Source organism: Canis lupus, chromosome 13 (genome assembly GCF_003254725.2).
Source record: "Canis lupus dingo isolate Sandy chromosome 13, ASM325472v2, whole genome shotgun sequence".
NCBI classification, from domain to species: Eukaryota; Metazoa; Chordata; class Mammalia; order Carnivora; family Canidae; genus Canis; species Canis lupus.
Window position 1 is genome coordinate 14,574,876 of NC_064255.1, and position 72,089 is coordinate 14,646,964.

Consider the following 72,089-nt stretch of genomic DNA (forward strand, 5'->3'; position numbering starts at 1 on the left):
ATGTTTTTTGTTCTGTTTAAAACAATCTTTGTTTATGTCAAAATCATAAAGAAGTTGCCCTATGTTCTCTTCTACAACATTTACTTTCACATTTAGCTCTGTAAAATATCTAAAATTCATTTTTCTATTCTTTGGGACATCATGTAAGGTGAATTTTCTTTCCTACAAAGATAAATAATTGACTCAACATGATTTAGTGAAAAGATCATCCATTCTCCACCACAATGCAATGTCACCCTTGTAATAACAGTGAACCAATAAGCATTAGGTAATACACAAATATAGAAGAGCTAATTGTATTTTTCATAACATTCTATTAATTGAACAAATTTCTCAAGTCTTACAGAAGCAACTAGGTTGTAAAAGCAGGACTGATAAAGGATGAATCTAAATGGGCAATACTAAGAGACCTAAACTCATGTATTTTCTTTCTCTGTGTATTGTTTCTTCTCTTGGCCTTTGTTTAAAGAGTGAAATGTGTATTACCATTATACACTAATGCTAAAGTGTATATTTTATCGCATTTGTTATTGAAATTGGAATTTACAAGTAAATAGTATTATTCTTCTTTCTTAGAAGTACACTAAAGAGTGAAGGAGTTTAAAATGAATATTGATTTAACAACATAGTATATGATTCTATCTCTCTGGCCAGAAATTTTCATTTGTACACCAGTTCCAAGACCACGCAGAAACCAAACATGCATCTCTTCAGAATCTGTGCCAATCATGTACTAACAAGACTCTAATAAAGCTGGTGGCTTATAATTTTATAATTGTAATGTTAAGTAATCTCAGAGATAACATTAGTGTTGGGACATGAACATAAAGAAGTCATCTGAAAGAATGGAAGAGAAAGCTGTAGGAGAATGGCTGAGAAAGAGATCATGAAGCCCATTAGAGAAGAACAGTGTTGATTTCTTTTTTTTTTTTTTATTCCCCAAAGGCTACCTCCAGTTCTCATGATACATGTATATATTTTGACTTCTAACTTTTTTATTGAATAGACTTCATTACATATAGCTTTTGCAATGTTATGTACTATACATAATTGATGATTCAGATATTTTATTAATAAGGCAACTTGCCTAATATCATAAAACTAAATAAAATATCAAAGAATGGTTTTCTTAGTTCCATATCTATTATTTATAAATAAAACTAAGTATAAAGGGATTCAAAGAACAAAAAAATTCTCTAAAGAAAATGCAAAATGGTGTAATTAAATAAGTACATTGAGTTAATATGTAGCGTAGTTGGTTTATTGTTAAGAATTCCCTTGATATTTTTGGTGGCTTTTTCAGATTTTTTTAAGTCTAGTTATCATAAAGTGTAATATTGGTTTCAGGAATAGAATTTAGTAATTCATCACATATCTAACACCCAATGTTCATCACCGTAAGTGCCCCCTTAATACCCATCACCTATTTAGCCCATCCCCTGCCCACTTCCCCTCCATCAACCCTCATTTTGTTCTCTTTAGTTAAGAGTCACTTATAGTGTGCTTCCTTCTCTTTTCTTCCTCTTCCCCCATGTTCGTGTTTCATTTCTTAAATTCTGGATATGAGTGAAATCATATGGTATTTGTCTTTCTCTGACTTACTTGCTTAGCATAATACACTCTAGCTCTATCTACATCATTGCAAATGGCAACATTTCATTATTTTTGATGGCTGGGTAGTTCATTATATATATATATATATAATTTTTTATATTTCACATGTATATATTCTTTATGTGTGTGTGTGTGTGTGTGTGTGTGTATTCTTTATATCCATTCATCAGTCAATGGACGTTTGACCTCTTTCCATAATCTGCCTATTGTTGATAATGCTGCTATAAACATATAACCATTTGGCTGCATGTGCTCCTTCAAATCAGTCCCTTGAAAGTTTTAACACAGATACTTCTCACGATCCTCAGGGCCATACATCCAAGCATGTAGGTATTGTTTTTATGAATGACAGGATTTCTGCCTAGCTCTACAGTCAAAGGATTTAACATTTCTCCAAGCTTCTCTGACTCTCACATCTAATTAGTAATTCCTGTAGAGCCCACATCAAACATAAATTTCTAATTCAACTATTTTATTCATCTCCAGCTTTCACTTCACCACGGTAAGCTATAATCTCTCAATAGTAACAATACCTGTACTTAGTCTACTCCTACTATCTCAAAGACATTCTTCAAACTATTGTCAGAGAAATCTTTGTAAAATCTAGATTGTATTCTGACTCTCCACCTTAAAATACTTTAGGATAAAATTATAATTAGGATAAAATCTAAAATATTTATCATACTGTATAAAACTTTTTGCAATCTTTACTTTGTCTATTTCTATAGACATATGTCTCCTTACTCCCTTCTCTTGTATTGTTGTTTAAAATACATGTTGTTCCCCAGGGATTCTTCCTAGGCCCCAAAACTTGAGGTTTGTCATCATTCTGTGCATTTCATAACATGATAACCACCTCCCCGTTTTCCTCTGCATGGATAATATTGTGTTGTTATTGTTCCTCTGCATATATACCCTTATACTTGAAAATCTATCTACATTATTCAATACTGAATTTCCAGCACCTCTTGCAGTGCCTGGAGCCATATGAGTTTTAAATAAGAATGGTTTAAGTAAATTAATAAATACACATCTTCTCTGCTTTTATAAGAAAACGATCTTGACTTGAGTAAACATATTTAGGATATATTAAATAGATAAATTCACTTCACTGGATGTTTGTTTGAATGTTAAAATACTTATTAAGCAAAGATTTAAAAGAATAGTGTTAAATATAAATGGTTTATTGCATGCTGATGATGTCACAAAAAAGGTATAAGAAATTAAAAGATAAAAAGATTGGTGTTTGGGACTGCTGTAAAATGGAAAACTTCTAGCATGATCAAAACTGTATAAATTGGGATCCCTGGGTGGCGCAGTGGTTTAGCGCCTGCCTTTGGCCCGGGGCACGATCCTGGAGACTCGGGATCGAGTCCCACGTCAGGCTCCTGGTGCATGGAGCCTGCTTCTCCCTCTGTCTCTGCCTCTCTCTCTCACTCTGACTATCATAAATTATAAAAAAAAAATGTATAAATTATTTTGGTTTATTGAGATATAATTGAAAAATAAAATTATCATATACATTTAAAATAGACAATGTGATGATTTGATATACATATATATTGTGAGAGGATTCTCACAGCAAAGTTGAATAACCCATCTATTCATCACCTCACATATTTATCTTTTGAGCACTTTACATCTACTCTTTTATCAAATTTCCATTTTACAATACTGTATATAATCTATAGTCACCATACCCTACACTGCATCCTTAGACCTCATCCAACCACTTCCCATTTTCCTTACTCTCAACTCCTACAACTACTATACTATTCTGTTCCTAAGAATTCAACTTTTACATTTTTTTATAGATTCCATATATAAGTAATATCAAGCAGTATTTGTTTTCTCTGTCTGGCTTATTTTATTTAATATAATATCCCTTAGTTTCATCCATGCTGTTGTGAATGGTAGGATTTCCTTCTTTTTTAAGGCTGAATAATATTCCATTATTACTATATATTACATATTATATGATATACCACATTTCTTTATCCATTCATCTTTATCTATTCATCTTTTGACAAACAGTTCTTTCCATATCTGGGCTATCATGAAAATGCTGCAATAAACATGAGTGTGCAGACATATCTTTGTGATAATGATTTCATTTTCATTGGATATAAACTCAGAAATGGGCTTTCTGTATGGCATGGTAGTTCTATTTTAAATTTCTTAAAGAAACCCCATATTGTTTTTGTAGGAGCTATATCAGTTTATATTCACACCAGTATTACACAGGAGTTCCTTTTTCTCCATTTCTTATCCAGCATTTGTCTAGTGTCTTTTTATATATATATATATAATATAATCATCACCTTAACCGGTGTGAAGGGATATTTCACAGTGGGTTTAATTCATATTTCCCTGAGGACTAGTGATTCAGGTCCTTTGCTCATTTTTAATTGGGTAATTTTATGTATGTTTGCATATTTTATTGCTATTAAGTTGTATGAGTTCCTTATATATTTTAGATATTAACTCTGTGTCAGATGTGTGGTTTACAAACATGTTCTTCTCCATTCTATATATTGCCTTTTCACTTTGTTGATGGTTTCCTTTGTTACGTGGAAGCTTTTTAGTTTGATGTAGCCTTGCTTGCTTATTTTAGTTTTCCTTGCCTTTGTTTTTGGTGTCAAATCCAAAAAACAAAATTATTGCCAAGACCAATATCAAGGAGGCTTCCACCTATATCTTCTCCTGGGAATTTTACAAATAACTCAACTTAAAAATAGACAAAGGATATAAATACACATTTTTTTTTTCAAAAAAAAGCATACAAATGGCCAACATGTACTTCAAAAGGTGCTCAGAATCATTAATCATCAAGGAAATGATGATGGTTAATCATCATTAACTAAACACCAAAAAATAAATCAAAATTCTTTTTCTTTCCAGATTTGGAAGCTTATTTAGTATCTAAGTTTGGTTTTGTTTTTTTGATATTTCCAGATTTTTTTTGCTTCTGAAACTCTGGAGAATAGAATTATTTAATGAACCAAATTCTTCTTATGAGTTCAGGAACCTAAGACATCATTTTGTTCCATCTAACAATATTTAATTGAATATTTTATTAAAAGTATAAATATGTAATTAATCAAATATATAGGTATAACCATAGAAGGAACAGACTAAAAAAACATAAGACAATACACATTACCCGAAGGGTTTTTTTTTTTTTTGAAAGATTTTATTTATTTATTCATGAGAGACACAGAGAGAGAGCCAGAGGCAGAGACACAGGCAGAGGGAGAAGCAGGCTCCATGCAGGGAGCTGGACGTGGGACTCGATCCCAGGTCTCCAGTATCACACCCTGGGCTGAAGGCAGCACTAAATGACTGAGCCCCCGGGCTGTCCTACCTGAAGGTATTTTATAATTGATTTGTAATATAAGGCTTGCAAATAACATAAGAAATAAGATAAGAAAAATGTGGGGTTTTTTCCAAATGTAATGGTGTCTCAATGTCATATGATGTTGAATACTTTTGACACGTCTGTGTGCCCCATCTTGGGGTCATTCTCATGAGCCAAGGGCATCTTCCTCTCACAGGTCTGGCATTTTTCTCAAGCCCAAAGATAGCAACATTAACCAAGCGGTGCTTCTTCATCAGAGGTTTGATCTTTTTTTTTTTTTTTTTAAGATTTTATTTATTTATTCATGAGAGACACAGAGAGAGGCAGAGAGACACAGGCAGAGGGAGAAGCAGGCTCCATGAAGGGAGCCTGATGTGGGACTCGATCCTCGGTCTGCAGGATCACGCCCTGGACTGAAGGCGGCGCTTAAACCGCTGAGCCACCAGGGCTGCCCCAGAGGTCTGATCTTAAGCTCCATGTAGCTCCTTCCTCTAAGTTCCAAGTTTTTCCTTTTATCATCTATAGTGGTAACTACTTCCTACATTTGCTACTTTCTTCATTATATTTAGAATTATTTTAGTTTTTTATTGACTTGTCTATATATCTCCAAGTTTCAAATTCCAGAAGTTATTTTTGGGAAATATATTTTATTTCAGCTTTTATCTTTTAGTCTCCCATATAGTACACAATTCTCTTTTCTTCTAAGGTATGGTTCCTTCCTTCTTGGTCATAGAGTTTTCTTTTCCCTACCCAGCTCCTCATTAATACTATCTGTCTGGGAAAGAAGCATAGTACTTTGGTGAGTATTTATCCCAAATTTGCCCCCCTCTTATCAGAGTAGTCTCATGCTTAGGAATTAATGGGAGATCTCTCTCCTCTGGACCAACATTGTCAGATTTGTCTTCACGTAAAAGATTGCAGCAGAGGTCAAGCCTCTCAGTAACACTAGGAAATGTGAGCAGCAATGGGACTGTGAAATGTGAGTAGTACTGGGGCTTTGTTTGCAAGAGTAAAGGAAACTAATCATAAGGTGATTAACTCCTAATTATCAGAAACTCATCTGGGAGCCTCTTATCTGATGGTCAACTGAAAGATGCTCTCTCATTATCAGCCTGGAAAAATGCAATGATGCAATGTCCTAACAATCTTTTTTTTTTTTTTTCTAATTTGAAAAAAAAATGCAAAGAGCTGGTAGTAAGGAGGACCTCTATCTTTGTTCATTGATCGCATGTTATCCTTTTACAGGAGATATTTATTGATATTTTTGTGGTTTAGGCAATGAATAAGTTTGATAGTAACAGCTATATAAATAATTGCAAGATCCACCCAATATTTAATTGTTCTTTCCGCCCAAAAGAATAGGCTAGATTATTGTTTCCAATAAACAAATAGATAAATAAATAAATGAATAAATAAATAAATTCATTTGATCTCATTTGAAAGCTTTGAGTGTGAGGGATAAAATTAGAATTTTTAAAAAAGCACCGCAGGTGATTTATGTAGTCACAATTTGGGAAATACTGGAATCCATCAGTGAGTTTCTACTTTTCAAGATTCAGAATAATATTGTAAAACCTTTTTTTTTTTTTTTTTAAGAATCTCAGGTGCTATATCCCAAAGAGTTTGATTTAGTAAGTCTGAGGTGAAGCCCAGATGCTTTTTTTTTTTTTTTTTTTTTAAAGAGCACTGTATTCTGTTGTGCATTTGGGGCCACAGACTGTCGATCAAAGCCTGTAGGAAAGACAACAGCAGCGGAATTCTGAACTTAAAAGTGCACTGCTCAAAAGCAACTGCCTCATCTCTGTGGTAACAACAACAAAAAAAATGCATTTTGCAAAGGAATAATATAGTCATTACAGTTTCTGGAATCCATGAGGTTATGTAGGAACATATTTGGAGTAAAGGAAATTTAAAAAGTTTCCTCTAAGTTTGGTCAGATATCTATTGTTTCTCTTACTCTCCAGGAGATTTCTCTCCCTTTATCCAGAGTGAGAACCTCAGAAAATCAAGTGAACGATCCTACTGTCTCACTGGCCTAAGAATCCCTTTACTCTCTATTCCTCTAGTCTCTAAGAAAAGCACTTCTGAAGGAATTCCAAAATTAATCAAAGGTTTGAAAATGCATGCTGGTCTCAAGCCCATCAATATGCTATACAGAAAAGTTAATGGAGTCCAAAGATAGAAGGAAAACTTCTATTCCTGGAAATATGAAAAATTAGATCACATGAAAACCACACATTTAAAAAGATATATCAAAATGCTGAATAAGGACAAGTTCTTTCTCTTAAAATATTATTTTCCAGAGTTAAAAGTAGAAGTCTCGTTAATATATAAAATATATAAATATATATATATAATATATAATATATAATATATAATATATAATATATATATATAAATATATATATATAATGAGAAGTCTCGTTAATAGACATCAACAATTAACTAACAGATTGAAGGATGCAGTAAAATGATAATAGTTCAAAGAACATTTGAGGAAGAAAGATTTCTATATTGCACCAAAAAAGATTTTTTTAAACATTAGAGTAGGATTATATATAAAATTAACATACTATATGACAATAAAATATGGCCTTTGGGGTTATCTATTCTACTGAACAGAAATTATTTTCAATACTATCTGACAGAATTCTCTTTATTGCTTTTGATTTTCTATAAGTTGACCTCTATCCCTACAGACTGTAATATATTTTAATCAACAATAAATAGAATGTCCCAAAGATATACATACCCCAGAGGACCATATCATTCCAGCTGGACAGTGCCCAATACTATAATGAAAAGACCTGTCTACTTCATTTTGCCAATTACCAAGTTTTAGATACTTTTCTTAACAGTGTTCACCCTTATAAATAATTTTCAAAAATTATTACTTACCATAAGAAGATACTCATTATATATTGGCCTGATTTGCTTGTATAGGCATAGGAAGATTTAATTAACATGTATAAATCTCCTTATTCTGGTCAGCAAATGTAGAACCATTTAGTGTTAAACAACTATTAGACTAGGAAATTAATGTCTATCTGGAGTTTTCAAGAATCTAGGATTATATTTTCTATAAGATTTAGAATTTGTTCTTGTATGTGAGGCTAGGCAGCCAAACCCAAGAAATTCACCTCCACTTTGGCTCAAGGTCACACAATTTTTCTGAGGTTCTTGGCCTGCAAGGAAATTATCTTTCTTACTATGAGGTTTGTTTTGTAAGTCATACAAGAGGTAACATGCCAACTTGCTCTGACAGTTCGTCAGGCATTTGTTCCACATAAGAAGTATAGCAATTCATCCTTAGTGGTGGGTTTATCACACATGATTACATAAGTAGCATTCTCAAATATGATACTCATGACCTTGTTTGCATAATTTATTGTCCAATTATATCCTGTTAGAAAGGAGGACATATCCTCATCGAACCAATTGAAATAATTATATTGCCATGAAAATGAAGAAGGCTCAGTAAAAATATTTATTTTTGAACTTTGAATGGTCAGTGAGAGTCATAACATTTTTAAGTGTTTTATTTCAGTTTGCAAAAGTATAGTCTACTAATACGCAGGTTAAAGATAAAGGAGTAAAGTAAACTATTTCCTCATTTACTCCTCAGAGAACAGATTGTTAAAAATGATTAAGTTTTGTAGAACAATTAATTAGAAATATAGTTTTCTAATCAGTTTATACAGTGCTGTGTAAATAATTCCTGTTTTGCTGGGATTGAGTCAGCAATCAGCTTATGAAGTTGTCTTCTATGTCTGGACAAAAACATAGAAATCATGATTCAGTTTTTTAGTACAATATGATAATTTTCAAAGAAAATTCACAGTACATGTTGGCTACAAAATTATTATTTGAAGTACTAATTATTAATAGTCTTTTCAGCAATTTTTCCAAAGATCCAATCTCTAGCTTGTAGTTAATAACAGAATTTTCAGGCAATAATCAGAGGAAAAGAAGAATTGCCAGTTTGATAGATATTCCAGTTCTAAAGATCTGTTCTTTTCAATGGTCTTGATATATTTTCTTAATTGCTTTGAACTAACAAATGGGCAAACAAATAATATAAATAATAACAATAAATACAAAAAAAAAAAAAAAGCCTCCTATTTCCTCTGTTCCCTCATTCACCAGAGAATAAATGCCCATTTCAACTAAGAGAGATCACGAAATGGTCAGATGACAAAACGAAATTTCCAATCCTTGCTGCCACTAATGGAGAAAAGGTCAAAAGCAAACAAGAACCAGAATAAGACTTGACTAAGGACCACAAGCAAACAAAGCCTTAAATCGAAACTATCAATCTCTCTCAGGAATCACTCAAAGAGCCAAGAATAGACATGCCTGGGATTTAACAGCACATGAAATATCCTTCTTCTTGGACAGCATACTAATTGCCCCTTGCTGGTTAGTCATCATGAGCATCTTGGTAGGAATGTCTCAAAGCATGTAAAATATAATATTCAAAAACTAAAAGTGAGACACTCTGACACATGTAAAATTAATACATATCAAAGATGTATTAAATAACTCATAAATGAGGGAACCAGTAAGATGGTAAGGCTGTTTGCTAAGCGTTTGTTAGCAAAAGCATATATATTTTAATATAAATTTTTTATATTGAAATGATAGATTAAGACTGCCAAAAGAGATACATAACAATAAATGTTCTTTGGGGGCGATAAAGGCTAACCTTTGAGTTTATCTTTCTGACAGGGTAGCAATCATTTGCATTGGTCTCAGACAAGAGTAATTTGCATTGTAATAAGTCTGCCACAAGTTAACCTTTACCCTCAGAGAGTCATAAAATATCTTAATCAATAGTAAATAAAAAGTCAAATGAACTACACAACTCTAGAGAATCAGATATCCTCAGCACAGCACTGAACAGACATTCAGTAAACTCTATTTCCAAGTGATCTTCAATGGATGGGTTAAGCAGAATTATAGACATGGCTTAAGGAGAAGTAATAATTATAAGAGAGATCTGAATAAATTATTTCTCTGAAGCCCAGAGAATAAAAACAGCAAGATGTGAGAGTGTTAAATAGAAGTAATGAAAGCTGGAGGACTGGAAAAGACTAATATTCATCCCACTAGAGTCCTGGGGAGAAGGACGAAGCAGTAACATTTGAAGAAAGAGTGAGTTAAGAATTTTCTAAACGTATTGAAAGAGATATATATTCAGATTTGATAAGCACAATGAATCCCAAACGAAACACACAAGGAGATACCCAGGCCTAGAATACACTATTCTAAAACAGGAAAACGCCAAAGACAACTAAATGAAACCAGCTGGGAAGAAAAGACAGATTACTTATGAAGCAACCATAATTAAACTGTCAGCAGTCTTCCCAAATGCAAGTGTATATGCCAGAAAACCAGGATATAATATCTTCAAAGTTGAGAGAAAATAACTGTTCATTTCAATTTCTGTATCCTAGAAAAACTCTCATTAGAGTGTGGAAAACTGTAAAGCTGTTTCTGCTAATGAGCATCAAGGACATAACACTTAGAAACCTTATTCTTTGAAATGAAATGGGATATTTTATAATACAGAACAATATTATTGAGAAAACTTACTCTTTAAAACCATAAGATTAAAGAAACTTTGCTCTCTGAAAATTTATCAGGGACTAGGAGAGCAGAATAAACCAGCTTTGAACTGGCAAAGAATGAAATAGGAAAATTATTGAAGCAACTTTGATTTTGTGTGAGAGCCAATGAGCATCTTTCCATGCTGCTGTTAGAAATAATCAAATCTACTGTTACTGAGTGTGTGAGCACTGTGTACTAATATAGGTCTTCTTTGCCTGGATATTACATGAATTCAGTTCTGTCACTCACAAATATTGACCTTTTGTATTATCAAAAATTATTAGGTCAAATTACATACCTTCCCAAACAAACCAAACCAAGCCATGATAGTATTAACAGATCTACTTCATAGTTCAGGGTTATACAATAGTACTTTCTGTGTGATGAAAATGTTCTATATCTACATGATCCAATACAGTACCTGCTAACCTCATGTGTCTATTGAGTGTTTGAAATGTGGCTAATGAGACAGATTAATAGAATTTTTAGTTTTATTTAGTTATTTAAAATTTCCATGGACATACATGGCTAGTGGCTACCCAATCAAACTGCTGCAAACTGTTTGTTTGTTTTTTTTTTAAGAAGGAAAATAAATCTAGGATGAAGATATGAGATTTAAAAAAAAAAAAAAGAATATGCAAAGATTTTTTTGTAAACATTTAAATTAAAATCGCTGCATATTTTAAAGGATTAATATTGGGGATTTAAGAAGGTAGAAATAAGACAATAACAATAAAAATTGAGTTGAGTTAGATTATTAACACTCTTCTATGGTTATATTGTTCTGGAGCCAAAAAGAAGCATTCATTAAATTTATACTGTTTTAATATATGCATATACATGTACTTCAAAGAAACAGACAGGGATAATTGAATGTTATGAACATTAACCAAATCAAACATAGGAAGAATGAAGGAGCTCAGACTCCAAAATCACTTTTTAATTTCCTTTGCAAAGGCCCATGGATAATTTAGAAAAATGAAAAAGTATTTTTCTTTGGATCTCTCTAAACAAAGCTTGAACCCAACTACTTTTTATCCTGCTTTTCTACTTCCCTATGATAATGTACATAAGTGATCCTCTTTTATCTTTCCCTCTGATCTTCTTTCTTTTCATTCTGTTAAGCCTGAAACTCTGAAAAGTCACTTGCCGCTTTAAATTAAACCACTCAAAATAAGGAAAGGCACTTACAGTTGATTTTAGATCTTCTAAGTCTAAACTAAGAGCCATTGTTAATTTTTCTCAAAGATTAGATGGGGAACACAGAAATATACAGAATAATTTGAAATAGTCATAAAGACATGCAATCTAGGACGGTGAAATGTGTATCAATTGGTTCCTATGTTATTAAGAATCTTGGATTAAAAAAAAAATTAGGAGCATGTGGGTGGCTTAGTCAGTTAAGAGTCCATCTCTTGATTTCAGCGTAGGTCATTGACCACAAGGTTGTGATTCCTGCATTGGGCTCTACACTTAACGGGGAGGGAGTCTACTTGAGATTCTCTCTCTGCCCACCCCCCTCTACTCTCTCTTTCTCTCTTTCTGTTTCTCTCAAATGAATAAATATATCTTAAAAATATTTTTTTAAAAAAAGATGGCAAAGGCAAGTGGAAAAGATGCTGAGGGTAACCTATAAATCTCAAACTGCATATCCCACAGGGTATCAGAGGTGTTTAGGAAAGATGGCATTTTGACACAATCTTTTTGAAGTCTTTCCTAGAAATTATGTCAGGCCCTATTCCAGTAAGCAAAGAAAAGATAAATCCATTGTAGATTTCAGAGAGAAATCTTTAACACCATTTGAGAAGATTCAAGAATCCTGACTCTGATATGGCCACAACTGTCTCCCCACTTTGTGTGAATGACATTAACCAGGCTATTTGGGGATTTGATAGACTAGGAAGGACGGCAATGAGAAGATCCCATTGTTGGATATGTAAGACTTTGCTACAGATGTTGAATCAATCTTGACACACAAGCAGAATTCAACCCAGAATAAACTAATAGCTTTACATATTAAACCAGTACATGTTTCCATCCAGGTTAAAACTGTTACTGGAAGAAACCACTTAATAGACACCTGTAGATATTTTAAGGGGAAAACAAATTGCAAAAATAATTGTAGTGCATTAGCTAAGAAAACGAAAGGCAAAAAATAAGTGAGTAAGCAACAAAGGTCTCTAATGAAAGGAGAACCAAGTGCACAACCTTTCCATTTAACTCTTACACTCATAAAGAGACATATCCTACAAAATATTAAAGGGTAGCCTTGAAAGCTTTTAACCAAAATATGTTTTACATTAGTTACTTTTAAGGCTTTGAAGCATTATATAACTTTCCCAAACTGCTCTTGTGGCAGAGAGCTACAATCTTGGCATTCCTGATATTCCAGCCTCTAATTCTCATCCATAATTTAAGGGAAAAAAAAGTTCCTTCCTCTTTTGTGACTTCCACTGGTTTAACAGAGAAGATGGGCTGGCATCCACCTGCACTGTCTTATGGGACCAGACTGTGCACATCCTTGCCTCATTCTGCAACCATTGGTGTCACGTTGCTAAATTGAAATTGAATATTACAGTATAGAAGTCAAGACTTTCTTTTTAAACAAAAGCTGATTGATAGATCACTATGCAAACAACATGCCAGATGATGTAGTTTCCTAAGGGTGACTTCCTGGAAAACCCCATGGACCCACATATTTATAATCTAAGGGTAGATAATTTGATAAATAATTTGAACATTTATACTGGTATCCTTGTGACTAAATCAAACTTAAATTGAAGATCTCCAGGAAGTACTTAGACTATAACGAATTTTTACTTACATGTGTAGAATTTGGGGATTACTATCAAGCTTCTCATCAAGGTTCTGATTAATCCATCCAAAGCAAGACCCAAGATAGATCTTACTTCTGAAACTAGAAATAAAACTAAAGCCAATACATTAAAGCCTAAGATACTAATCATACCTTGTATAGGTTTTTGTAATAAATTAATCTTCCCAGTCAAGAAAACCAGTAAACCAATAAACAAAAATGTCCATTTATTCATAACATCAGAGCCACAAATAAAATAATAACCCCTTACTTGCCATAGTTCTAAACACAAGTATTATCTCACCTTCATTTCTACTTGCTGCTTTGTCTTTTACAATCACTGATCTGTGTTCTGCTTTCTTTAGTGTCCTTCTAGATTGAAGTTATCAATACCTATGTATTTTTCCCAAAAAAAATCAACGGTGTAGAGCAATTTACTTTAGAATATTCCTGAAGCACCCTCTTAATTATCACAAGTCCTTAAATAGAACTTAATAACCTCAAATTTCTGAGGGCCTGAGTGGCTTAGTCAGTTAAGCTCCTTACTCTTTTTAGCTTAAGTCATGATCTCAGAGTCATGATGCCCCAGTCATGAGATCAAGCCTGGCACTGGGCTCTGGGCTCACACTTATTGTCATAAACCTTGTTACCTATTTATACATGAGAAATAGGGGCAGCCATTGATACTGTGATTCAATTTCATGTGAATAATCTGAGATTATGGATTAATTACAGTCTTTCTCTCACCCAGGCCAATTCTACCCACTTTATATCAGAGAAATATCAGCTGCCTTTTAACTAGTAGAGACCTAATACCAAATTGGTTTTTAGTTCTCCTTTAAATTTGATGATCCCTTACACTGTGCAAACTTTGTTGCTCATTGAATATACAAATTTACAAGTAGGCTTTGTGAAATTCTATCACTTTTTCTCAAACACATTTTCATAATACATTATAAGACTTAAAACTCTGCCTTTTTCCTTCCACTACAAGAAGAGGCAGAAACTCATTACTGACTAACCTTTTTTTAATAGAATTGTTGGTGACCCAATTATACTTCTAAGACCCTTATGGAAATTCCACATTTGTTACTGTTTGTTGATGGTTTATACCTTAAGAAAAAACCAAAAAGAATTAAAAAACAGAATTAACAGGTTGGAACCACCTTTACAGATTTTAATTTGCTTCACTAAAACAATACACTTTGCTCAAGGCAAAATCAACCTGGATGATAATACTTCATCATTGCATTCAGCAGAGCTTGACAATTAGCAAGAGATAAATGAGTTAATATGTGTAATGATGACATATCCATGATTTTGGAATGCTTCAAAAATTGAGGTCTCGACTCCAGCAGGCACTCTGATGTAAAAAATTAAAGAGATTAAAGAACTCTTAGTGTTTTCTGAGGATTTGACTATTATAATAGTACAAGCCATCCAAAGAGAGATGAGGAAAAGACTAAATAAAAGTACCTAACTGATAACTTACCATATAGATAGACTTTACTAATAGTTTTTAATCCATAATAACACTCAAAAGCCAAATCTTTTGAGAGGTACAAAAAAAAAAAAGAAAAAACTATTATGGAATGACAGTGATTGGCTCCAAAAACTGAGCAAAAAAAAAAAAAAAATGTTAGAAAATCTGATTGTAAATCACATAAAAGTGTGACCTCAAATGGAACCTTATAAAGTTGTGTTAAATTGTCCATTGCAGCAAGGGAAAATTGGTGTGTATTTAATATTTGGTAGGGAAAGTACAATGAATTGCTGGGATAGATTCTGATACATTTGTCCCCAAATCTTAAGAATTCCAACCCACTCAGTAATAAGGAAGCACATTTTGCTGATGCTTTTATTAAACAGCTTTGAAAACTTTTCTACTTACTAAGAAGTTTCATTAACATATCCTATATAATATTTGGGAAAGGTGCAAAAGGCAGAATGCTAAAATTAATATTAGTGATGTTCTCTGAGACACTTGAGCTTCCATTATTTGGGATATGCCACTGACTCTAAAGATGGAATTGATCCCTGTTGGTGTTCATCAACTCTCTCCTTACTGAGATAGTTACAGACAAAACCATCTATCTACCAATATTACTTTCTTCCTAGGTATCACCCCACTGCATATAGATATGATAAATATTGCAAGGGACTTCTCTAATAAACCCAGTCTTATCATCCAAAGTACAAACAATGAATAGTCTTTTCTCAGTATCCTCCAAACCAATACTTTTATGTGGTGGAATCTAGAGAGTAAATTCTAGTCTTCTAAAAGAAAAAGTAGGCTTCAAAAAAGAAAAGAAAAGGTATGCTTCAATCTGTAAGTTTTAAAAAACGATGGTTACCAGATGGGAGGTGAGTGAGGGGATGGATGAAATAGGTGATGAAGATTAAAGAGTGCATTTATCATGATGAAAAAGGGAATCCCTGGGTAGCTCAGCAGTTTAATGCCTCCCTACCACCCAGGGTGTGATCCTGGAGTCCCAGGATCAAGTCCCATGTCGGGCTCCCTGCATGGAGCCTGCTTCTCTCTCTGCCTGTGTCTCTGCTTCTCCTTCTGCCTGTGTCTCTGCCTCTCTGTCTCTGTGTGTCTTTCATGAACAAATAAATAAAATATTTTAAAAAATAAAATAAAATGAAATATCATGATGAAAAAAACATTAAATTTCTGAACAGTCTCTGAAAAGGAATAACCAAGCATCATTCACAGCTGGCACACCAGTGAAATCTCAAACAGTTAATCCTTAGATCCTACCATTCTAAGAGAATAATTAACAGTTTATTTACTAAAATCCTATTATATTCTGTATCAGTCAGGGTTTTCCACAGAAACAATAGGATATATATATATATATATATATATATATCCTATTGCATATATATATATATATATATATATATGCAAAGATTTATTATAGGAATTGGTTTACATGGTTGTGGAAGCCAAGAAATTCCATGGTCTGCCATATGGACCTGTGATCAAACTGTATAGTAGCACAATTTATAACTACTATATGTCAAAAAACTAAAATTTTCTTCAGTAATGTGGGAACACATCTAATATTTTTTCTGGTGAAAGTAGAAATTGTTACAACCACTTTGGGGGGCAAATAATGTAATTGAAGATGCATATAGACCACAGTTTAGCAATTTCACTCTAATTAATATATCCCAGAATAATTGTTATTAATCCAGACTATACACTAGTTACAAGAAGTTTCTAGAAATTAATTAATTAATAATAACAAGTGTTCAGGGCCCCAAATAAAATCATTTGAATTAGAATTTCTAGGCATAGAAGTTGACTTTTTGTATACCTGATATCTCTCTGGGTGATTCTTATGCACATAAAATCTAAAGAACCAATGATATAGGAAGATATTCATAGTAGCACTGTATACAATCACAAAATATTTGAGGAAATACAAATGACTATCAATATAAGACTAAGCATAGAAGCATGTTTTATTTATTTAATCGCATTAAATAGACCCATGAAAATTAATGAACTTATGGTACACATATAAGCACAAAAGAATCATATAAACATATTCATAAGGTTAAAGTAACTTGTAAACAGAAACTGAATATGATATAATTTTAAAAAGTGTAAAAATATGTAGAATATTACTCACTTTGCATGGTTTTAATATGCATGAAATTCACTTAGCATAGTTAAAAATACATCAGTCACACAACAACACAATTCAAATTTCAGCTACCATGATATAATATCTGTGAATAATTATATAAAGTACAAACTTTGCTGCCAGCTCTTCTGTCTGCAGTTCACACTGTAAATAACAGATGTGCATCATAATCAGTGACCGACCAACCACATTACTTCTTTCAAAGCCTATCTGTTGTTGGTCACTGCACATCTGTTATTCTGTTCTTGCACAGACAGCAAATCACCTACTTTTTGTCTCCCAGTGTTAAACTCATATTATATATATTTTTAAATGGGTAATCTAAAAAGGAAAGTGGTCAGCAAAGATAAAAGTACAGCAAAGAAATAACATATGATAGTGCTGGAAGTAAAATTCAAATTAAATGTAAATATAGCTATGGAAGAAATAGCTTGACCGCTGGAATGTTGACACTGTTGCTTTTCATGAGGCTCTGGGTATGCACCTAGAGAAACTTGGTTAAGGCAAACTTACTGCAATAAATGAGGAAAAAAAATCGTGAGAAAAGAAAAAAGATGTCCCAGAGGGAATGACATCAGCAAAAATGTTCATATTAAAAGAATTGTTATAGATATTTTACAACATTGAAAGCACAAAGGATAAATATTGGAAGCTCACTGAGACTTACAAAAAAGTATGACAATTCAGAAGTCAGAAAAGATAATCTGTGTCTAATCCAGATGATGACAAGGCACGTGCTGTTCAAAACATAGTTTTTTTCAAAGAAATAAAAACTTTAATTATCAAAATTTCTAAATTTTATATTACAGGATACCAAATAAATACTGGTTTTACTAGCTTTTTTCACTTCCCTACACATTTGTCACCCACAGTAAAAAAGATTTTTAAAGTTTGACAATTTTTCAAAAGCTTTGGAAAATTGTAATTTTTTTCCATTAATTGTTAAGATCAATTGTCCTGGTTTCAGCCTGTGTAGTTATTATTATGATTCCATGCTATTGTGCAAAGTGAAGACTGCAAATATGTATACATATATCACATATGTGCATGTATATGTACATAGTTTGTTTAATACGTATGGTGTATAGTATGTATATCTATATAATGTACATAAAAGTTTTAAGATATGGAAAACATCAAATTCGTACAAGTTGTTATTTCAGGTGGGCAGGAAATATTTGTATTGAGGAAAGAAACATACATAGAGTCTACATTTTTCTTTTTCTTATACTACTATGTCATGATTACACAGATGTTCATTATACTATTTATGAATTTTTGGATGTTTAAACTACTTTGTAATTTTTGTTAAGAAAATAAAATAAATGAATGGATAGGGTCATATTCTTTTAGCCACTTCACTCCTTATATAAAACCCTTAATACAAGAAACTAACTGCTTTGTTCTATGTTTTTAGTGGTGATCTCAGAACAAAATCACTGATGATAAGTGCTTCTTATTCAAGATCCATAAATAGATTTCTATTAATAAAAAGCTTGCCCACTTGATGTCGTGAATTGAACCTTATTTAGTTTATAAGTAAGGTTTAGCACCTGAAAAATAGTAAAAAATGATAGTATTTAAAATAAACAAGTAAATGAAAAAGATAAAAGGAATGAGGGAACTTTATTTCTTGACCTGAAATAAAGAACATACCTAACAGTATTATCACAATTTCATTGCCTAATTTAAAAATAAAACTAATGTATGTTTATAACTCTAAAAATTTAATTATCACATTTGCTCAAAGGCAAAGGAAAAATCAAGTGGGTGAAATGTTTTCCGTTATTAGAATGTAAACAAAATTATTGGTTTGGAAGGAGCATCTCATAAATTGTGAAAAAAATTAAAAATTTTATGTTCTTAGTTAAGACAAAAACCATGAGAAAGAAAAATCAGAGGGAGGTGCTAGAATCTAACAAACAGATTATCCTGCAAATGGCGAAGAAGAGCAAAAACCCACCAAACAGGCTGTACGATGCTAAATTGAAGCTACAGAAAATTTCTAGAGGGAAGTAAACATAAAATATGAGAAAGGCATACAAATCAGAGAAGTTCAGTGACTTGAAACATCAGAACAAGTAGTGACAGGAAGACCTGTGCAAAAAGAGGTAATAAAAAAGGATTTTAGTGTCATCGCTATGAAGTTTGTTCCAAGTTTTCAGAGTAATTCCAAATTAAGCAAAGGAAAAAGATTCATGAAGGATCACTAAGTAGTTAAGATATCCATTTGGTTTAGGACTCTGGAATAGCAGCTTTGCCAGCATAAATAGCAACAGCTATGAATTACAACTAACAGATTCTCCACCTTGGTGACTGTGAGGACAGAACAGGTAAGACCTAATTGGGTGTCAAGGATTAGGGGAGGATTTCTGAGGAGGACGTAGAAATAGAGATGTGATGACAGGAAAAATAAGTCAGATGAAGATGATGTGGGCATCCTTTTAGGGCTACAGAAATATAAAGAGAAAATCAGGAATGACTTTGAAAAATGCATTATCAGATAGTATATGCCTACACACACACACACACACACACACACACACATTGCGTATATGTATCTACCATATATTTAGATATACTGTATCATATATATGTATGTCTATTTATATACATCTTATTTTAAAAATATTTGCCATTATTAGAAACAATATAGACTGTGCTCCTAAGCACATCTAGAATTCAGCCTAGCCATTGGGATACACAGAGAACTGTGACTTACCCATAATAAAAGTAAATTAATAAGGAGTAAATACACGGAATAGGTATGAAAAAGAAGGCACCTCTAGAAAAATCTAAGGCTTGAAGATATCACCTTTTTAGAAAATTTGTATTTTAACTCCATTTAGTTAACATACAATGTTATACTAGCTTCAGGTGTACAGTTTAATGATTTAGCACTTCCAAACAACACCCAGTGCTCATCGCAGCAAATGCACTTCTTAATCCCCATCACTTATTTCACCCACCCTCCCACCCACTTCCCTTCCAGTAGCCATCAATTTGGCCATCTCTATAGTTAAGAGCCTCTTTCTTGATCTGCCTCCCTCTCTGTTTTTCCCTTCACTCTTGTTTTGTTTCTTGAATTCTATATATGAGTGAAATCATATGGTATTTCTCTTTATCTGACTCACTTATTTCACTTAGCATAATACTCTCTAGCTCCATCCACAAATGATGAATGGAAAAAGATGTGATACACACACACACACACACACACACACACACAGAGGAATATTATTCAGCCATAAAAAGAATGAAATCTTCCCACTTACAATAATGTAGATGGAGCTAGAGGTATTAGGCTAGCCAATATTTTTTAATTGAGATATAATTGGTAAAATCAAACACAATATGGCTACTGGAATTGTAAATTTACTGAGAAGACAAAACCAATTAAGCCCTATAAGCAAAACTTAATCTACCTTATTCTGCAAATCAAGCAAAACAACTTGAACTGCTTCTTGTAAATACCACTGAAAACTATAAACAAAGCTCAAATTGTTCTCCAAAATTGGCAGGAGGTAACCACATTTAACCAGTCCTCTATCACCAGGGAAGCTCCAATGTTATAAACAGTCAGTGTAAAGAATAAACAGCCTCTGCATTTGCCCTGTATGAGCACTCTTATAATATTATACCTCTGAGCCTCATATCACTGTTGGTTTGAGAGCTACCCGTTTACAAACCATTTTTATGTGCACAATAAACTCTTACTAGTTACTGTTTCAGGGATCTCATGATTTTACTTCCGCTATTTCTGAATTTTTGACATTGACATATATCACTGTGTAAATTTAAGATATATAATGTGTTGATTTGATATATTTATATATTGTAGCATGATTACCACCATAGCTTCAATTAACACTTCTCACATGTCTCATAATTATCGATTCTTTTTTGTAATGGGAACAGTTAAGATCTAGTCTTCCAGCAATTTTGAAATATATATAATATAATGTTGATTAGAAATACTATTGTGCATTAGATCTACTGAACTTATTTATCTACTAGTTGCAAATTTATAATTAGAAAAAAATATCATAAGGTAAAATTATTTAATATTAGCCTCTAAAGAGAAGAGTTATATTGGATGTGAGATTTTTGTTGCCTAAGGTATGACAGTCTAGTGACACAATTACCCTCTCCTCTTTTGCTATATGTCTTATGCTTTTTGTTCTTTTTTACCCATTTCTACCTAATAGATGTTGACTACTATCTTTTTAACAGTGATTTGCGCCCAGGATACAATTTATGTGTTTAATTTTGAGAGTATCTTTTTGTTAATAAAATACTGTTAAATAAGAAGATTAATGAAATGATTATACAATGCCCAAGTTTGATTTGAGATCTTGATTATTTTTTCTAAATTTGGTAAAAGTGGTTCTTCATACCACTTTTGCATTTACTTTTATTGTAGTATAATTAACATACAGTGTTATGGTAGGTTTAGATGTACAATATATTATAGTGATTCAACAGTCCTATACATTGCTTAATGCTTACTACAAGTGTGCTCTTAATCCTCTTGATCTAGTCTATCCATCCTCCACCCCCTGCCACCATGCCCATGACAACCATCCATTTGTGCTCTAAGAGACTGTTTTTTTGTTTGTCTCTTTTTTATTTGTTTGGTTTGTTTCTTAAATTCCACATATGAGTGAAATCATATGGCTTTTGTTTTTCTCTGTCTGACTTATTTCAGTTACCATAAGAATAATCTTCTCTAGGTCCATCGATACTGTTGCAATGACAGGATCTCAAAATTTCATTCTTTTCATGGCTGAGTAATATTCCATTACGTATATCACTTATCTATACAAAAATATATAAAATATACCACATTTTTATCCATTGCTCTATCAATTGATACTTGGGTTGTTTCCATACCTTGGCTATTGTAAATAATACCACAATAAATATAGGGATGCATATATACATTTTTAATCTGTTTTCTTTAGACAGATACCTGATAGTGGAAATTCTGGATCATATGATAATTCTATTTTTAATTGGATAATAAACCTCCATTTTGTTTTCCACAGTGGCTTCACCAGTTTGGATCCCCACCAACAGTGCAAAAGTGTTTTTTTTTTTCCTTCACAGTCTTGACAACACTTGGTGTTTGTTTTGTTTTTTATTTTATCCATTCTGGCATATTTGAGGTGATATTTCATTGTGGTTTTGGTTTGCATTTCCCTGATGATTTGTGATGTTGAGTATCTTTTCCTGGGTCTGTTGGCCATCTGTATGTCTTCTTTGGAAACATGTCTATTCACGTCCTCTGCCCACTTTCAATTATATTATTTATTTTCTTGGTGTACTGTTTGTCTTCCAAAAAATTTAAATAAAGAACACATGAAGTAGAAATATCCCAGTTAGAAATTGCTGAAGGAATGGTTCTAGTAGAAATATTGCAGACTATTTCTGATGATGAAGAAATCTACAATGGAAAGGCATTTCTGAAGAAGCCACATCTGACTGGAAAATACTAAATTTTCACTTGAACATGATAGAAGAAATTTTCTTAGTTCTGAGGGGATATAGAATTTTGTAATGGCAGAAATGTGTAGTGATCAAATTTTTCCTGTCTTACAAAATTTGAGAATCAAATATTTTTGGCATTGTATTACTTGGTTGTTAATTATATAGCTTACTATGTGCAAAATTGTCTAGTGAGTTTGGTGAAACCATACATCTGAATAATACACAAGATGAGAAATAGACTAGGAAGTTATCTTTGCATGTGTTGTGTAGCTTAGATAAGAGAGTTTCATAGAGAAAATTGAAGGTTTCAGTTGAGCCTGAGAAGAAGGTAGATATATATGAACAGCAGCAAATGTAACCTATGAATTGACTTTAGCACCTATACAATGTGCCCAGAGGTTTCAGTGGATCCAAAGGATTGTAAGCTACGTATATCTTACTGTACATGTTGGAAAACAAGGGATGGAAAGTGTTTTTAGCATTAGATATTTTTGTTTTCTATGGTCTGGGCCACCCTCTACTTTGTACTTGAACTTTCAAAAAGTTTTTAATTATTTTCATACAACCTCATAGCATCCAATTTTTTTTTTTTCAGGAAGCTATCAGATCCTCTCCAACATTTGCACTCATATTAACATACCAGCCACTTCACAAAGGGCCATTTAATCACTAGTATCCAATTTCCCAGGCAGAAGGTGTTAGGAAAATCAAAAACAAGAACAACAACAAAAAAAATCTCATGGGTATTAGAAAAACATATGTGTTATTGTTGTAGTAACTGGAATTGTCTTTGTTTCTTTTCCTCTGTGAAAAAAAAAATAGTTTTTTTGAGAAAAGCAGTGGTGCCTCTCTGAACACTTGTCCTTTGAAAACAATTCTTTGTTGTTGTAAACTAGAATAAAATGCTTAACCCATAGGGGGAGCTCAGGACAGCCTTCTTTTCAATGTCCAGCTCCTACCCCAAAGCAGATGGAATGCAAAGGATTTTTATGTGTTTAAATAACAATAAATGAGCAATAAACTTTATCCATAGACTATGGTTAAGTCTTAAGTAGAACCTCCATTGATGTCAGGGTGAGATTTCTGAGGAACAACATGAATGTGGTTATATAAGCTTGTAACAGAGCTAAATCTCTCTACTTTATAGGAGCTAGAGGAAAATTGTAAATGAGGAAAGAAGAAAAGGTAGGTAATTATTAGTGGTAGAAAGGGAGAGGAAACTATGGAAAAGATACACTGGAAGTGGATTTAAGAAGTTGCATATTCTGTGGTCTGTGACATAAACTTCCACAAACATCCCCTTATAAAATCTTTAGTGGAGCCTGAAAGAAAAAGTCACAAATAGCTGGATGCCATTAGAATGTAGTTAGAAGTTATGGAGAAAAAATTGTAAGGACCAAGGTCTGTGTATTCTTTGTCACCAATACGAAACAGAATTGGGTCATTAGAACATAGTTTGGCAGACCTCTGGGTTAAACACCACACTGGATTTCCTATAGAGTTGGTAGCACATATTATTTTAAAGACAAAGTTTTGATTTCCAAGAATGGAACCAAGAGTGAGTTTTATTTTATACTATTAATGATCAGGCTTTGTGTAGTGAACTCAGTGTCACAGAAATAAATAAAATACAGGAAAGCTTTAATGCTGCCTGCCTTGCTTCTCTGATCTTGTGGGGGGAAAAATGGTAGAACTCCAGGCTGAATTGCAGCAAAAATTTTAGCTTCTCAGCACAAGCAAGGGTGGGCCACAGCTAAAGATAAGGAAGAGAGTTAGGCTTAAATTTGAAAGCCTGTAGGTCCACCTGGGTCTGGAATGTGCCCTGACTACTCAAAGGAAGAACAATAATTTTGCCAGAAATTTCATTATAGTAGAGAAGATTCCACAGCACAAACTAGATGAATTTCTTGCTTCCTGAAATAACGTTAGATAATCAATGGGTGTAAATTTTAATAGCTTTGACTAAGTAAAGTCTAGGTATTTACTGAACAAACCCATCAGAAACCATAAGGTTTCCTTGTAAAATTCAGCTTTCCATTTAAAATGTATTGCCAAAAGACAATTGGGCTCTTATGTTTCAAGTATGCCAATTTTATCTAATTCAAACTCCTAAGGTATAAACAAACTGCATATACAAGGTTTATCCTTATGTCCTATAGCCTTAAGCCAACAGAGTAGAAAGTCTAGTGACTCAAGGTGAGACACTTCACTACTCATTTGCAAATGAAAGAAGAGCCAATGAGCTTTTCCAAGGAAAGTCCAGCCCTGTTCAGGATTTGGAACTTTTCATTGATTAATTATTTGTAACAATCCCTTGAAAGTTGAGATCACCCCTATCCATCTTAACTATGAAGATTGAAAACTGAAACTGACTGTCAACATTTCTTAAATATTTGCTTTAGGAAATTCTTACCCAAGATGGTAAGGCTGGAAATCAATAGCTTAAGTATTTACTTCAGAAATTTCCATAAAGCAGTTTCTTGGGCAAATATTTACTTGTCTAGGCAAAAAGTTCATCTTCATGGCAATAGGTTGATGACCTGGGCAAAAAGCTTGCTTTTCAATGTTTACTATCAAAATTTGCTTTAAGACCCTCACCAAAACTAAATGCTTATGTCATGCACTTTGGCTAATTCTAATCAGTTTCCCATATCTAATAATATGCCTTAAACTATTGATGTCAGACACCAAAGCCTATAAATATCCTACTAATTTTTTTAACACATTACTAAAACTCTATCAAGATGGCATTCTTCCTTGATGTAGTAGGTTGAATAACAGCTTTGCCTGAAAAGTAAATTCTGGTGGATTAGTTCTTGAAGAGAGGTTGAAGGAAGCAATTGACACATTAAATTAATACTATCTTTAATTTATTTGAGAAATAACCAGAAATGGTAGTGTATGCACAGATAAATGAAAATGGTGAATACATTGTTTTATTCATTAACAATATTTTTGTTTTTCTAGTTTATTATAAATACTGTCTCTGAAGTTTCACATTAACCAGTATAACTTGATTTTTTTATTTGTTCTTAATTTGACTATTTTCTGTAACTCTAAAAAGTAGATGCCCATTTTCTGTATTTAACCCAATTTGTGGTATATTAAAAACAAAATAATATTGGCATATTCATATTAAATATATTAATAGCAAAGGTTTTTAAACCTTTATTTAATTTCAATACTTTAAAGCAGATGAAAAAAGAGAATCCAATAAACTCAATTTATAGAAGGAAGGATTTCTATTAGAAAAAAATCAATAATTTTCTGACTCAGAGACACAAAGTATAAAGAGTTTTTGGAGAATCTCCCTTTGTAGAGATACCAATTATCCTAGGTGTTCTGAATGTCCTAACAGGTTCTTTTGAGAGTAAGAAATAGTATCTTAAGTTTCTCAAATTTCTCATTTCTATTTTTTGTAACAAGGCTTAATTTTGACACAAGGAATTCTACGTGGACAAAACATGCATACTCAGAAAATGAAGCTATATATTCCACAATGTTAAAACTCATAACATTTCTTGCTGAGATAATCTTTCCCAAATGAAACAGATATTTTTATTTATTTTATAAATGTATAGTATTCTTATCATATTTTTCTCATTAATTCAAAATGAAAGCAAGGAAGTGTCTTAGCTCTGCTTTGTATAACAAAATACTATAGACTGGATAGCTTAAACAAGCAACATTTAGTCTCAAAGTTCTGGATGATGAGATAAATCCAAGATCAAGGTGCTGGCAGATTTGGTTTCTGATGAAAATAGAAGACAGGCAGATTCTTATATCTGTTTATATATTCTTATATAGGTATATACATTCAAGCTCTTGCCGGCTTGAGGATGGCCACCTTTTTGCTTTGTCCTTAAAGGTAGAGGGGGGAGAAGGAGAAAGGAGGAGAGAGAGTGACACACACACAGAGCTCAGGGAGAGAGAAACAAAGAGTGAGAGAATGCATGAGCTCTGGTCTTTCTCTTCTTATAACACTAATCCCATTATAGGCACCCAATCCTCATGACCTCATCTAAATCTAATTACCTCCCAAAGGCCCTACTTCCAATCACCATAACATTGGAAGTTAGGGATTTAAACATGATTATGGGGGTCAGGGCAGAAACATTCAGTTTGTGATAGATGGATTACATGGGTATCATTTCAACAACCTTCAGGAACTATTTCTTCCTAACTGTAACCACACTTTACTTCTCTAAAACTTTAGTCTATCCACAATTCTCTCATCATTATTCTCCTCTACAATTCTCAATGTTTCCTTCTCTAAAGGTCTTTTTTTTGCCTCAGTATGTGATAATGTTTATCTGCTTTACCACCTTGAAAAAGATAGATTCTTTCCTGTTTTCTAAGTGATATTCTTTTCTTAGACCAAATTTTTACTTCAGTTAAAATTCAGTAAAATTCAGTAAGTTCATTCCATTACTACATTATAGTCTCCTCTAGCATACAGATCTCAACATTTTTTGTACTTCCAATACCTAACAAAGGACCAAGCTTATAATAAATATCTAAAATATATGCTAAATATTGAATATATAACATAGATATAAAATGAATAAATAAGTGGATAGTTTGAATAAATAAGTGAATGGATAAATGAATAAATATCTCATTCTTTTTTTAACTTCTCAGTACAAGTGATAGTATTACTTAGTCACTAAATCTGTTCTAATTTACAATAACTTCTAAAAAGAAAAAGTTTAAGAACATAGGTTAAGAAAAAGATAGAAAATAGGGAAATAGGGCTGGAGTCAACCTACCTTGATTTTAATCTCATTCTATTACCTAAGATCTGCCTAACTTTGGGTAACTTCCATAAAGCTTCGGAGCCTCTATTTCCTGACACATGGAATTAATTGGGAGATTTTGATTGGGCAAAGTAGCAGTAGTAGTTGCTTCATAGAGAGTGGATTTGACTTTTAAATTTCTCAAAAGTCTTTTTTAAAATTTCAACAGTGTCATAGTTTTCCAAGTAGAGATCTCAAATATCTTTTGCTGAATTTATTTCTAAATTTTACACATTTGGTGTTATTGTCAATGACATTATTTATTTTGACTTTTGATTTTTTTTTGTTCCTAGTATTTATATTTTTATGATTTTTAAAAATTTATTTATTTGTGAGTGAAGAGAACGAGAGAGTAGGAGGAAGGAGCAGAGGGAGAAGGACAAGCAGACTCCATGCTCAGCTTGGAACCCACTCCAGGCTTGATCTCATGATCGTGAGATCATGACCTGAGCTGAAATCAAGAGTAGGATGCCTAACTGACTGAGCCACCCAGATGTCCCTTGTTCCTCATACTTAGATATACAATTAATATTTGTATGGTGAAATTTTATCCTGCAACCTCAGTAAATTCTTCTTATTTTTTAGTCTTTGGAGCTTTTAGATTTTTAAGGACTTACTACAAGTGAAAAGGATATCTAAAAATAGAGTTTTACTTCCTTTTCAATCTGTGTGCCTGAAAATTATTTATCTCACTTTACTGCACTACTAACAAGCTCCAATACAATGTTTACAATATATTGTGAGAGGATTCTTCTTGGCTTATTCCAAATGGAGGGAAACTTTTGTATTTCACAGATAAGAATGAGGTCAGTTGTAGGTTTTTCATAAATACTTTTATTGGGTTTAGAGAGTTTCCATATATATTGAGTTTACTGAAAGTTTTTATAATGTATAAAGGTTGAATTTTGTCAATGTTTTTGCTGTGTATCTTGAGATGATCACAGGTGGTTTTTTAAAGTTTGTAAATATGGTTAAAAATGATTAATTTTTAAACGTTTAATTACTCTTGTATAATTGGGATAAGTCCAATTGGTCATGATGCATTATTATTTTTATATATTGTCAGATTCAGTTCACTAAAACTTTAAGAAATATTTATCTCTATTAATGAGAAATATAAGTCTGTGGTTTCTTTATAATGACTTTCCTAGTTTTCTTATCAGTGTAATGCTTGCCTCAGAATGAATTGGAAAATCTTCCCTCCTCTTCAATTTTCCTGAAGATTTTGTGGAGGGTTGGTACTATTGCTTCCCTAAATGTTTTATAGAATTCACCAAGGAAGTTATCTGAGCATAGAGTATTCAATAAGTATGTTTTTAGCTAAAAATTATTTTTTTAATAAACTGAGCTGTTCAGTTTGCCTATTTCTTCTTCAGTGAATATCAATAATTTAGAAATATACATAAATATTGGCCATTTTATCTGTTGTTGAAATAATAGGCATTAAGTTGTTGATAATATTTTCTTGTTATCCTTCTAATTTCTATAACATCTGTTGTCATATTTCTTATTCCTAATACTGTTACTTTATTTTTATTTATTCCGACTGAAGGTTTATCAATTTTGTTGATCCTTTTAAGAAAGCAGCTTCAGCTTTAATTTTTTTACTGCTTTTCTACTCTCTATATTTTGATTTCTGGTTTTATCTCTATTATTTCCTTTGTTCTGCTTACATTGTATATAAGTTACTCTTTCTTTCAATTTTTTTAAAATGGAAGCCTCAATTAATCATGTGATACCCATCTTCTTTTCTGTTTTAGAAATTCTAGTGCATAAATTCCCATTCAGCACTGCTTTGGTTGAATGAGACAGATTTTGATACATTATGTTTTCTTTTTTCATTCTATTCAAAATACTTTCTATTTTCCCTTTTGATTTCCTCTTTTATCTGTGCATTGTGGAGATCAGTATTTTTTAGTTTTGAAAATAGTTGGAGATAATCCAGGTATTTCTCTGTTATTAATTTTTAATTTAAATGCATTTTGACCAGAGAAAATATTTAGTTTTATCTGAACCTTTTGAATTTATTGGGACTTTTTTTTTTCTCAATTATGGTCTTTTTTTAAGTTTTAATTTAAATTCTAGTTGGTTACATACAGAGTAATATTAGTTTCAGGTACACAATACAGTGATTCAACACTTCCAGACAATACCCAGATCTCATCACAAGTGCCCTCCTTAATCACCATCAAAATATCTTGATAAGTGACTTGTGTTCACTTAAAAACAATGTGCACTTTGCTGTTGTTAGTCCGAGTGTTCTATAAATATCAATTAGATGAAGTTGGTTGACAATGTTCAAGTTAATTATGTCCTTTTTAATTCTCTATTTTCCTTTTTATTATTGAAAGAGTGGCATTAAAATTTATAGCCATAATTGTGGATTGCTTTATTTATCCTTTCAATTTCATAAGTTAATGATTCATGTATCCCTGTTCTTAGACACATACATGTTTTAGATGTTTATATCCCCTTGATGAATTGACTCCACTGGCATTATAAAATGATTCTCTTTATTCCTAGTATATAATCTGTGTGACATTGACGTAGTAACTCCAGTTTCTATTTGATTAGTGTTGGGATATTATACCTTTTTTCATCCATTTATATTAAAATATATTTCTTTATTTTTAGTCTTTTTTTAAAAATAACAGCATATAGTTATATCATGCTTCTAGGAATCCATTCTAACAACTTATGACTTTTGATTAGTATATTTTAACCTGTTATATTTAATTTAATGAGTGATATGTTTGGTTTAGATTTACCATTTTGTTATTTGTTTTTATAAATGTATTTTATGAATTAATTATGTTTTCTGAATCTATTTTATAATCTTTTTTGAGTTATTAACCATACATTTTTTGTTTATTTGTATTGGTTGTGTTTGTGTTTATAATATACATTTTTAACTTATCTCAGTTTATATTATAACCATCTTATAAACTACATTAAATATAGGAACTTCACAACAGTACTATCTTTCTCTTCTGCCTTCTGTGATGTTGTTGACATACATTTTAACTTTGCATATTTAAAAACTACACAATCCACTGCTATTACTGTGTTTGAAAAATTCAATTTGGGGAGGACTTCCATTCTGAAAAGATGGATTAGACATATTTTTCTATTATCTTTTCTTTAAAAACAGCTTAAGATTTTGGATAGACACATAAGTATATGTAAGCATGCATACATATGGGAGAGTGTGTGGGTGTGTGTGTGTGGTGTGTGTAAAACAATGCAAGAATGAACATTGACATAAAAATTTCACAAAATGGATTATAGGTTTAAATGGAAGACCTAAAACTATACAACTTTTAGGGAAAAAATAGAAAACATATTTAAGCACCTGTACAATTGAGGGCTTTATGGAGAATTCTTAGACCAGACACAAGTATGATTCAAATGAGAAAATAATTGATAAATTGGACTCATTTAAATTAATTTTATTCTCTGGGAAAGACTCTGTTAGGAGGATAAGAAGAGAAGCTGCAGAGTGGGAAGAAATATCTTAAAAAATTTTTATCTATAGTATTTAAAGAACTCTCAAAATTCAATACTGCAAAACAAAGATAATCCAATTAGACAGTGGGCTATATATGTGAAACAAATGCTAGTGTATATACAGATTAAAAAATAGACACATGAAGAGATGTTCAACATCACTAGCCATCAAGAATACTCAAATTAAGACCATCATGAGGTATGACTACACTTATCTTAGAACATGTAAATTTTGAAAAATGACATTAGTAAATCCTGGTGATGATTCTGAGAAACCGTATCAATCATACACATTAGCTGGTAGGATTGAAAATGATCTATTCAAACTGGAAAAAAAGATTTGCCAATTTCTTAAAAAACATCAAGAACATAAAAACAAGACCAATGTACACTGTACATATGCTCCATTAACTGCAGTCCTGAATACTTTCCCACAGATATAAAATTGCCCATCCAAAAATCTATACATAATTGTTCACAGAAATGTGGCACAATCTATATCATGGACTAGTACTCAACAATAAAATAATGAGCTATTGATACATGTGGCAATTTAGATGGATATGAGGAATGTTATGCTAGTGCAAAAAAAGCCAATATCAAAAGTCATATACTGTATGATTTCATTTATGTAGCATACTTAAAATGATAGAACTATAGACATGAAAGCAGAATAATGGTTACCAAGAGAGAGGTATGGTGAAGGGGAGAAATTGGTGTGATTATAACAGGATAGCAAAAGAGAGACCTTGTGGTGCTGAAATGATTCTGTACCTTGATTCTAGTTGTGGTTACATGAATCTACACAAATCTATACATGTAATAAAATGAAATATACACACACATTGTACCAAAGTCAATCTCTAGGTTTTGATATGGTGCAATAATTATATAAGATGTATCCATTCAGGGAAACTGAGTAAGGATTACTGACTAGGTGTCTTTGATATCTTTACAACTTTGTGTGAATTTATAATTATTTCAAAATAAAAAATTTAAAAAATAAAGACAACTATCTTTAAAGAGAATTAAATAAGGTGGATTACAGAGAAACACAAAGAAACTCAGCAGTGATGGTTATGTTCATTATAGTGATTGTAGTGTTGGGCAGCACTTGGGTGGCTCAGTCAGTTAGGAATCCAACTCTTGGTTTTGTATCAGGTCATGATCTCATGATCTTGAGGTTGTGGGATCCAGCCCCACATGGGGCTCTATGCTCAGTGTGGAGTCTGCTTAACATTCTCTCTGCCCCTTGCCCTGCTCTCTCTCTCTCTCTAAAATAAATAAATAAATCTTTATAGTGATTGTAGTGTTGGTTTCATGGTCAAACCTGAACCATATGGACACTTAAGAAATGTGAAATTTAGTATATATCAATTATACTTCAGTAAAGCTATAATTTTTGTCTCATTAAAATAATAACTAATATGCTCAAAGTAGGCTAAGCATATTCTCTGAGACTTACATTACTATCACATCTCTATTGAAGTTTAGAAAGTTTTAGTAGTTATCCAGGGTCACAGGATTGGCATTTGGAGGACATGGATCTGAAAAATCTGACCCTCAGTGTTTGTTTTTTAATAAATGAAGATCTTTCTTCCTTTGTTACTTCTTATCTGCATTACAATAAAATCCTTCTCATCTCCTTATTTCATACTGTGTCTCCTTCAATCAATTCTGAGAGAGTTACCACTGGGTCTTCTAAAACATAAATCTCATATTTTTACCTTTTTTTCTCTACCTTCTATAACATTCCAATTGAAAATCCTTGGAATGCCATAGAAACATGAAAAACATTTTGTCTGTTTCCTTTCTTCCTTAATATAAATATCCTATATGTTATAACTATATGCTTATATTGTAATATGTATATAAATGTTTATAAATATGTAAAACTTACACAACTTACCTTCTTATAACATTTAACAATAAATAAATCTTAGAACTTTCTCCTTGAGGACAGTGGCTTCCTCTCTGTTCATCTCTTGGCTGACTCTTATTTTTCCTACTTTTCCATCACTGGCATCATGTCCAATTATCCAGCAAACTTCCTATAGGCTTATAAAGTGTCCTTTATTGTCATACCCACAAGAAGGGTTATACACTTTCATTTTACTTTTCTGTCTTTCTATCTTCTTAAGGGCAGATATTGCATCTCCCCACACACCCGCCTCCTGACCTCCCAGGACTATCCAGAATACCTATATTTAATTTGCTTACTGAGCACCTGCTATGTATCATTTACAAATAAAGTGGAAAATGAAATTCTGTTACTTCTGTTAACACTTCCTCACCTATTCCCAAAAACAACACTGTGTAAAGATATACAAAAACAAAAGCCAGGTCAACCTTAAGAGATAGAGGTCATCTATCCCATAGGTCACCTGCAGTTCTTTCTACCTTCTGGATTTCAATACTACTAAGGAAGGAGAGAACACAATTGCTCAGCATAAACTAGGGCAAAAAGACCTTTTGTACTTCTCTACTTTGATTGCAGTCATTGTGGTTCTTGAAAACACAGCATTAAACTAATGATTTTACTTCATTTAGTCACTCTGAATTATTTCATTTTTTTTCCTTGAGTTTTGGGGTTTTCTTTGTGATTTTCGGTATGTATTTAACTCCTCAAAAGCTCCAGGGATCTTGAAATGGTGATTATGCTAAAGGCCCAAAATATTTCAGAGTGATTAAGGGAAATCTATTCATACTTTAATTTTTCTCTTTTACCTTAAAATAAAATTAAATTTCAAGGTCCCTTTTGATCATTCATCATTACATGTTATGGCTTAATCTTTTTCTTATGCGAATGTTTTCTTTCAGAGACAGTATATCTTCATTTGAGTAGACTTTACTTTTCCAACTCAACATTCTGCAAAAGTGATGTTTTTAATCAGATGCAATATTAAAGACAGGACCAACATTAATTTTTAAAAGAGTTTTTAAAGATTTTTCAAGTTAAAAAAATGTTTTATGTGGGTTAAAATTTCATTTTAAATAAAATGAATTCCAGATATGGTAAATCACTGTACATTTAGAAGTTAAAGTGAAATGCAGGTTGAGGCAACCATAAACACACACACAAGGGCAAAATGAAAGATACTTTCTTCAGGCTAGTGCTACATAACAGCAAACAAAATATTTGAAAGAATAGTTAAGACATATTGTTATATGATTCATATGATATGAATAATTTTCATCTTATAGGAACTAATTGTTTAATAAGGTCAGGACTGAAATATTTGCTATATATAACTGAACGAGCTAGTTTAAAAGTAATGCTCCCTTTGACGGGTTAATTGTTTATTTCTGGTTTTATCTCAATCTTTTGAGTATTTTTGTAGACAACACATTAAAAAAAGAAAAAATAGTCTTTAAAGAGAGATGGACATGAAATAATGAGTTTTTTTCAGAAAAGATTTATTACACTATCAACCTACTGAATTTTTGATAAATTTCAGTTAAATGTGTTGAAGAATGCTAAAAAATGTCTATAATTTTTAATTTGTTATTCTTAAAAACATGCTAGATGAGTCATCACATTGAAATTACAATTCTCAGTTTATTTTCTTTTGCTCTGTTGGGTCTTATTTGAAATCTTTCCAGCAGTACTAAATGGAGATCACTTTAATTCCCCAAGTTAGGTTTTTATGTTGTTTTGCTTTCATTCTTACTATACATTGCTTTTACTTTAAATAGTTTCCTAAGATTCCTGTTTGCTTATTTTTTCAATATGTACAATATTAATATTACATTCATGATTTTTAAAATATTTTAAATAAAATATATAAGATTTTATGCAAAGCAGAAGATTTTGCTAGTATTCTAATAAATGCTAGTTTCATATAACCATTCTGTCCTATAATGTTTATACAGCTAAATAAGCTTTTGTTTGTCAAGGTGAATATTTAAAATATGTCAAGCATTCCAATGACCTCCTTTCTTTTTCTTTTTTTGTTTAAATATTTTATTTATTTATTCATGAAAGACAGAGAGAGAGAGAGGCAGAGACACAGGCAGAGGGAGAAGCAGGCTCTCTGCAGGGAGCTCAATATGGAACTCGATCCCAGGATTCAGGGATCACACCCTGAGACAAAAGCAGACACTCAACCGCTGAGCCACCCAAGCATCCCCCAATGACCTCTTGAAAAGTCATTTTTATCACTGTGCAGCCTAGTGTGGATTTTGACAGTATGATACCCAGTATGACAGTTAGGTAGATTTGAGTTCAAATTTATTTCTTCAAGTAGTACTACAATATCTAGTATGTCTCAGGCACTAGGGATCTAACTATATATTAAAGTACTTGGTCCTTTGAAGGAGCTTGTATTCTAATATATACTAAAAACAAAATTTAGGGTTAATATGCTACTTGAGATTATTCTCTGCTTAAATTCTTATGATATGTGAGACCTCAGGTCAGTTAATTAACTGCTCTGAATTTCAGTTCCCTTTATCTAAAAACTACACATAATAATAGTCCTAACTCAGAGCTTTTGTGAGAATACATGAAATAATGCACATAAAATGTTTATCAAATTTTCAAGTAAATAATAGGCAAAAATCATATAACATTATGGTGATTATTAATAAAATGCTAGCTATTTTTCCTTCTATGGATAATGTATTGCCTATTGGTTTTATGTAAACCATAGCAGAATTAGAAGAAAAATTACTAAAAAAAAAAGAAGAAAAATTACTTTTTATTCTTTTATTTTCTTCCCTTTTTGTACATTTCACAAAGGGCGATTGCTGGTAATGATTTCAGTGCTGAAAATGAAGTCTTTAGAAAACCCTACTGTGTTTTTAAAATATATTAAACATGGCAATGATCTATTTCACACTCTTGAGTTCGTTTTCCTGGACATTATCAGGAATTAGTGATTATTGCATCTTTCCTTCAGAACCATTGCATGCTCCAGGCATTGTCAGTATGATGAGTTTGAAAAAAAGTTAGGATTGCTATGAACTCCATTACAACCTCCACAGTGTAACCCAAAGACCAACATGTTGTGGTCTTGTCACCATTAAATCTGATAGGTACAGGGTGTCTGGGTGGCTCAGTCTGTTAAGTATCTGCCTTCAGCTCAGTCATGATCCCGGAGTCCCTGGGATCCAACCCCACAGGGGAATCCCTGCTCACTGGGGAGCCTGATTCTCCATTTGCCTCTGCCACTGCTCCTGCTTGTGCGCTCTCTCTATATATTTCTTTCTGATAAATAAATAAATAAATAAATAAATAAATAAATAAATAAATCTTTTTCTAAAAAATCTAGTAGCTACATTATTCTAACCATTTTTAGAAGAGTTGTTGGCTTTACATTTTGGCTTTAAAATAAATAATTTATTAGTGAAATTTTACTGCCCAAATCAAGTTTTGATAATATGAATGATAAACTAAATGTAACTTACACATATGCTTTCTAAATTAATAAAGCTCTTGCTCCTTGAAATATAATATTTGGATCATGGTAGTATGATTGATTGCTTTTAAAATGCTGTCACTATTTATGTTCAAATAACATTGTTTAATAAGCTAGTTTTCATTTTTCATGACTTAACATGCCACTTGCCATAATAGGGATATATTAATTTTACAATTATTTTTTTAACATAGTGATCCACTGTGAGAAATCAGAATAAGAAAATAACTATTGAAACAACCTACATTAAAATAAGATGTAATAGTTAATTGTGAGTGATTAATTTATTCACCCCACTGGTTATCCTGGAACCAAGTGCACACTGACTTTATTTCATATGTTACTGATTCCGTTTGTCACCACTGTATCTCCACCTCCAGAACTGTTCTCTGCCCTTCTTATCTTATGAGCTGACCCCATGGAGTGTGAACCTGGACCCTTTGACTCCTGGCTTTCAACTATGTTCAGAGGGCGGGATGCACTGGCAGAAGGTTGCCGAATAGGAGCAGAGAGACAGTCGTGTAGTTTTATTCCAATTCCCTTCTTGTCATGTTACCCCATTTTTGTAAGGGGCTGAGTCCCTCTGGGAAAAAGTCTCTGGCTCTTACTTACCACAGTGCATTCTTTACTATCTTTGCTACTTCAGACTCAAGTGGTGATGTTTTCCCAGTTTGGGTTTGTTTCCAGTTGTCTCAATACCCCTTTCATGATTTCATGATTTCTTTAACACTGTACATATTTTTGTAACTGTCTGCATCAATTTTCACTAGTCTTTTTTGAGTAGAAGTACATGTCTTGCTGGGGATTTTTTTGTATTATTATTTCTAAACGCTGCAAAGTGATATTGGTATTGTTACTTTGGAAACTAACAGCATTGCAGGTCAAGATCAGAGTTGAGAGCCAGACTACCTGGGTTTGAAACCCAATTGCATAACGGGCAAACTACTTAACTTCACATCAGCTCAGTTTTCTTACCTATAGAATGGGCATAACAACTTTGTACCTGTCTCACAGGGTTGCTTCACAATTATTAAATGTGTCATCCTATGTAAATCACCGTAACCCACGACTTAAAGAGAATATACACTAAATGTTCCCTCTTAGGTTATTTGTGATAAAAGTAGTGTTTAATGGGATGGAAGAACAATGAATACATTCTTGACATGATATAAAATGTTTTCTGAAAAAGTGAAATAATACTACTGTAATGTCAGTACAAATAATTGCTTTTCCTACAGGACTGTTCAAATACTCATATTAGATCAGGTTATAGATGGTTAAATCATAGCTTTTCTAGTACATTTTTTTAATCTTTTTTAAATTTTTTTTAATTTATTTATGATAGTCACACAGAGAGAGAGAGAGAGAGAGAGAGAGGCAGAGACATAGGCAGAGGGAGAAGCAGGCTCCATGCACCGGGAGCCCGACGTGGGATTCGATCCCGGGTCTCCAGGATCCCGCCCTGGGCCGAAGGCAGGCGTCAAACTGCTGCGCCACCCAGGGATCCCCTCTAGTACATTTTTAATGCCATCTAAAAGTTTTCATCAGCCTCTGATGATTTTTCTTTTACCTAGAATGATTGTGTTTTCTTTCCTGAATCTTCTACAAAGGTCTTTCAAAAAATAATAATTCCTCAAATATGCCAGTTTTGTTGTTGTTGTTGTTGTTGTTGTTTTGTTTTGTTTTGTTTGTTTTGTTTTGTTTTGCTTTGTTGCAGGGATCGGAGGGATATTTTGGCCTTTAAACAGCCATATTCACTGGCTTCATTTCCTGATAGCTGATGAGTTTCTGTTCCTTGTTAAATATATTGAACCTTTTTACATTCAATTATCTAAGTAAGGAGGTATATACATTTTTCTCAGAAGCCCCATGTGCCATAATTTCTTTAAACCCCAAGCTTTGGACATCATATAGGATGGTATTCAGTCCTAACCATGATGGGACTGAATACCAGAAGCAACGTAACTCATGGAGGGCAAGATTAACACAGAAATCATATTACAATTATACCTTTTCCTAGAAGCCACAGTGTAACATCACTTCCAAGAAAAGAAATCCAGCTTTATTGGAAGTAAATAAGCAAAGTATATCTTTCACATTGTCAGCAGTTGTCTACCTAGATGAAAAGGTAAACCGAGAAAAGCTCAAAATTGTAAAAAAAAAAAAAAAATGAGATTATTTGGGATAACAGAGGAACTGCAATTCAGGACATGCAAACTCCGGCAAATTACAGGCAAGTCCATTGAGTTTGGAGTGGGCTGTATTTATGGGCAAGGAATGTAAAGAGAGGAAAGTTCAGTTGAAGTCCACTAAATTAAAAGAAAGCAAATGGAGACCAGCTTGAAAATTCCCTGAGCAGAACCAGTCCAGTCATGCAAAGAAATCTCAATTCAGCTTATTTTGTGAGACCATCCAGACCTGGATCCTTTCTTGTTCACACCTCTGGAAACCTTTATAAGCTAAACTTCCCAAGGTTGCAATGAGGCAACTCCTGATCAATTGTCTACCATTTGAGAAAATTACAACATTATCAGTTTTCTGTAAATCAGGCATTTGTGGAAAAGCAGTCTCTATCCTTACATTCTGTTCTCCGATGGAACATGCACAAGATCCTCCATTTTATATCCTCCAATTCCATTTCATATAGAAATTCTCTCACATAGTATACATTCACTTTAGAAGGCAACTATATATGCAAATACATGGCATCTTTCATGATTATAGACAACACTTCTGTTGTGTTTGCTACTTTCTCTAATTAATATAACTTTAATTTAGTATTGATGTTTCTAGGAAGGGAAGGGCTCATAGAAACTTTCTCTTCTTCTCTCTTTTATGTATCTCTCTCTCTCTCTTTCTCTCTGAGGGAGTCAACCCTTTACAAAAATGGGGTAACATGACAAGAAAGGAATAGGAATAGAAATATGCAAATGTCTCTCTGCTCCTATTCTCTCTCTCTCTCTCTCTCTCTCTACATACACACACACACACACACACACACACACACAGAACTAAATTCTCAAGACTTCCCATGTCATCTTGGGCTAACTACATCACCTCATTGAGGCTTGACTTCTTCATTTATAAAATGAAAATAAAGATTCATTTTGTCCTTACTCATAATTTTTGCAATAAAGAATTGTGCTATTTATTATTCCAAGTGAAAAGGGCAGGCAGTGAGGGAAGAGATCACTTTCACTGAAGAGTGTTTAGTTATTGAATGACTCTAAATTTCCCTTTTTACAACAAGGAGCCTGCCTCTGGCCTTGTCATATCCATGTAGGTTATTACTAATATTTTATAAATACTGCCTACATTTAGAAAATGAGGTAAATTAATTGAATCCCTGATTAAGGGCATTGTAGACTTTCTTACCATGTAGACAATTATCAAAAAGGTCACATATTTGTCCAATGAGGACATTTTCCCAAAGTAGGGGTGGTAGCTTTGTTTTCCCAAAACAGTTCATTTAGCCATTTCATTATATCATTATTTCATTTTTCACTTGGACTGATTCTGATGGAATAAGCTTGATTCTCAATTCTACTGTAACTTTGTCTAGCAGAAGAGTGATCTTTGCCAATACAAGCATGTTAATAAAATGTAACATATTTTATTTTCACATATAATAACCAACTATTCATCAATAATTTATGAAAAACAATTCACAAATCACATGTCAGGCAAAAGTTGGCTGAAGTTTCTACATGAGGTAAGTCAACTGACGTTGTCTAAAGATAGCTGCTCTCAAAAAAAGCTATGACACTTATGTATATATAAGCATTTCCGTAGAAATTTAAGCTACCCTTGGGCAATGGGAAGATCTAAATGCTATGCAGAAACTACACAGTTAAAAGCCATTAAGAGTTATAGGAAAGTAGAATGTTTTCCTTAGCTAAGGATCCAATATGCTGATGTGACAAATAACGCTACTTATATAGCAGAACAGTTCCTTGTCTGAAGAGCCAGTACAAGTCCTGTCCTGCGATGCCAGATCATAGTAAACACAGAGCCAGCAGGAATCAATATTGGACCCAGTAATGAAATGTATTCAAGTTTGCCTATAGTATTCATTGAAACCCTTGACACAGCTGCAAATTCAAGCTCAAGAAAGTGATAGATGATACAAAATGCTTAGCTCTGTCTTCATAGATTAAATAATAGCATTTATTTGTACACTTCTATCCTTTCCAAGATTTAATACACCTTCCAGAAAGCTATCAATCTATCAGCGACCTTGAATAAATGCCAATCTCAGTTATGGACTGAAAAAAAGTGTTGTTTTCAAATAGCAGTACTTTAAAAAGAGCGAAGTTTACCTAGGGTATATTGCAGTTTAAAAATAAGAACAGTTTGAGAGCATGAAGACATATTTAAAAATGCATTTTCACTTCTTGTCAGAAGAGAAGGAAGCAAACCCAAATTTTTTGTTTTTGTTTTTGTTTTTGTTTTTTAAATTTGAGGGGCAGCCTGGGTGGCTCAGCGGTTTAGCGCTGCCTTCAGCCCAGGGCCTGATCCTGGAGACTGGGGATTGAGTCCCACATTGGGCTCCCTGCATGGAGCCTGATTCTTCCCCTGTCTGTGTCTCTGCCTCTCTCTCTCTCTCTCTCTCTCTCTCTCTCTGTGTGTCTCATGAGTAAATAAATAAATAAATAAAATATTTTTAAAAATAATAAAAAAAATAAAGTTCAATGCAGGCAGCACCCAAAAATATGTCATATGCCAATAAGGAAACATAAAATATTATAAAATAAACTAACTAATATTTATTCAATATCTTGGTAATTGAGAAAATAGGAAGAAAATATTTGTAAAACTAAGGTGCATTATTGATAGAAAATGATAGCGCTTCTGTCATTTATTCTACATGACATATTAATTAATAATGAGATACATTTTATTGAAAATGCATTGTAAGAAAAGGAGCAAATACTGAGTCCATACCATATAAAAACTATTTTCTTTAAAGATTTTCAACAACTAGTAGATTTCATTTTTATATTTTTCCCATATTTTTTTCCTTTCCTTGACATTTTTAGTGAAAATCCCAAGATAGACTTTCTTTTTCAAGTCTATATACTTGAGTATAGACTTTCTATACTCAAGATAAAATTCTAGTCAGATAATTTACTCAATAATAGAAGGTATCAAATATGTTGTAAGGAATGGTCCAGGAACACACCTAGTGTTTTTCACTCTTCACATGAAGGTGTCTTTTGAAGTAAATGGAATCACATATATTAGGTAAGAATACTCTAGTTAAGTTTAGAAACTGTATTACAAGTGGCATATTTATAAGAAATGTATGAGAAAATATAATTTGGCAATTAACATTTTAGGGAAAACTTTTCTACTTGATCAATTTTAGCAGTAATAAAGTATTTAAGTGTGTTATAGATACTCAACACAAACACTGAACTGAGACACATCTATATGCGCACAAAGAGAGGAAGGCAGATAAGAATTACACTGAGATAGAGGGGAGCTTCTTGGAGAGGAAGCTGTGTGTGCAAAGACCATAGTATAGGATGAAGCTTATCAAATTCAAGGAACTACAGAAAAGCATTAAGGAAGATACTAAACCTAAATTTTGCAAACTGATGAATATCATAGAAAAACAATAGAATAGAAATAGCCAGAATTCCAGATATATTATTTTGAAGAATTACATAAGATAAATGTATGTAATATGTCCATTGCCTATGCAGACTACACGTGGACTACCTGAGAGAGATCATATAAGAAGGAAGTTTTCCAATGAGTCTTCCAAAGAGTCGAGTGTAATCCACATAGCTTTTGAAGACAAAGAAAGAAGCAAATTATTTGTCAAATTATAACTGTTGTGTGGAATTGTTGTATAATTTGTCAAATTATAATTGTATCTGTGTGCCACAGATAAAGTAGAGGTAAGGATGTGTCTAGAGAGAAAATGTGTAAATGGAGAAAAAAGCAAATCCTATAAACCTAGAGAATAAAAAAGTGAAGTGTTATCTTCAGAGGGGAAAAGGAACAATTGTCATTAGACTGACCTATGACTAAGGAGTCTTTGTAGCTACAGGGACCATTATGCCAAAAAATTTAAAATTCCTTTATTAAACACATATTTTAAGAAATATGAATTGTAGGAATATAGGAAAATATCAGACAAGAAATTGAGTGAAGACAGGGACCCACAGATGTAATGAGAGTGCTATAATCCGCTCTCTCCACTAAGAACATTTGTAAATATAGTGAACATGAGTGGAGTTTTTCATATATTCTAGAAATAAGGAAGAAAAAACTATTTTGTTTCCCCAGATTTTCTGTTTGTCTTAGTCATTCAGAGTTTTACCACAATGTGTTTAGATGAGGCTGTCTTTATATTTATTCTATATGGAATCTATTAGTCTTCTTGGACATGTATTTTGATGCTTTTCATCAAATTTGGGAATATTTCAGCAATTATTACTTCACATGTTTCCTGTTTTCGTCCCCTCTTCTTTTGATATTGTTATTATGTATATGTTGGCATGCTTGCGGCTTTACCCACAGGTCTCTTGGACTCTGTTCATATTTCTTCATTCTTTGTTTTTCTTTATATTTTTCAGATTGCATAATATCTATTGAGCTATGCTCAAATTCATAGATTCTTTCTTCTACTACTTCAAATTGAATATTGGATCCCTCTATTTCAGTCATTTTACTTTTGTAAACTCTAGAATTTCCATTGAAAATTTCCATTTCTGTGGTCCAATTGTGTTCAAATTTTCTTTGGTGCCATTTCAGTATTTTTTCCATTGTTTTTAAATTTAATTCTCGATAACCTAGGGGTTTTTATTTCTTGTTAATTTTAATTATGGACATTTTTATGGAAAAATATAAATATTATTTGCAGATTTGAATCATATTATTTTCTATCAGAGTTGATATAATTTTTGCCTCATGCAAATAGTTAAACTAGAATTGCTAGAATCTGATCATCATAATTCAATTCAGAATTCAACTGATTTGTAGTTCAGCTTAATATATACAAATGTATTTCTATTTGCAGTTCAGTCTCACTCTTAACGTGTAGCACTCAATGAGTCTCAGCTAAAATTCTGGAGAAGTCTATGTACTGTTTGGTCAGTCTCAATAGATATTGATCTCATAAGTTTGACTATTGGCCTTTAATTATAATCTATGAGATTTTGGTTAAATCCATTCCTTCTTTAAAAGTAAAATTATTGAGTATTAGTGTCATATTCTTCATTGTTAAATAGATTTAAAAAGGTAAATATATTGCTAAATAGATTTAAAAAGGTAACATATATACAATTATGATAGGGCCAAACATATATTGGATTTTAAATCAGAGATAGAGAAAACGTGAATAAATATGATTCAATTTAGCATCATATTTTGTAGACTACATTAGTCTGGGGCTGTGTGTTATATATCTTTCCTGTTCAGTATCTTTCTTTTCCCAAACCTCTACATCAATGTTTTGCCAAAAATAGGTGAATTTAATATTTGGCAGTAACAAGAAGTAGAAATGATTCTAAAGAGGAGCTGACCAAACTCACAAAGTAAGTTTATATCATTCAGACCATTAGGTTTTAGTAAAATTGTAGTTTCAATTATAGGTGAATCAATCAGATTGTAAGAAAAGAGATTGTTTGCTTTCTAATAGACATATTTATTCAAAGCTTTGACTTATTCAGAAATACTTTAAGCCTTCCCGGCTTTATATTTATAATTCCAACACTAATTAAAATTCTCATCTAATGCACTAACCTTGTTACATTTTTAACATGAGTAATTTGTTACCAAAAATAAGTGATTAAAATCTCTGTCACCATTATGTAAGTCATATGTACAAAGATTGTATAAATATTACAGTAATAATTATAGGTTATATTATGTAGCATAAAATTCTGTTTCTTATCTTAATTTTCTTATTAATTTCCACAGCATCCTTTCTAGGAAGATATGAGTAGCAATTTCTTTTCTTTTTAAGATGGAAGTCAAAATAAAATGGGAAATAAATTTATCTAGAGATTCATGCAGCATGACATTTGCAGAGCAATGTCTAGACTATAATTCTAGTACATTTTATACTTCTCCATAAATTATTTTCAGATGTCTTATACTCAGTAAAATTTTCATGTACCATATCCTATCTTGAATTTAAGAGTATCGAGGTTTAGGGGACATTGCTTTTACTCAAGCACCCACCAGTGAAAGCAAGAGTAGTGGAATCAAATTATAATTTACTAAATACTATAACAGAGATATTCTTTCAAATTAATCAACACAGTTTCACTCACTTCTTGTTCTCAGACACTGTGTTGGGACTCAGTAAATCAGAGATTCCCTATCTTGACTCTGTTGACACTGTGAGGTGATCTTTGGGGGCATGTCTTGTGCATATTAGGATATTTAGTGGCATCCCTGGCCTCTACCAACTAGATGCTAGTAGTACCCTCTCCCCAGGTTTGACAAACAGGATTGGTTCCAGACATAGCCAAATGTCTCCTGGGGGACAAAATGATACTTTGTTGGGAACTATTGCTGTTGACAGAACTATTGATAAGACTAATCAGGTCCTTGACTTGCTTCAAGTAAGAAAAACAAACAGCAAATACATAAAAATGAATAAATTAGATCAATATTGATTACTCTAAATGATTTAAAAGTACTAAATGGGATAATGTGCTAAGTGACAGGGGAGATCAAATTCAAATATATTAGGGAATACTTCTTGAGAAGTTAGCCCTGGAACTGATACTTGAAAAATTACAAGGAACTATCTATGTGAGCAGGTTAACAAAGTGTTGATATTTTTAGATTAAAAGACGCCTAAGTCTGTCGTGCAACCCACACAAAGTTTTGCTTAGAAGGCTTTATTTTTAAAGTAGAGATATAATGAATTTGTCTGTCAGAGAATTGAAAGAAGTTTCCTTTTCCCCATCTTCCTATGGAATGAAAATAAAAATTCTGAGAAACAAGAAAATAGAAGATGGTGTCAAAAACTGTGAAGCGTCTGTGGTTTTATCCTATTACAAGCTAACAAGTTAGCCTGCCACAGTTTCATGGATGCTGGCAGAAGATAGGAGACTTCTAGGTCTGGCAGAAAGGACAAATTATTCCTTGCCACAATAATAGTACTCAAATTATCCATTTCTTGTACTGATGTCCACAACCCTAATTCCCACAGGGTCATACAACAGGGCAAAGTACTAGGGACTGAAGTGGGTTGCCGAACAAGGGAAGGACCCATATGTAGGAAATACAAATCTCTCATAATGACAATAAACATGTCTACCCCTCCTTTGCCGCCCGGGAAAACACTGTCATTCATTCTAATGCTGGCATGTGAGCAAACCTGCCCTAACCTGAGCTGTTGTATATACAAATGTCCTTTAAAAGATAGTATGAAACAAAAAGATAGTTAGTGCCTCTTCATATAAGATGTGCAGAATGAGAGAGACTTGTGGAGAATTGTTTCAGAACATATAGGAACAGTATTACGGACTGAGTTGTTTGCCCCCAAAATTCATATGTTGAGGTTCTAACCCTACATGTGACTGTATTTGGAAAAAGGGCATTTCAAGAATTAATTAAGAATTAATTAAGGTTGAATAATGCCATGCAAGTTCGCTCTAACCCATCATGACTGGTGTCCTTATAAGAAGGGGAAGAGACTCACAGATGTACATGCACAGAAAGAAGGCCATGTGGGAACACGGAAAGAAGGCAACCATCATAAAGCCAAGAAGAGAGGCCTTAGGAGAAACAGCACCTTGCCAAATGCCTTGGTCACGGACTTCTAGGCTCCGGAAATGTGAAAAAAAAAAAAAATTCTGTTGTTGAAACCACCCAGTCTGTGGCATTTTGTTAGGGTAGCTAGCAGACTGATACAAGTAATAAGCATATTTGAAAACTTGAAATCTAGATTATGCATTATTTAAAGAATGAGTCTTCAGACAGAACAAGAATAGCATAATCTTTATTAATACATGGGAGCATTTAGGAGTCACAAGACTTGAAGAGTCTGATATTTCACCCACTTACAAGCTAACAAATTGGCAGGTTACAGTTGAGGAGACACTAAGAATACATGGGATTCTGACTGGGTCAGAGAAGAGAGAGAGTTTGTTACTCACAGCAATAGCAGCAGCCAGATTATCAACATTTTTTTTTTCCAAGCTCCCTGAGCCCTAGTTCCTAGAGGGCATTATAAAGAAGGCCAGACAACAAATGAGTATGCAGTGGTTCACAGGGCAGGAAAATTAATGTGAGCCAAGGGAATTGGAATCTTTTTTAATGGCCAGTAAGTATGCTCCCCCTGTGACCTAGAAGACTCTATGTCTTCTATGGATATAAGCCCATCTGACTTTTGCACTAGAAGAGAAACTATCTCTGTTTTCTTAAACTGTTTGCTATCTAAACATCTTTGAAAAGATAATCCAAGACAAAGGGAGTCAGTGTCTCCCTCATAAGATGCGTAGAAACAAGAGAGAACAATACTAAATTACCTTTCAATATTAGGAAGAAAGCAGAGAAAAAAAGAACCAGCATTTTTTTCATGTGAGAAATGTCTTGCATATTTTCACTGGTTTTCTGTCGAAAAGGTAGAATGTGTGGTGGCCTCTAAAGTGCACTTTAAGAAGATGATGGGTCCTGCTGCAGGAATATTTCTCCCTTTATTCATAGCCAATACCTGAAGTGCTACCTTGCATTTTAGCCCTTGTGAAAAATATTATGCCATCCCTGAAGTCTTCTTTTTGGAAAACAAATAGTTCTGGGAAAGATAAAACATTGTAACTAACATTTTAACGTGTGGCATAAATTTAGCCTAATGATTTCCTTCCTAACAAGAGAAGTAGGAGCACTGGATGGTAGTAAGAAACCCTGTGAGGTGGAAAAATATAAGAAGAAAAAGGAGGTTTCGAAGGCATTTTAAATAATATTTATATTAAGACTGTCTACCTCGTTCTTATGTTGCAATAATTTTCTATGTGTAGAATTATACCATAGTACATTGGCTAGTATATTTTATGAAACATGTGCAGAACTTTTTATAATGTCTACTAATTTTCCAAAAATTCATTCTTAAATAGATTTTACATTTAAAACAAAAATTAATGATGTTCACCTCCTTGGATAATTAAATTTCCTTGTCTAATAATGAATGAGGCACTTAAATGAGTCCATAAAATTTTGAATCAAGGTTTAACAAATTAATCAACATAGTCAATATAGTAAGGTATTTCTATATGCAAAACTGAAATTCTACTTTGATTAAAAAATATATTGGATACTTATTTTATACTGTACTTCCTTTATGTTTTACTATCTTTATAAAGAGTATGTGTGTACATACACATATACATACATATTTATAATATTTATAGTTCTGGTCCTAAAGAGACTTTTTCTAGATCATATGTGTTAGTAATGCAATTGAAAAGACAGCATATTAGTGTCAGATTTGTGACACAAACCATAAATTCCAAGGCTATGTAGAGGCAGGGAACTGCACTATAAAGATATGTGAACAGAAAAATACCTCTTTCAAGCAAGACTTCTCCATGATGGAGACAAAGAATAGATATAGATAGGAATGGTGAAGGTATGGCAAACTGGAAATATATGACAGTTTTAATGAACTTTGTTATAGATTGAATTGTGTCCCGTCCCTCTCCCCACCCCACTCCCGCCCCTGCCCAGGAGGTGACTATACTTGGAGATAGAGCCTTTAAGGAGGTAGACAGGGTCAAATGAGTTCAGAAGGTAGACTCTAATTCAACAGCACTGAGGTCCTCATAAAAAGGGAATGAGACACTAGAGCACTCTCTTTCCTTTCAAGTGCACAGAGGAAAAGCCATGCAAGGACACAGTAAAGAGATGGCTCTCTATGAGGCAAGATGAGAATCTTCACCAGGAACCAATCCTGCTGGTATCATGCTTTTGGACGTCAAGCATCCAAAACCATGAAGAAAGATATCTCTGTTGTTTAAGCTACGAGTCTGTGGTGTTTGGTTATGGCAGCTGGAGCCAGCCAACAAGTATGTAAGACATCTTTCAAGATAGTTCATTAGCAGCCTAAGTCAGATAGAAGCTAGGTTCAAATGGCCTTTTGTCATGTAAGAGAAACTCCAAATATTTTGTAAATAAGCAAATGAGTAAATCATGAATGGTGCATGAATAAGCAAGTGAACGAGTAAATGAAAATGAAGGTAAGTCTATGATGGATGTGGGAGGTCTTGAAAGAAAAGTTGAAGAATTACTTTAAGCTAACAGGAAGTAACTATAAGTTTCTACGGTGGTGACCCACAGGGGACACAGTGTAAGAGGATTAATATGTAAGCCATTGATGTCTTGTCTTTGCACTTGGGAAGAGAGAGGCCAAAGGCAAAGCATGTTACTAAAATCCACGGTGCAATGAACTTGACCTGAGAGAAGAAAAATTGTACTTATAAAAAGGAAAGGAAGGATAGATAAGCAATGAGGGAAATCAAGGGCCGAGGAGGAGTCAATTATGGATCTGTGCTTTACATTCTAAGAGAATAGCGGGTGGTGACACCAATTTCGATTGTGGGAGGCAGTTTTGGTGGAAAGAAAATGTTGAGTTGGAAAAAAAGACTTGAAATGACAACTGAGTATATGAGGGACAGTGTCTGGGAGCCTGCTGATGGAGACCAGGAGCTTGAGGGAGAAGGCTCAGAGAGGGCAGGGAAAGGACTGTGGCATCATCCATGTGGATACGATCGCTGAAATTACACAGTTGATCCCATTGTAGAGGAAGAGAGTATTCATGAGTAAGAGGAAACGAGTTCTTCATTATACAACAAACTTTATCTGAGTTAAAAAATTAATTTTGGCTATTCCCTGCACACTTCTGTGTTGGCTATTCCCTGCACACTTTAGTATGCAGTCTTATTCATGACCTCACCCTAAGCAAGTCTTTGAGTAGCTTTAGATTCATCAGCTGTCAGTATGCCGAATTTTCTAGTAGTCCCAGGCAGATCACTGCATGATCGGTTAAATATTATTTTCTTTAATATCTCAGTAGTTTCTATGACTGGACATATGAGTTAGTTCATGGCTGAATTACATTACCCATCAAAACTGGAGTTCTATTCTGCAAATCACGAGCTTAAAATCTTTAAAATAGGGTCACCTGGATGGCTCAGTGGTTGAGCATCTGCCTTTGGCTCAGGTCGGTGTTGTGCCCAAGATTGCGAATACTAGAAACCACCGAGGAGCCGACTCGGATGCAAGTACACAAGGGTTTATTAACAAGCTCGAGCTTGGGTCCAAGTATACCCAACACAGCAGAGCAGGGACTTGGACCCCAAGTTGGGTTCCAGCTGAGTTTTATGGGCTGGTCTAGGAGACCTCCAAAAGGGTTGGAGCAATTTCTCAAGTTCTGTTTACAGTCTGATATGGGGCTTTCAAGGGCGTTAAGCTCTGTTCTCATTCTAATATGGGGCTTTCTAGGGCATTAAGCTGTTTTTTCCTGTAACTGAAGTAAGGTAAAGTTCAGCTCTTATTCACAGGTGCCTGAGATGGCTCTACTTGAGCTAATGCTGAACCTAAGGTGGAATGGCCTTAATTTTCTCGGCCTCCACAGTCGGGATCCAGGGGTACTGGGATAGAGTTCCACACTGGGATCCCTGCAGAGAGCCTGCTTCTCCCTCTGCCTATGTCTCTGCCTCTCTTTCTGTGTCTCTCATGAATAAATAAATAAAATCTTCAAAAAAATAGATTTTTAAAATTATAATAGTATCAAAGTCACTATAATTAAAATGAATTTTATTTTTACTAAATATAGCCTCTGTTAAAAGCATGACAAAAATATCACTTTTCCTTTTAATGAAATAATGCATATCTAAATAATACTATATTTGGCAGCAGCCATGGTGGTGTAGCAGTTAATAGAAATAATTGCCAATGTTAATAGAGTGGTTGCTGTATACCAGGCACTGTTCTAATGCCCCATGAGTATAATTTCACTAATGCTCCAAACATTCATAATGGTAGATACTATTATTAATTTCCTTTTACAAATGAGAAATTGACGTCCCATAGAATTTGAGTAACTTGAACAAAATCCAGATTTTTACTATAGTAGACTGGATCCATGGCCCATTTCTTAACCACAATGCATAGACCAAGAAATAGAAGTTTGATTTATCAAATGTTTTTGTACCCTATAATGTTAAAGAGTCCCATGATTTACCAGGGTCATATCTACATAGGAACTAGTTTTGTTATGTTATCTTTACATGAGAAGTACTAGTACAACTAGTACAACAGCAAGTGAGGATGGGTTATCCACATTTTTATCTCTAAAAAAACTGGAAGATTTCTATAATTCAGAACATTGTAATGACCAAAAAAAAGTTTAAAAATCTTGGAACTTGTATTTTGTGCATGGAATACTTCTTAAAGTTTTATTCAAGATTATGGAAATATGGAGTTGATATAAAATAGGTAAAGCATTGATGCTTCTCTTGAAACAAATTGTTATAGCTCTCTAATTAAAATGGATCAAAAGAAATAGCAACATATTAAAATTTGAAATATGACCTTATTTTTTTTTATATCCTAACACTTTCTCAAGAATGATAAAATAGTTGAGCTAATATATCCACTGACAGTGAGCCAGCCAGTGAGGGATAAGGCCCTGATTCTGTTGAAACATTATGTCAGTTGATATCTTGAGACCCAAACCATGACCCTGTTTCTATCCATAAAGAAAATATGGACCCGCAAGGCTGAGCCATTAAAACAACATCTAATTAAAACTCCTTTATGCCAGAGAAAAATGTCTTAACTTGGATTTTTTTTTTTTCTCCTTAAGCCAGGAAGTGATAGAGTAAGGGATGACACAACTTGGTGCCCTTTCTAGTTCATCCTTTTTGGACATGATAAAATCAATCATACTCATATAAGTAATATTTCTCAGGAAAAATATTATCTTTATTCTCTGTTTCCAAAATTGCCTATCAACATTTTACTTGTTCACATTTCTTCCGGTTCAGGCTGTCACAAGTGTTATGATCTATAATATTTGTCCTCTTCAGCATTCTTCTTCTCCATTTCCAGCATCAAAACATGCCTCTTACCCCTCATACTAGCAGTGTAACATCCTCTCTGAAGCTTCCATGCAAGGTGGATTATCCTCAAACATTTGACTTTGAACCTGAAATAGTGTTATCATGACATATCCTCAAAAAAGTGGACTCTCTATAAATAATACTTACACAAATGGAATAATATATATCTCCATATATCCATATAAATCATATTTCTATCTCTTCCATACAAAGGAGGAAGTTCATTCCCAGAATGGACTTTCTCAAAGCATCATGGTAGGTACACAGTTGACATATGAAGCCAGGCCTTCAGACTTGAGAGTTTGTTACTTTCACTATTTCTCAGTATTTTAAATCTAATCATGAAACTAAGCACTCTCTTTGAAACCTTTATGGGATAGTAGAGCAAGGGAGGAGGCCTCATTTTTAAGTAATAAAGCATTTCTGCTAAGAGATAAAGTGAATTGCCATGAGGTGGAATATCGATAGTGCATAGGCAAAATATTGATCCTGTATATTCATCCAATACATAGAACATGAAATATCAAAAGAGCTAAACTCTAGCAAAGTAGATTTTTGTTTTGAAGGAGGTCTCTAAGAAAAAAAGAGAATACAATTTGAGAAATAAGCACTAATATTTTCGGGTAATTAAGGGATATATCTTTGTCACATAAAGCCAAGCAAATTGAAATAGTCAAGACTGTATTTCAAACAAACGAGACCCAATGTAAAGTAGTTCAGGTATGAGGGAAAGTGTACTGGTAGGACTAGGGAATGTCACGTAACTGCTATACTACTTATTTGGATGTCATGGCTAACTACAACTTCTAACATTCTGCTCTCTCCATCCTTCATCACTTCTTTCTGCTTGATTTTCTCAGATCAACTTTTTCTGTGTGATTGGAAATGTGACAACCTGCATAGTTTTATATCTCTTGGCTTTGCAAGTAGAATGACAGATGTACTGATTATTTAAAGTTTGAAAGTTGCCAGCCTCATACTCTGATTTACTAAGCGGTAACCACCTTTAAGTCAAGCAGATATTGAATAGTAGCAGGGTGACTTAGCACTAACATGGGCACTAGGGTCCCACACTGTGCATCAGAAAAAGACATTAATAATAGAGCAGAAAGTGCAGCCACACATAACAATTCCTCTTCCTTCTTTGGGGGGGGGGATAAAATGATGGCAGCAGAGAGAGATTTTCTTAAATATAATACATAAACGTGGCTGCAGAGACTAAGTATGTAACTTACAATGACCTGGATGCATTCAGTGCCATCTTGGTTTGGAGACTGATAAAGGAGTGGATATTTGTGAGTAGAAGTAGTACAAGAATTTACTCACATCTCATTCACCAACTCTTTAACATCATGTAACTCTATCAGGTCGACAGCACTCTCAATGGCAAATGCTATTGTAATTGCAATTGAATTGGAGCTCTCTGATGAATTCCCCTAAAAATTTTTGAAGAAGAGAATTCCACCTGAATCATAATAATATCTATTTGAAACACAAACACTAAAAGACACTTCATCCAGAAACTGCAAATGCTCAGCAAAAGATGGACTTAATTAACTTGGCTTTATATGCAACAAAGGTAGCTAAAGTGAATAATTCAGGCCCTCAAATGAATATCAATTTTTTATACTAGAAGAACTTACTAGCTTCCCATATGTTTTGCCAAAATCTAGCTAAGAGTATGTCTACCTCCTTATGCTTCCATCTCCTTCGCCTTTCCTCACTCCCCACTTTGCTTGCCAACATTTTCAACTAATGTTTATAACTGCCTTAATTCCCCCATAAACTAAAAATGTAATAAGACACTGCAAAATATAGTTCTTTCTTTAGTGATGTATTGGGTGGAGCAGGGTTTGAAATTCTCAGTCAGCCGTTTATAGCCAGAATTATGAAAGCCATTTTTGGCACTAGATTGAAGGAATGATAAATGGAGGCAGTGGACATACTAAACAGAAAAGCAATTTCTCCCATATGAAGACTTTGCTATTTTAGTCATAAATAGCCTGACTAAAATTATACCACATATTAGGGAAATGAAGAGTGAATTAGTGAAAATGTTTGGTTTTAATATTTCATTTTTCCACCATTATTATCATTTATTTATTTGTAAAGTGATGACAGGTACTTGGCTTAATCAAGCTATTAGAAGAGACAGAGTTCCTGCCCTAACAATTTCCTACGAAAGTGCACAAATTCAGGAAGTAAGATATAGTTTGGTTTATATAGGAATGAATCTTTTTCTTTCCTTCCAGAAGTGTGACATTCATTGCTAATTTTCTTTTTTTTTTTTTACTTAGGGTAGGCGGTAATTGATGCCCCTCCCGAACAAGACTAATAAATCATTGTTAGCAGAAATCCAATATTATAAAGGAAAGAAACTTGATTTGATTATTATGCAATTGTAGAAAGGATTACAATATTGGGTGTGCCTAATTCATATATACTCATTTGATGTTACTAGACAATGATGTCAACAAAACATCTTAAGATATATTTATTTATTTTACGGGGGTGGGGGGGGAGGAGTGCACATGGAGGTAGGGGCAGAGGGAGAGAATCTTCAAGCAGACTCCCCACTGAGTACAGAGCTTGACACAGGGCCCAATCCCAAGACCCATGAGATCATGACCTGAGCTGAAACCAAGAGTAAGACATTTAACCAACTGAGCCACCCAGGCGCCCCTCAACATCCTCTGATCAAGAATATCAAATGGAAAAAAGAAAAGAAAGAGCAGTTTAAAAATAAACACAAATTTTGCCACATAAATAAAAATATAGAAGCCACAACTCTCAGCCTGATAATCTGTCCATGAATTATGTTCTTTTAAAGACCAAAAGGAACTACTGTGTTACCAATAATTTTTCATTATGTCATTTATGGAGGAAAAAAAAAAAGAGAGAGATATAGCTTTTTCCTGGCCTTTCCCAAAAAGTCCTTTGACAAACAACATGAGATATACTGTTATCATTCCTGTGGAAAATTGAATGAATACCCTGAAATTGTGCTTTTGAATTTGCTTCCAATTAGTAGTGATTGATTGTATGCATATTTGATAAATTGGTTTTGGGTTAGAGACAAAATAAACATTGATGCTTCAAAACCAAAGCACAGATGGGAAATAAAGCCAGAAAAGACTGCTTCCAAACCTTTCGTATAGCACTTGAATTATGTTTTAAAAGATTTTTATCATCTTGCTTTCAAAGTTTTGTAGGGGTGGGATGCATTTTCCTTTTCTTTTTACAGTTTACAGAAGAGGTTACCTGTCTTTTCAGTTATGGAGTCTAAGAAAAATCTCAGAAAATTCTTATGCAAAGATGTTCCATTTTGGTCTACTGCATTTTTCTTTGGCAAACTTTTGCAGCTCGTCAGCATTACAAAGTATGACAGTCTCCAAAGCATTGGCTGCCAGCAGGACAACAGGAAATACCCACCACAATAAAAAAGTTTATAGTGTTTACAAAATTATTTTCCAGGAGCAGAAAAACTGATCTTCTCAACAGGCACATTTAAAACACTTGACGGTTAGAAAAACTATGCTCCAATTTTTCTCATAATTATTTCAAACAGCTCTAGTTTAAAGATATTCCATACATTCAAGGAAAATTAGAAAACAGTTATGGTAAACCACATGACTTTGTTTCTTCTGAGGATGAAAGCATTTCAGAGTGAAAGACCAGAAAAGCTGATGACTAAAACTAAATTTACATACATATTTCTTTGATAAAGTAGAGCTTTTGTAGTTTAAACTACTCCTGTGTGAGGTCTCACCATTAAAATATCATCATTATTTTTTTTTCTTATCCTCTCCAGGGTATATTTAAGATAACCTGATTGCAGGTGTACATTGAAAAACTCTATTTTTTATTTCCTCTTATTTTCAAATTTATAGACATCTACAAGATGAATTTGAACAGCCAGATAAATAAAAGTATTCTTTTAAGTAAGTTTAATAGTTACATCCAATAGAAAGTAGGATCTGCCAGGAAGAGAGGCCCTTAATCTGTTTCCCAGCCAAAGGAAAACATCATCAGTAAAAAGTATTCCCAGACCAGTAAGAACAAAGTTCTTCATTCACAAAGCTAAAGACGCCAAGGACAACCAGAATGTTTATTGAAATTCAAGGAATAGCTTTGATTGCAAAATGTTCAATCTCTCTAAGTGGAACTAAAATGTACTTTGTGGATAGTTGCAATTTGTTGAAATCAGGAAGAAATGCATATACTCATTATCCTTTCATGAAATTTCTTTGTATACCTCCATATTTACTTTAATTTTAGAGTAGTCTATGTTCTATATATCAAACTCCTGTTTTTGTGTTGTTTTTATTCATAAAATCACATCCTTTGGCAAACCACTTCAGAAACATATCACATTAAAACTCTATTCTAACCCAACACTTGTTTCTTTTTGTTAAAATGTTCTTGTTTTAAAACACTTGTTTTAAAATCACTTGTTTCTAAAACCTACTTAATGGATATTAAGGTATATATTTTCTCACACACACATAAAAAAATGTCAGAGAACACCTGGCACAGTATGCTCAAGTGAGCAAGTAAACTTTAACTCTATCAGTTACATGAGATACACAGAGTCCAAAGGCAATCAGAATCTGTTGAGAGGCTTAAATGCCTTTTAAAGACTCTGGGATTTGTCCAATTCAATAGCATTGTTGAGGCTTTTGTATTTTTTGTTTGTGGATCGGAGTGTTGGAAAAGTGTTGAGTAGGTCTAACTTCAGCAAGGTCATATGATAACAAAGTGATGAATGGGCAGAGGAGCAAAAAGTCTAGAATCGTAGACCGTGGTTAAAAAAAGTATTTTTACTACAATACCCAAGTTAAAAACTGCTGAAATCCTGAAATCAGGAAGATGGAAATTGATGAGGTATTGTGATTTCTTGGAGATAGAGTATAAAGCAAAGGATTTGAGAAGGATTTTAACTCAGGGATTTGGAGGAGGTGTTAAACTAATAATTGATGTAGGAAATGTGGGAAGACAAACTGGTATAGAGAAAATTTATAAATTCTGAGCAATTCATATAAGTCAGTATGACCAGTAGTAATTATCTGTTGGAAAAAAAAAAAAAAACATAATGCAGCTCGTAAGTTGTTACCACCTTTTTGTTACTTTCTCCACAATGAGAGACAAAGCTATTACATTGGGCACAAAGTGGCAAAGTCGTGAAATCTTGGAGATTTTTAGTCACAGACATTTGAAAACAGTTACGCAGAAAGCCTAATGCACTCTTGTGGATATACCGTTTGGAGATATTTTTGTAAGATTAAATATATGTATTCTTTCTCTTTGAAGGAGCCAATTATAAATCATATATTTCAGTTTAGCATACAGAAAGTCAAAGTTTTATGACAAAATATTAAGAGGTAGAGAACATTCAAAATGAGACAGAAAGGGCCAAAACAATAGTCACTATTAAAGGTGACAGCCTATAGGACAGAGTCAGTTATTTGTATTTTGTTGCATAGAACAACTGACTAAATTAGTGCTTTATATTCTTATGTCATTGTATCCCAGAATGTCTTGTTAGCTAGTCTTAAAAATGTCCAGTTCTAGTACAACTGAACTAGAAAAAAAATGACTCAATATTACTTTATGTTGGTTGGTACGAGGGCAAGTTAGAATCAATCTTTGGATGTACGTTAAAGTGCTTGGCTTGCAGTCACCTATTAGTTATTTATTAGCTATGACATGTATAACCAAGATCGAAAACTCTGAATCCATTATTGCCATGGATTTCCCACTCTAGACACTCAAGAAAGACACATGCAGATCAGACAAGACCAAAAAAAAATGCATTAGAGCTCCTCAATCAGCCCTTTCTGATCACCTGAGATAGTACATGTGTGAACTGCAACAGCTCCTTTTTCATAAACTATGCGCCTAGGTCTCTGGTATCCTTTTCCCACTGGTTCCCCTCCACCTTTTGTTTAGCCTCTCAAGTTTGAAGCCAATCTGCTTAAAGAGAAATTGATTTAAGAAGAGTCCAAAGAACTGGCTTCAAAAAATAAACTTCTTGAAGAAATCCCAAGATTTTGGCAAATGGATATGAAAATCTTTAACTTCTCTTAATGGCTGAAAATTAACTCTCAACTAACTCTTCACCCTGCCAAGTTGTTCCTTGACACATCCCAGCATCATAAAATAATAATACCCTTAGCTTTGACTTTGAATATTTGTACTTCAATTTTACAAATTGGGATAGGGTTTGAAGAGGCAGGTGACAAGCTTCCTATTGTAATTGCAATATGCTTCTGTTGACATTCATTCAATTTATTTTATAAATTGAAACTTTTTAACAAATTGATGAGCAACCTGGGAAAGTCACTTTACTATGAATTTTAACATCATTGATAGAACTCAGGAGATTATCATAAATATACAAACCATTGGAAAGGGCCCTGATGACTCAAGACACCCGGTCTGTGTTTCTACCCTTTTTTAAAGTGACAGGATATTTTCTGAAGCTCTAGTATGCCATATGTATATAACCCATACCTCCTTTAGAATTTTATCTCAACTTTACAATTACTGGACCTCAAACTCCTACAAAGTTCTCATTTTGAAGATGTTTCTAAAGAATTCTCATATGACTTCATAAAAAAGACTGATGATATATTACTTTGATATTTTCCCTCATTTCTGGGTCCCCCATTGTTCTACCATTTATACACTGTCATCACACACTGAGAAGTACACTGTCTCCTGCCTTTACCTGTCATCTCCCATGATTTTCTACCAGGAACTATCTTCATCCAATTATCTTTGCTTTCTAGCAGGTATCACCATCTCCTGTTGAACACCACTGCTAATCCTACTCTGGTCTTGAGAAGCCCTTATGATAGGATGTCCTGGGGCAAAGTGATCAATTACCCTCTCAAATGGTTCTTCAGATGCTCTTCAAAGTGGTCCTAAGTCCTCTATCTTATTGTCTAGTAACTACAAAAGTGTCGGTGAAATCACCATTTTAACCCCATGCAAATATTTTATAGTTGCCTCTCTTCCTTTCTCATAACTCTCTAATGATATGAGTATCTAGGGTACTGGGGCAAAAAACTAGTCTGAGTGAAGCCCACCTAGCCCAGCAGCATCTGTCTATTACAATAATGAATGCTTTATGGCAAGATCAAGCTTATCTACCTAACATTGTAACTTGTTCCTTCTTAACTTCTTAAGCCAACAGACTTCTGATGCGACATAGGTTTATCTGAATGACAATATTAAGCAAGTATCAGGTTAAGGTTCATTACATGTAAAGCAAAGCAATTGAATATGATGAGTCTAAGGGTTTATGTAAACATGGCTCTCTACAGTCATCTGCTCCTGTACTCTTGTAGCCAGTAATGCCTTTATACCATTCACATTTAGCTTAGACTTATTTCTTAAAAAAAAAAAAAAAAACATGATCAGGGTGACTGGGTGGTTCCCTCAGTTAAGCATCTGCCATTGACTCAGGTCATGATCTCAGAGTTCTGGGTTGAGTTCTGCATCACATGGAGCTCCATGCTCAGCAAGGAGTCTGCTTCTCCTTCCCCCCTGCTCTTATGCTCTCACGCTCTCTCTCCCCCCCCTTCATAAATAGATAGATGATAGATAGATAGGTAGGTAGATAGATGATAGATAGATAGATAGATAGATAGATAGATAGATAGATAGATAAATAAAATCTTTAAAAATATATATTTGAATTTTATGACATTTTTATTTGGGACTATTTCATATTTTGAAGTCTCAAAAGGACCTCTGCAGCAAGATTATATTCTGTGCTTATTGTGTATCTATATGTTGAAAGAAGTACTCTTTCAAACACAAAGTAGCACTCATTTCCATTTCTTTTTTTATGATTTTATTTATTTATTCATAATAGAGGCAGAGACATAGGTAGAGGGAGAAGCAGGCTCCCTGGGGGATGCCTGATGTAGGACTCAATCCCAGGACCCCGGGATCACTACCTGAGCCAAAGGCAAACACTCAACCACTGAGCCACCCAAGTGCCCTAGTTTCCATTTCAAAGTGGTGAATTCATCTAAAAGTAGAATCATCTCTGGAAATATATCATTTACCATAAAAGAATACTCATCCACAGAAATTTCTTCTAATGAGTTTGCTTTTCTTTTATTTCAGAAATATAATTTTTAAGAAAAGTTTTAATTAAAAAATATTAAATAAATCATTATTTCACCAAATGTGTTGTTTCATTCAACTGACTCAAATTAAAATAGGTAAAAGGATAAGCTTATTTTCAGCTATTATGGTGACATTCTTAGTCAGGTGCATATAATAAAGTCAATTCTTCAAACTTCTGCTTCTTTTTAAGAACATAAAACTCAAAAAAAAGGAATATATAAATGTTGTATTTCACATTTTCTGAAAGCATATTTGATTTCATTAATATATATGCATAAGCTAACATATCTCAGAATAGTTGTAGTGATAGTACAGTTAAATTAAGTCGACTTGGGAGTATTGAGTGGGCAGGAATGAGACCTATTTGGTGCATTCAGTTAGGATCTCTAGTCAATGGTCCTAAAAGTTTTTGATTCATGAAAATATAATTAAAGCTATGTTTTCCATAGAAACACACACAAACTTTGACTGTATATTTTTAAAATTCTCACCAACTTTCTATCCATGAAACAAAAAAACTCAGTTTCAAATTTAAGAAAAACTTAGAGCATGCCAACTTTGGTGGAACAATCAAGCTCCAAGTGCTCTGAGGTTGACCAGGTGGGCAAACTAGCATTTTGGTAGAATAATACAATAGAATGACTAGAGATTTTTCTACCTAAATCAGCAACATCTAGGAATCCACTAAATGAATTTATTATTATTATTATTATTATTATTATTATTATTATTATTAAACTAACTATGTGTCAGCTGCCATCCAAAGTACTTTATATGTGCCAAAAAGTTAATCCTCACAACTCTATTGGGAAGATACCATTTTGGTTACCACTCTAAAGATATGGTAGTATACAGATGAGGAAACTAAGGTTTTAAAAAAATGTAACTCCCCAATTCATCCTATGTTTAACTGATAGATCCTGAATTTAAATCCAGTTAGCCCTGGTACTGACTGAAGGCTTTAACTATCATGATATATTATCCTACTATGTGCTTCCCAATACAAAATGTCCCAGCAAGAGCAGGTAACATGGGAAAATACAGGGGAATGATTGAATGACAGTAGGTTACTCTGTCCTCATCTGAAAGACCCACAGCCCTGAGAACAGATAGGAGGCTTTATATCAGTCACAAGTGAGGGGAAATTGTCACCTAGGAGACAGAGTTAGTAGCTACGTGGTTTTGGATATTAGGGAACAAGAGAGATGCTTAATTAGTAGAAGCGGTGTAGATGGAAGGTATTAGATCTCTGAACAGAAGAGCAGTTTTGTTAAAAGAAATAACAAAGCAAATAAAAAATATATATAGTATTATTTCCCTAAAGTGCACAATTTTCTTCTTCCTAAAATTAGCCTTGGGCTAGTCAGTAATCCCAATTTTTAATTCAGAGAGATCTACAAGCTGAAAACCACAGTTGTGAACCTTTAAGTAGAAATATTTGTCAAGACAGAATCATATGGGCACTATTAACTGAAGTCTTTCTCCTGACTATATAATTGTTCATAGGAGAGCCTGTTTCATTCAAATAATTGCTTAAGGGAAGCAATTGAAAGAATGGCTGTTAAATCTAGGAGTAGTGAACTAGGAAATGTTGATTCTCATTTGCCAACTTTGAGCGACGAAGCTAAGTTATTGTTACCTATATATATATATATTCACTTTTTTAAAAAGATTTTATTTATTTACTCATGAGAGACACAGAGAGAGGGGCAGAGACATATAAGTAGAGAGAAAAGCAGGCTCCCTTCTGGGAGCCTGAAGTGTGACTTTATCACAGGACTCTAGGATCACGACCTGAGCTGAAGGCAGACACTCAACCACTGAGCCACCCAGGTGCCCCTATATATTCACTTCTTAGAGAACAAATCTTTGTGTCTAGAATCTTTTACTGTTACCTATATATATTCACTTCTTAGAGAACAAATTGTTATGTCTAGAATCTGTTGAATATCACAACTGACTATTTTCTCAGTACCCATTGAAAATGTAGAAGGGATGTAGATCTGTTATTATTTTAGAAGGCGAGGCTCATATTCAAAATATTACTGCCCCTAAGTAATACATGGTGTATAAATGTAATATAAGACAGTAAACTGTCCAGAGACCATACCATAATGCTCAGATAAAATCAATCTTCTTAAAAAATTTATTTTATATCTGTAAAGAGGAATATATTTTCATGGGCATTCAATGGAAAGAAAAGGAAGAATAGAAGTTCTGGTGTTGGCAACCAATACAATTGAGACATTTGTTCCAATTATTGGTAACTTGAAAATCAGATTTAATTAAAACACTATTCTGAGGGGAAATATGTCTGTTGGAACAAATAAGTGAAAAAAAAAAAGACTGTAGTCATGTGCAAAAAAATGTAATACTCCACAGTGAACAAAATCAGAGAGTATTAAATGTCGATGTTAAAGCCAAAGACAAAGACAGAAATGAATTTTCTTTAATCAGAAAAAAAGTCATGTTATTTTTTTATAACTAAATAAACTCAAATGCTAGGCTAAAATCAATTAAATTTAAAGTGGAAATAATATAAGAAGGAATAATAGCTTTAATCTGAAATAAAGAATTTCAAAATATCCTTCCATATTGACATATCATTTGCTTTTTGTTATAGTTGGAGCTGAAAATTAACTGGCAAACAATGCATTTATTTATTCATTATATAAAGAAATATGTAATTAGATATGTTAAGGGGACTATACTAGGCACTAGAGATAAAATAATAGGAAAGACTGCACCCCATCTGCAAGATTATGGCTTAAAATAGCATTTCTAAGCCTGTGTTCTAAATAGACCTAATTCTGAGAAAAATTAATGACAAATATTTTGAGAATATAGTGTTCCATAATCAAATAAATTTGGAATTATTGCTCTTATTCCCCTCTTGAGGTGTATTTTCTGATATGTGAATTAGCATCTTTAGGAGTTAGTTTTAAAAATCAATAATAAGAATACTCAAAATGATCCTTAGAAGTCCCCTAAATCTTCTATGGGATACAACGTATATGGCCAAATTTACAACTCGTGTTGGAGAAAAATGTGTAGTCTAACTCTATTTCATTGTTTTCTTGGTAGAGGATCACATGAGATGTTTGGCTTGAATTTAGAAACCAAATTGTGTTGAAAATATGTATCTTTAAACATTAGTTTCATATGCAACATGGCCAGATGCTCTCATGAAAAATGAGTAGCAATTTAAACCAGTTCAGCCAAAAGCAAAATCCTATCTTCTACCTCAATTTTATTCTGGATAAATGGAGAGGAACAGTAGACAAAATCACTTATAATATTTATGTCTTTTTTTCCTTATATTTGCTGCTATGGTTGTTGTTTTACTTTCTTGTTTATCTACTTTAAATGGCTGAAGTCTTGCAAGTTGCATGTTTTAATGAGATTTCTTTTTCATGAGAACTATTTCTGCTTGCTAATCATGATGTTTTAAGATTTTACTTGACCGTGGAATTCATGTATGTGTGTAGCACTTATTAGTTATTCTTAGAGATGGTGACCCACAGAACACACTTATTCGAATGAACAAAACCAGTGTATTTAGTGAGCTGAAAAACTGTGGGAGACAAAAGAAAAGCTGGTGATACTAGGCTTTAGATTTATTCCTAATTATAAATAATTTTAATACTCTTTGTGTTAAAGTCACAATTGACTGATACAAATGTAGCCAATTGATTTTGACAAAGGCATAAAGGCAATTCAATGTAGAAAAAAATTATCTTTACCATAAATGGTGCTAGAATAATTGAACAATCACTTGAGAGGGTAGAACTTCAACATACACCTTCTACAAAAAATTAACTCATAAAGGATTATAAACCTAAATATAAAATGTAGAACTCCTTAATTTTAGAATGAAACATGGAAGAAAAATCTCCAGTAACTTAGCATTGGCAATGAGTTTTAGAAATAACATTAAATGTGTGATCCATAAAAGACAAAAAGTGATAAAACAGTACATTATAAAAATGTAATACTTTTGGTTTTTAAAAGCTACTGTTAAGAAAATGAAAAGATAATGCACAGACTGGGAGAAAATATTTACAACTCATATATTCTATAAAAGAGTTTCTTATCCAGAGTAAATGTAAAAATAACACTTAAAACTCAACATCAAGAACACAAACAATATATTTTATAAAGAAGATATCAAGATCCAAAAGATCTTTTACCAAAAAATATGGAGATAGTAAAAAAACATATGAAAAGATACCCAATATTAGATAAATGTCAGTAATTATTAAGACTATGAATATGGAATACTACCTACCTATTAAAATCATTAAAAAGTTTTAAGTGACAATATATCCTACTGATACAAAACAATAAAAATTCTCATTCATCAATGGCGGAAATGCAAAATGGCAAAGCCATTTTGGAAACAGTAAAGCAATATATCATAAAATTAAACATACAGTTATTGTGTGACTCAGCCATGAAATTCCTTGTATTTATTCAAATAAACTGAAATTTTATGTTCAAACAAAAGCCTATTTTATCTACAATTGTCAAAAACAGTTCGTTTTCCATTACCTTGCTTAACATTTTCTTGGTTGTTTCCAAACTGTGGTACATCCATACCGTAGAATAATACTCAGCAATAAAAAGAAAAATTACTTACTCATGCAAGAGCATGAATGAATCTTGAATGCATTTTGGTAAAAGAAAGGTCCCTGAACATTAGCTGATGAATGATTGGTACAAAAAAATGAAAGCCAGGGCAACCCGGGTGGCTCAGCGGTTTAGCACTGCCTTTGGCCCAGGGTGTGATCCTGGAGACCTGGGATGGAATCCCATGTCGGGCTCCCTGCATGGAGCCTGCTTCTCCCCCCCTGCCTGTGTCTGTGCCTCTCTCTCTCTCTCTCTCTCTCTCTCTCTGTGTGTGTGTCTCTCATGAATAAATAAATAAAATCTGAAAAAAAAAAATGCAAGCCAGGGTTCCATGCCATGAATTGGGACAACCATGGAAGCAAAATTTTCACTCTGGAGCTCCCCTAAGGGATTAGTCTGTGCTAGGACTTTGCCCAAAATCTTGTTCTTGCTAGGCTTTGCCCCCTTCTTTTTCCTGCTTCCTTTTGTTCATTTCTAGATTTGCTCCTGAGAGTTCTTCTTTAATAAATCATACACATACAAATCCTAGTCTCATTATCTGCTTCTAAGACAGTAAAATGAACTGAATTTAGAGGCTTCCTTTAAAAGTTCCTTACTGGGGGATCCCTGGAGGCTCAGCAGTTTAGTGCCTGCCTTTGACCCAGGACATGATCTTAGAGTCCTGGAATCAAGTCCCTGCACCAAGTCTTGCATCAGGCTCCCTGCATGGAGACTGCTTCTCCCTCTGCCTGCATCTCTGCCTCTGTCTCTCTCTGTGTCTCTCATGAATAAATAAATAAAATCTTTAAATAAATAAATAAATGTTCCTTACAGTTTTACTTATTGAAATTTAAGTCCATAGAGCATTTGTTGTTTGTAGCTCATAAGTATAGTATAACAATAAACAGGCTTTATCTAATTATTTTAGCATATTTCTTGAAAAAATGTAACTTAAAGGTTATTATTAAATACAGACAAAAAGTGATTTTTAAGTTTTAAAACAACTAAATCTGTTCCTTAATTTGATAATTCCATCATGTAATTAACTATCCTTCAAACTTGAAAATGAGAAAAAAATTATGAAGTTTTTGCAATTCTTTGATAAAAACTCCTAGATTCCAAAGCAGAAGATATCCTTTCTGATCTGCATGCAGGATAATGAGGCCCTAAACAACAATGGAAAATACATGAAACTTAGGCAAGAAGCACTGAAAATAAGAGTAAATATGCCCAACCTGTCCACTTAGTTTTATTTTCCCTAATATTGCTTCATATGATCATGTATAATTTATATTTATTTTAATACTTATCAGCTTATATTTATTTAAATTACAAAATAATTTGTATATGTAAATTGGTTTGATAAATATTCAGGTAGTTTTATTATGGGATAGAATGTAATAAGATATAAAATATTCTAGACAATGTGATGAAAACTATGACATTTAGTTAATAAACAAACTAGTGAAAACTACTGTTTGATGACATAGATTAAACGATATTAACACACCTCTGCAAATAATCATTGGTGTGAAATGGAAGCACATTGTTTCTTCATGGGGAAAAAAATATGGATCTAGTGTTTGAACTGAGATTGTGATTCTGTATGTCTTGTGTGGAGCTGTTGTGTCTACATTCATACCAAGTACCATTGCTGATTTTTGTGCATTCTACTGGTGAAAATCTAAACACATCTGTGCTGCCAATTTAATTCTTCAGTTAAGATCATTGTCATACTAAGTAAAAAAATCCTTATAGTTCTCTGCATGAGTTGAGAAAACGTTGCTCCTTAGTACATTTGGAAGAGATGAAATCATGACATTATTTTCAACCTAAAAATGCAGAACCCTAAAAATGCAGTTACTGCAAATTTTGAGTGACTAACATGCTCTCCTTTCTATTTTATAAAAACTATCTGGTTGTACTGCAATTGGTTTAAATTATGGTATCTTAGGGCCTTAAACCATAATTGCTACCATTAGAACATAATTTAGCAATATCATGATATTAAAATTCAATATTTTTACAGGTACAATAAAGTTAGTATGCTTGATTTAATAATTTATACAATCAGAATAATTTCATTTCTGTTAAGAGTGCTATACACTTCATTATAGTATATTGTGTTCAAAGTACTGATTTATGACTTCTGAGAGGTTTGTCCAAATTAATGTGAAATTTGCATTGGGTCATTAATGTTTTTCTCTGTTACTTGGTAACCAAAAAAAAAAAAAAGTTTTAATATTGCACATCATAAATCATTCACTTTCTAATAAAAAAAAAAAAAAACCCTCCAAACTTTTTGTGGCTCCAAATTACAGCAGTTGTGATCTTCATGAGATTTGAGTGTCAGTGGAGAGAGCTAAATGCAAAACAAAGCCAAGGCTAGCCAGGAAACAAGTGTGAGATTTCCAGGCAGATTTTTAAGAGGTATTTTGTTTCCCAGGGGAAGAAAAGTGTGTCAGTCGGAAATGGGACGCTTTCAGGGATTAAGAGTAAAAAGAAACTAGTCAGAGAACTCCTACAAGAGTGAAAAAGGATAGAGAATAAATGATTATTAGTAACACAACATAAAGTTCTTTGCTGTTCTGTTTTGCTTGGCTCCCCACTCTTCCTATCCAGGAATGTCTCCAGCTGGGCTGCCTTCACTCTATTTACTAAAATAAAACAGTTGTTCAATGAAATTATGCCAATACCCTGGGGGTTGGAGTGGGGGATATTCATTATAACTGTATCTGCCCAGTACAAGGTACTATGAGGACTGCAATTCATGATTTAATCTTTAGAATGGTCTCTGTAGCCTATGGTGAGATGGAATTTCAACAGCTGAAACCCTCTTTCTCAAAATAAACCAACCAATCCATGAACCAAAGTTTTCCCTATTGTATTCCCCTTGAGGTGCAATTATCACAAAGTTTAGTTTTAGTCCTTGGTTAAAGAGTGAAATTGAAAAAAAAAAATGAAATTGGATCTTGTTAGCAATCAAGAAGTAGAGTTGAGGGATGCCTGGGTGGCTCAGCGGTTGAGCACTTGCCTTTGGCTCGGGGCATGACCCCGGGGCCCGAGATCGAGTCCTGTATCGGGCTCCCTGGGTGAGCTGCTTTTCTGCCTCTCTCTCTGTGTCTTTCATGAATAAATAAATAAAATCTTTAAAAAAAAATAAAAGAAAAGGAAGTAGAGTTGAAGAGAAGCTCCAGTGTAGCATGGATCCCATTAATGATGTGATAATTAGTTTCAGGTGTCAATTTGAAAAGACAATAGTACTGGTTATTTAATTAAACACTAATCTAAGTGTGATGTGGCTGTGAAAGTATTTTGTGGCTGTGGTTAATTAACATCTGCAATCAGTTCATTTTAAGTTAAGATTACCCTCAATAACATGGGTGGACCTCAAACAATCAGTTGAAGGTCTTAAGAGCCAAAAGCTGAATTTTTCAAGAGGAAAAATTCAGCCTTAATGCTACAGTATCAAAAACCGGCTCATTAACTGCCACAATCATGTGAACCAATTTTTTTAAATCTCTCTTTTCCTCTATCTCTGTATATGTATGTGTATATGTACATACATACGTATGTGTGCAATCTGCTATTGGTTATGTTTCTCTGGAAAACCATGACCAATGTAAGTAGCTACTTAAAATGTCAAACAATTATATATTGTAAACAGAAAAAAGTAAATGAGTAAAAAGAAATCACTAAACATCCTCTTTCTTAATTCCATAAGTAAAAATTTATAAGCACTGTATATACAAATAACAGCAAAACAGACATAACATGGGCAGAAAACCTGTGTACTAGTCTCCACACACAAGCACTTATGTGAGTGTGCTGACTATGCACATCTACACAGCCAAGTTGCTTTTTTATAACTAGACTCTACTTAATGTTAGAGGTCATTGTGAGCTCTCTGAACACATTTTAATGCCATTGAGTATTTTGGTCAATATAAGGAATAGAGTTGAGAAGGTTCAACAACTGACACATTTTGAAAGGACTCGAGAGAATGATAATATTGAAGAGATGATGAGAGAGCTGTGGCTAAGATGTACAAACAGATTTTCCATGTAACTTTGACAGTAATGAATGGTACAGAATACTAGTTCTAGGTAAAGAATGCTCAGTACATTCAAAAGAATAGAGAAGTCAGAGAAGCCTGGGAACATTTGGAATTACTAAATGTCATAAAAGCAAGATGATAGAATAAAGAACACATAGAGTATATCATCATTGAACTGTTTTATTTTCACTTTCCAAAAGCCATTAGCTTTTATCTTTACATTTAAACAATAATCTCAGTCTTGAAAGGCACCTAGTGAAGTCATGTTTTCTAGTACTGGGATTTCAGATAAGTTTTCACCTAGACATAATCTCTTTATTTTATTCTGTGTATAAAGAGCAAAAGACATTCACATGTTTCTTTGGTTCCTTCTGTCTGTGTTTCATATTTTCATCTTGTCTAGATTATATTTCAATTTTTTTCATAGTGAATTCAGTGGATTCCTGTGCATCTTTGAGATATATTCAGGGTTCCATAAGGTCAAAACTATTTTCATCACAATACTAAGACGTTATTGCTCTCCCCACCCCACTGGTTGCACTGATGGTAGAAAAGGAACCGCATGGAAAAAGCATGAATTGAAATTGTTTTACTAAACTATAGGAGTCCTTTCATTTTTTAAAATATTTTATTTATTCATGAGAGACACAGAGAGGTAGAGACATAGGCAGAGGGAGAAGCAGGGTCTCTGTGGGGAGCCCAATGCAGGACTTGAGATCACCACCAGAGCCGAAGGCAGACACTCAACCACTGAGGCACCCAGGTGCCCTGGAGTCTTTTTATTTATTTATTTTTTTTAACTTCCACACATGAAAAAAAAAATGCTTTACTTAAGAAAGTCCTGATGAAGCAGTAGAACATTAATTATACTAAATCTCTATCCCTGACTATGTGCTTTTTAAATTTTTTTTTTGTGATGAAATGGAAAATACACGTAAAGTGTTTCTGTCATGTACTGAAATATGAGTTGCCTTGAGGAAAAGCACAGGTGCCATTGAGTTGCTAGCTGAACTAGCTGCTTCTTTTGTAATGGTAAATCATTCTTACATGAAAGAATGACCAGCAATCAATGGTTATTCAGACTAGGGTATTTGGCCGCCTTTTCTCACAAAAGAAGACAGTAAATCTGTCATGTTAAGGAAAGCAAGTGACAGAATTTATGGCTATTGGTAGAATTTGATCTTTTAAATGAAATAGAGTTTCGAAAATCATATCTGCCACTCTGAAACTTGCCAATGCTTACAGAATTTTCTGGTAACATTAGTAGTGATGTCAACAAAAGTAATTTTCCACATTCTATAGTAAATTGTGAGAACATTGGAAGATATGCATAACAATGCACCTTTGCTTTCCAAATTATCAGTGATGATGTAAACAAATCAACCAAGGGCAAATAACACATAAGAGTATAATAAGAAAGACCAAAAGATTTAATATAATACTCCTTCGATATGATACAAGATTCTACTATAACTTGTTAGTATGATATCAAATAAAAAATATTCACACTTACCTGAAATGGTAATATATCAATATTTCTCACTTGAATGTCATTGAATAATGACATCAATGACATTCAAGTACTCCTTCAATCTTTTCTCAACAATATAAGTCTCTTTCAACTACATTTTTCTACATTAACTTCAACCAGCACAACATCTAGTCACATACCAAATGTAGACACAGATATTACTAGCCAGATATCTTCTAAAAGCCAAACATTAAAGAAATTTGAAAAAAAAAACAAAATAATTCCAATGTGTTTACTATTTGTTTGTATTTTCCAAAATAGGTATGGTATAAAAATATTATTTAGGTTACTGTATCATAGGTTTATTTTGTCGCTTTAAATGAATTAAGAAGTATATTTAAAACTACTGTTTTAATATGTAATGTGGTTAATATCAGTAGATAGTACCAAAGGAAAAAATAGAAGCTCTTCAAAGCAGTAAAAATTAACTAACTGTATTAAAGCTCCATCTCTCTGTATATGTGTTTTTAAAATGCTGTGTGATGAAATGAAAAGCACATATAAAGCACTTCTGTTATGTGCTTAGCAATAATTTTTAGGCTCTAACTGGATCCTGAGACCAATAAGTTTAAAAATATCCCACGATAGATCATTTTTTCAGAGGACATATATTTGTGCTGGTTTTGATTTTAGCTTCAGTATTTATGTATAGGAATCTCTTGCTATCCAAATGCTACCTGGTTAAATTTGAGTAAATTCCAAAATCCCTTGCTACCTAACTTCTTCCTATTTCTTACCTAAAATTAGAACATCGGATATATTTGGATGACACAGTTGTCTTTACTCTCCATACTCAATCTTCAAATCTTTGCTATCTGAAAGAAAGGGGAAAAAAATGGATTTGGTGATGAAAAGTAGTTGTGTCTTAAAACATTGCCATCCCTATTATCTTTTCACTATTTTAGGATCATGGTCATCTATAGTTTTGTCTGCCCAGGAAACTCAAGTTCTCTAGGAACATTGCTTTGCAATTCAGTTCTATCGGGAGGCCTGTTTAGAATGAGTATCTGTGTTCATACACAACAATGACCTTCCTGAGATCCTGGGTGGTACAGCGGTTTGGCGCCTGCCTTTGGCCAGGGGTGCCATCCTGGAGATCTGGGATCAAGTCCCACGTAGGGCTCCCTACATGCAGCCTGTGTCTCTGCCTCTCTCTCTCTCTGTGTGTGTGTGTGTGTGTGTCTATCATGAATAAATAAATAAAATCTTAGAAAAAAAAACCAACAACAAAAAAAAAAACCAACCAACCAACAATGACTGGTACAACAACAATGTACCAGTCATCTGCTGTCAGATGAATTAGTAAGGCCATTTGTTGTTTTATTTGGACAAAATTTTCTCAACTGGTTTGATGCCCTTAAAAAAAAAGGAAGCTATTAACTCTAGAGATGCCAGTTGTGTGTGATTTATCACTGAGGGAATTGGAAGTCAAACAAGCCAGTCAGAAGAATGAAGCAGATGCTCACAGAGCAAGAAAGCAGGAATGAGAAATGGAAAAAAACAAGCAAACCCTGTTTCTCCTACTTTTTTGTTTGTTTCTGGTCTTATTTTTAAGAGATTCTTTTTCTTAAGAGACTACCTATGTCTTTATGATAGACAGTAGAAATCAAATTGTCATAATTAATTAACTGCCAAAATTACCAGTTGTACCCTCTGGTCTGATTGTTACTTCAAAGTACATCTTCTACTTAGGGATCTTTGCAGAGAGAGTACCTATAAATGTGTGATGTGAAAATAATTTTTGACAGGAGCCTCAGTTTCTCTCCCTTCTGATTTTCTTGTTTTCTGTTCCCATTCCTGACAGTTACTTCTCACAGGTTCCTCTTTGTTCATATTCTCATTCTCCAAGGTTCTGTCCTTGGCTTTGTTTATTTTTAGCATATATGATTTTCCCTATTACCTTCAGCTGCACCTATGATTTTAATTTCTACTGTGCACTGGTAATTCCCCAATGTGCATGTCCCACTTGGACTTCTCTTCTGAGACAGAGATTAATTTAATTCACTGCTTACTGAACATATCCTATTGTTGCCATGTAAAAAGTCACAGAATTGGCAAACTCAACATTGAATTTGACTGTTTCTCCCCAAGACCAATTCTTTCGTTTCTACCCAGTGACCCGCTTCTCTACCTGCCTATTCACTGAAGAGAAAAACAATTGAAACCCTCCTTGATATTAACAATATCTCTCTGTAAAACTTCATCTACCCCATATTTTTGTTTCCAAACAACTGTTAATTCTGTTTCATAAACATATTCTGGTAACCTTCTCTCCAACTCCACAGATTTTCATTATTTCTTACCTGGACAATCAAATGGTGACTAAATGATCTCCCTGAGTTTAGTTTCCTACTTCTCTACTCCATTTTTTTTCAATAGATGCCAAACTTATC